A 72089-nucleotide genomic window follows, 5' to 3' on the forward strand; every position below is an offset into this window, starting at 1 on the left:
AATGGTGCCTTTTCATATTCAAATAAATGAATAACAGAAACTTCGATATAACAATATTTTCACCTTACATCTTAGTCATCAGCTAAACATAATTATACATGACAGATCAGAAGCATTTGTTCATAGCTTTCGAACACAAAGTATAAGTCTTTCACTACACAACCCAAGAAGTGAAAATTCCCCTCAGAGAACTCCCTGATGCTTTGCAAACAGGAACATGGCATATAGGTGGCTAAGATTTAACGAATTACACAAATTACTAGTTCTTCTGTCCAAAGAAGAGGATTTGCTCCAGGAAGGTCAATCAAAGTATTTGCCTAAGCATTGGCATTTAGGTTTTTATTTTTCTCCTCTTTTTCAAACATTTAGTATATGATATCCACCAACAGTATATTTCCTAAAAAGAACATGATAACTGGATGCTGTATACATGTGTGCATTCAGTAAATGGATAGCCTAGTTCAAAAGTCTTCAATGTCAGCAGGAACAGATGGTTTCATAGGCATTTATAATTATTATATGAAATATTTCCTTCCTGCATTTTCATTTCTTTATTTGAGCAAATAATATTTTCTAGAAAAGATCAGTCCTTTTACCGTGTGGAATAGCATATATTTCATATGTTCCCACGTAGGATTGTTTCACCTTTGTAATGTGTGCACCAGTGACTCCTGTAAAGAGACAAATTATGAGTCATGGAACCATAGAAAAACTTGAGTTGGAAGGGACCTTTAAAGGTCATCTAGTACAACCCTCCTACGATGAGCAGGGACATCATTATAGAATCAGAATGTCCTGAGCTGGACGGCACCCACAAGGAACATCAAATTGAACTCCTGTTGCTGCAGATGACAACTTCAAAATTCACACCACATGTCAGAGAACATTGCCTAGTCACTTCTTGAACACTGACAGGCTTGGAGCCATGACTGCCTCCCTGGGGAGCCTGTTTCAGTGGTCCACCACCCTCTGGGTGAAGAACCTTTTCCTAATGTCCAATCTATATCTCCCCTAGTACATCTTCTTGCCATCCCTCGGGTTCTATGATTGGTTTTTAGAGAGATGGGATCTTCAACTAGATCAGGTTGCTCAGAGCCCCGTCCAGCCTGGCCTTGAGTGTTTCCAGGGATAGGGCATCTACAACCTCTTTGGGCAACCTGTGCCAGTGTTTTACTAGACTCATCATAAAAAAATTCCTTATGTCTAGCCTGAATCTCCTCTCTTTTAGTTTAAAACCATTACTCCTTGTCCTATTGTAACAGGCCCTGCTATAAAGTCAGTCCCCATCTTTCTAATAGGCTTTTCTCTAACAGGTCCATGTCTTTCCCATACTGAGGACTCCAGAGCTGGATGCAGGACTCCAGGTGGGGTCTCACCAGAGCAAAGCAGAGGGGGAGAATCACCTCCTTCAGCCTGCTGGCCACACTCCTTTTGATGCAGATACAATCAGCCTGCTGGGTGGCAATCACACATTGTTGACTCATGTCCAATTTTTCATCCACCAAATATGCTAAAATTCAATTCTCAACAAAGAATTGTAACTAAAACTTCAGGTATTGAGGTCCTGAGGAAAAAAAAAAAAAAAAAAGAACAACATGTAAACCTCCCTTACTAATTTAAGTAAATTTCCGTCACAGATCATTTTGTAAATCTACAAATATTGTTTTTGCCATACACGCTGTCATTTGCAACAGTATGTTATTAATGGAGAATCTTTGAAAGTTCCAGGTTCAGGTACCTGTTGAGAAGCTGTGAACACTTACCTGAATTTGAAGCTTTTCATAGTGTCTGCAGGGTGTACCTACAAATACTCATCCAGAAATGCACTCTATAAAATTTAACATTAAAGCTGTATGGGTCTTTTTCTGATGTGGTGTCAATCTACATTCACAGTGCAAAGGCAGGAAAAGAGGTGCACTGGGATTGCACGTGCAGACATGTATGGGGTTTTGGTACCCAAGTGCTGGCAGCAGGATCTGCAGGGTGGCCTCTGAGAGGAGAGGCTGGGGCTGCCCCATGTTAGACACCGTTGGTTCCAGACAGTTCCATCTGGTTCCAACAGACCCACCACAGGGCACAGTGGAGCCCCTCAGCGAAGCTGGTGGTGCATCTGTGATAATGTGTTTTAAAAAGGTTAAAATGCTGGGCAGGCAGAGCACAGTGAGAAAAAATAAGTGAAACAGCCCTGTGGACACCGAGGTGAGAAAAGCAGAAGGGTCACGGGGTGCTTCAGGCATTGGAGAATGACATGAGAGCAAATAATAGTCCTGAAGGAACTTCTGCCTGTGGAGACCCCACACCAGAGCAGAGGAAAAGTGTGAGGAGGAAAGAGCAGCAGAGAGTAACTGCAACATCCTGACAGCCACGCTCCAACCTCCATCCCACCTGCACTGCTAATGCAGGGGTAAAAGGGTGGAGTTGAGCCTGGAAAAGGGGGAAGAAAAGATCTTATAATGTATTTTTCTTTCCCACTACCCAAACTAGTCTCATTATTCATTCATTCATTCATTTATTTATTTTAATTGACAAAAAATAAATAAATTTTCTCCAGATTAAGTCTGCTTTGCCCATGACAGTGATGCAACTGGTAAGTGATCTGCCTGTCTTTATGTCAATACATGAGATTCATTTTTCTTGTCCTCCCTATTTTCTTCTCTGTCCTGTTGAGTGGGAAAGCAAGCAAGCAGTTTGGCGGGCTTTTGCGTGTTAACCACAGCTAACCCACCACAAAGGGGAAGAAAATTCGGTGTCAGTACATTATGTTCATTTTAGGTTAATAAAAGTAATTAAAAAAATAATGCTAAAATGAAATCGATAGTGGTAACTGATGACATAGTTTTGTGGTGGTAGAAAGAGTTAACAGACAAAACAGTCTAGCAAGGACTTAAGGTACATAAGTTATATTTTAAGACATATAATGGTTCAATTACTCACCGTATCAGAAGCCCAGGTCTGGCATGTTGTTTTCAACCTTGGACAGAAAATGTTGGTGGGGGTGGGGCAGCTACAAGGCTTATCTGGGGATTAGGAGTCCTGTTAGAAAAGGCTTCAAATACTGAATATGCTCACTCGTCTTTTGTCAAGGATGAAAGACGACTGGATTATAGTTTGTAAATGTTTAAAGGGTCACACATGAAGGCTCTGAGAAAAGCCTGTTCCGATTCCAGGGGATTATTAAAGCAAGAAGTCATTGCTCTGAAGCTAGTAAACAATCCTTCAGAATCAGCAGTATATTGGATTGATACACATGTAGGTTTCAGAAAAATCTGGAGTGGCTTTCAAGAAAATCTACAGTTATCATAATTATTGTAATAAGTTTGCAAGGAATTGTAAACATCATAGATGAAGCTTTAAAATTTACTGTTACTTGATGAGCATTAGGGTAAAACCTAAGGAATAGATTATGTTGTTTATGTTTTCCTCAGTGTTCTGAACATCTTGCATCTGCCTCTGAAACTTTTAATAGTAGCTGATAAAATATTGAATAAGACTGATTGTGTCCTGAACTGGGCAACAGACACAGATATGACAACTCCGTTGAAATCCAAAGTGGTGAAACGAACTCACAATAGCATCAAGAATCTGAACCTCACTATAAGATCAAAGGAGGTGGATAAATATGTTTATGAATATGTGTTGTTCACCTCAAAACAGTTTTTTGCACTACTAGAATTACAAATGTCTCTTTTGCTTCTATATTTTCAGTAACAAAGTTACTCAGTTTGATTAATATTTGTGCATGTAAAAATAAAAATTTTGAGAATGATAGCAACTACTATACATTTGGTTTGGTTTGGTTTGGTTTGGTTTGGTTTGGTTTGGTTTGGTTTGGTTTGGTTTGGTTTGGTTTGTTTTTTTTCTAGAAAATTTGTCCAGATGCTTGTGAAAAATATTAATTTTTGTTTAGAATTTTCTAAGGCTGATGATTAACCTATCTAATCTGCTGAAGCCCTAGGCATGTCCACAGCAAATTTTCAGGTCAATCTGGCAGTCTGAAATTACTGGGAGTACATGACAGTTACCCTAGACCTGCAGAGTCAGCCAAACACTCCTGGAGATACAATTTTACATCTGATGATCAGTAAAATAATGCATGAGTTCTTCCTTCAGGCTAGTACAACTGCAAAGAAATGGGTATTGAAACTGGTCACTTGAAAAGCACATACTCCAGAAGTGACTTTTACTCTTGAGAGTTCTTCAAATAGTGTAATTTCACTGAAACTGACAGTGAAAACAGGTATCACAAAAATGTTAGAAACATAAGCTCCTTTTTTTCTCATTTATTTCTCTTGATGTAATTAATAATTATAAAATGTAACCAAAGGACATATTCAATCCTTGCTTATTTTGTTGTTCATAGTGCATTGATGCTATAAAAACCCATTATTTCAGCATCCTATAGAAATCAAATTTACCAAGAATATATCATGCCAGACTAAGCTGATCAAATTCTACATGGGAAGAGCAGTGGGTGATGTTTACCTGGACTTCAGCAAAGATTTCAACATTGCTTCTCGTACCTTTTTCCTGTACAAAATGGCAAGATTCAGATTGGATGGGTGGGCTGTGAGATGGGTAGGGGACTGGCTGACAGGCTCTGCTTGCTGAAACGGATGTGGTGGACAACAACAAGCTGAATATAAGTCAGAAGTGTGCCACCGTAGTAATATAAGGCAAAATGGATCCACAGCTGCATCTGCAGGAGGATTACTAGCAGAGATAGAGGTGTAATCATCCCAATCTACTCAGCACTTGTCAGGCAGCACCTGAAGTTACTGTGTCCAGTTGCAGGCCCCAAAATTCAAGAAAGATGTGGACAGAATGGAGAGGGTGTGAAGGAGAGTGAAGGAGAGCCATAAAGATGAACAAATGGCTGGAGAACCTGTCCTCTGAGGAAAGCCTCACAGTATTCCAGTGCTTGAAGAGTGGCTGGAAAGAGGATGGAGGCTCTCTTTACAATTAGCCATACAGAGAAGACAACAGGCAATGGGTACAGCTTCCACTGGGAAAGATTTGATATGAACATAAGAAATAAATTTTTTATACTAAGCACAGTCATTTGCTGGAACAACACCTCCAGTGATGTGGTAGGGTCTCCATCACTAAAGGTTTCCAAGACATTACTAGACAGAGTGCTAGATAATCTTCTCTAGGCTCCCCTTCCCAGCAAAAGTTGGACCAGATGATCTTCTGAGGTCTTTTCCAACCTGGGCTATTCTACGATGATAACTTTAGATAATTTTTAGCTAATGTCACCTATATTGTGTAATGTTCTAATAGATGTGTCTGCATGAATTATGAGTAAGTCTTTATTGGATGTTATGAAAGTACAACCAAAATAACCCTTAGACTACTGTCCTGGTTTTGTTAAAAACAAGTTTCTCTTTCAGTGAATTTTGCCTGTCAGCTAAAGCCTTCATATTAACTGCATTTTCCTGGAGAACCAGACACATGTTTTGGTAAACTTAGCAATGGAATGCAAACCTATTGATAAGCATGGATGGACATCTCGCAAGAGGGGCGACGAGAAACAAGTGACCAAGAAACCGACCAACTGTGTATAACATTCCATTCACGTGAATACTTCATATAAGGATCACAAGGATCTCGTCCCTTTGTCCCTTTTTCCCTTTTTGCCTTTTCCCTTCTGCTTATGGCCGACATTAGGAGAGGACCTTGCTAGTCGTCCCTGCGAACTGAGGCCTAGTGAGAGACTGAATCCAGCTCTGATTGGCTGCAGAGTCTAATGCAGGACTTTGATTGCCAGCTCTGCAGTTGCTGAGACTTTCAAGATTGGTTTTGTATATTTTGTATTATTTTCTCTATTCTTATTAGTAGCATTAGTAAAACATTGTTAATTTTTCCAACTCTCTTCCCTCTGTCCTTCTTTTCCTCCCGATCGCCTGTCCTTAGTGGGAAGGGGGGAGAGGGAGGGGCAAAAAGGGGGAAGTGGGGGGGGGGGGAGGGGGTTAACAATACATCTGCCAGGGTTTTATTGTCACCCTGCAATCTTAACCCTCGACAACTACCTTTGGTAGGTATATTTAGTTGAAAAATTCTTATGTTTTATGCTGCTGGCCTTCTGTCCTTGTTCAGTAAGGGCAAGGTTTCCTGTCCACTCTGTCCCGATTTTCTGAAGTAATTTAAATAAATAAAAACAGTAAGTACAACATTCATCTTTGATAAAATCCAAAATTTCTGTGACAACCAAGGAATCTTTGGCAGGGGAAGCCTCCAAGTTCTATTTTTGACAGGTGGGAACACAAATAGCAAAGTATGATAATGTGACACTATTGTTTAGAACCTTCTAGTTTTGCATGTCCTCCAACTGAAACGAAGAAAGCACAACAGCTTGGTGGCCTACCTGTTTCGGTTTCATATTGTTTTTTTTTAAACAAAGTCTCAGTGTTGAGATCTTCAAAAGCCCTTACCATCTTCGAGGCAAAGACTTCATCCTAGAGTCCTGAAATTCAGAGCAACATTGCGTAACTGTCCTGATCGAATCTATGTACTGTCAAATTGCATACATTTCATGCTGCAACACTGGAACTGGTGTCTGCCTATCTTCACTAATAAACATTTTAATTGTGTTAGAAAATGGCAAGATCTTCACTACTTTTATATGCAAGTGTGTTCTACATGAGCTCCAGCTCAGTATTCTGTACACATTTTAGGCATAGTCTTTGTCATCCATTTGAATTTATAGACACTTTTCAAAACCTCATGCTTTCAGAGCAGTCTTATTCAATTTCTACTTGCTATATTCTTGAAATTGTATGTGTGATACCTTAAGTTCTTCAGTGTTAGATTTCATTTGCCATGTGTGAAGCCAATTATATATTTGAGTCTTATCTACTGGAACTCCTTTTGATGCATGCAGTCTTCTTTAATACTTGTTAAAAATTCTGAAAATCAGAAAATTCAACAAGTTGTTAACTGGGTTTTCTGCCAATAAATTTATACATAACTAGAGGGTTTGAATAGTGATTTTCTATCATGTGTTTGGTATATATTTTCCATGTATGTACCACTTCCTGCTTTGATCATAGGTAGTGAGCAATGTAACTTCCCGTTGATAGCAGAAATGTCTTTATATGATATTTTTAAAATCAGCTTTTTATCCCTTGACCTCTTTCACTCTGACTGTCAAAGCAACACAAAATATGTTCCTACAATTTACCAAACGATTAAGAAAATCCCAGTAAATGCTCTCATCTCTGTCTACCATCGTCGGCATTTCTTATCTCTTTCAAAAAGGTAAGGAGGTTAGTTAGGCAATATGTTTCTTTTCTATATTCATTGGGAAATCTCCTGTTATCTCATTACTGCACAGGTGTTCTTTCATGCTATTGCTTAATATACTCTATTAGTTTGCTTACTCTAGAGAAAAAATGCCCTAGTTTAAAAAATTGGTGGAGGCTGACACATTTAAAAAATGAAATGAAAAGTGTAAGATCTAGTAAAGAAATTAGTTTCTGTAAAACCTGCAGTAAATTTGTCCCTGTCTTGCAAGGATATGATCCTTTTCTTCTTTTTTTGTCCCCTCTAAGAAACTAGCAGGACAATTAATCAAACGGTGAGTAAGAGAAAGTTATAGCCACTGAGGTCAAATGACATACACCAGACAAATTGCTACTTTTAGACACTCATATTTGGTTTCCAAACTCTGGCTTGTACTCCTTAGTGTATAAAATAAAGAGGATGATCTGTGGGCTAAACTCTGAATCTGCTTCCACTCTACTTCATTTGAGACAGAATCTACACTGTGTGTTGTCCACAACTTCCACTGTAAAAACTCACTTTTAATGTAATATTTTATCGCAAGGAATTCAACTATACAGTTTAGAGGTCTTCTGAATTGAAGGCCACTTGAGCAAGGGCCATGTCCCAGTTTTGGCGTGGATAGAGTTAATTTTCTTTGATAATACACTGAGGTTTTGGTTGTTGCCAGGTGGCTTTACAGCTTCCTGTGCTCTGCCAGGTGCACAAGAAACTGGGAGAGAGCAAAGCCGGGACAACTGACCCAAACTGGCCAAAAAGGTTCTCCTTACCATACAACGTCATGCTCAGTATATAAACTGGAGTTGGACAAGGGGCAAATGCTGCTGCTCAGGGATGACCGGGCTATTGGTGTCGCAGATGGTAAGCAACAGCGTTGTCCATCACTTTTCCTGTATATGCTATTTTTTTTTTCTCTCTTTCTCATCCTTTGTTTTCCTATTAAACTGTTCATATCTCAACTTACAGATTTTTTTCCCCTTTCAATTCTCACTCCCATCCCAAATTGGGGGAGTACTGAGTGAGTGAGTGGCTGTGTGGTCCTTGTTCCCACCTGGGGTTAAACCACAACAGACCAAATGAAGAATTTAAAGGTAAAGTAGTAACTGCAATTCATATCATTTTGATTACGAAAATATCTCATGAAAAGGAGAGACTCACTTTTTAAAAACAGAGAAAAAACTTTCATGCACTATAGAAAGCAATTTTCACCTGTGATTACCTTCCAATATTGGTGAAGAAATCCATGATGAAACCATTACTATCATAGGAGTTGAATAATTCTTGAAAACCTGGTTCAGACATCCCTAAATCTCTCTTGAGCTTGGTGTGCCCCTCTTTCTCTCTCTTTTGGTCTTGTTTTCTTCTTTCTTATTACTTCCAATGGATTTGATGATTGCATTACATATTTCAGTACATTTTTCACAAATATAGAATTTCAGTTTGAATATTGCACAGGTAACAACATATCGTAAAGATCATGCCACCATGGTTGTATAGGACCTGGCTTTCTGTCATTTTCTGGTATGTATGCTTCCAGTCATAAAAGCTTCCAGCTTTTAGACCAGCAGAGCTCACTTCTAATGCATAATATATGTTACTAACCATTAAGAGGGTAGTCAGAGATGGCTATGGCTACTACATTACACAAGCTAAGGAGTAAGTAGGAAGCCAATAATAAATCAACACTTCACTGAATTTTTGCTTTTCAAAAAAAGTGCTTGCTACTCTGAAACTCAAAAATGAAAGTCACCAAGAGAAGTTCTCAGTGAACGAGATTCAAGGATTTTTTTTTTTTGTGAAAAAAAAGACTGGTACAAAAGCTACTAACATGACTTAAAGATGGGTAGTGAGAAAAATGTAAAAGTCAGTAAGAGACTACAATATCTTTTCTCAGGTTTTCTGGGAAAGGGGAAATATAGCTTTGTTTAATGACCCAAAGGACATTGTTATCACCCTGTCAAGATCTCATCCAGGGAATTAAGTAAATTCAGGGGCAACCTGTGTATAGAAACACAGTAGGTGGTGAGGGTGTGGCCGTTGATCTCTCCTGCTTGGATTTATGAAATAGGTTTTGAAAATGGGATCTCTGTTTAGGAGACTAAATACTGTCAGTAGTGTACTGGTGACACTGAACTATGTATACTAGAGAAAACATAAAAATCCAAAGCAAGATCTATACAAACAAAAAAATCAGGGTCTGCAAAGTTCTCCATATGGCTTTTATTTTCTAAATTTTTTATATGCTTCTGTCCTTTCATACATCTCTTTTCCTAATGGCACAATCTAATATTGCTATTCATTCCTAATATGAGTTCTATACTCTTAATCATTTATTCTACAGCCTCATGAGACTTTTATGTTTCCTCTATAGCTTACCTGAGATAGAGCGGACAGTGTCAGGCAAAATTTCAAAGAGAGCAAAAGGTTTATTCAGAGGTTGTAATACAAAACATCAATCATCACTTAGACCAATAGATAAATTGCAAAGAAAGAGAAGAATAATTAGTATCTCATCCTAAAGGACTAATGAATAAGAGGACATACGCAAAAATTGTTGAGCTTCAAGAAGGCTAGAAAAAAAAAGAGTGATTGTATGGCAGACTGTTGAATCATATTTAGTAATTAAGTTTACCTCCCAAAGAATGCTAGAAAATGTGTGACATTGTAGAAAAAGTTTTCAAAATACATGTTTCTTATTAAGCTTAGAAGAGACATCCCGCCAGCCAAGAACATCTGTAAGTCACTTTTCTCCACACTGAAGCACATCTTCTCTCAGAGATGAACAGGGACACGACTTTATTTTTTAAATATAAAAAACTTCACAGAGCCTAAAGGCCAAACATTCTCTATTTTGCATACTAGGAATCAACTTCAATATTCACTCAAAAGCTAATTTCATAGTTACAGTCCATGCAAAATGTTCATTACAGCTTCACTAATTTATTAATAAATAGTTGAAAAAGAAGTTACCTCCACTTGCAGTGTAACAAAATTAATTTTGATGTGTTAAACACTTAATATTCCTGTAGCAAAACCACATATAGGCAAATCAATCACATTTGTTTTGACAGTGTTTAAATTATCAGGAATATATCAGTCTGGTAGAATAATATCAAATGGACAAAGAAGTCTGTGATAACTTCATCTTCCTGACTTTTGACTTCATTGAACTTAATTTTCAACCTTTACAGGTTGCTGTAGCAACCTATAGCAGCCAGCTAGTGTGAGTCTCCATCCATGCTAGATTTCACATTTGCGATAATGGTACTGTAAGTGAATTCCTGACCTTTATCTCAGGGAAAATAGGTTCTGTTAAATATTAATATTTGTAGTACCTTCAGATATCCTTGATTCATTTCATTTAGTTAGGGGTCCTATTCTGGGTTCTAGTAGCATGTGCTCTTTTCTATATGAGTATATTCTCATATTGTCCAAAATACAGTGGTGTGTGGTTTTGTTTGCTTCCTATTTTTTTCTTTGTGATGGGTTTTTTTAATAATCATTCTGAACCATTATAAAGATTCAAACAGTAGGCCCAAAGAGGCTTGCTGTTACTGCTTTTCACCTACCTTTGGAAAAATATTATGTTTCCTGTGCTTTCTTCTCAGTTTATTTCATTCTGAGCTCTATTATATCTTCATAAAGCACTTTTATTTAAGAGCATTCTGTTTTAAAACTTAATAGTTCTCATAGAGGCAAATAGTTCTCATAGAGGCAAAGAGAAAAGTGAGGCACAGAACGGTGCAGATCATGAGCTGATGCACAGACTCCAACATGATCTAAAGGAAAGGGTATTACTTCTGTCAGTATTTGTGTCTTTTCTAGGCTGGTGGAGGACAAAAGATTTCAGTGACAAGGGAGGCCTATGTCTGGCTGAAAAGACAAAAAACTAAATGGAGCTCTGCTGCTGCTCCCCATGGAGCACCCTGCCCTCATCTGATCCTGAAACATTGCTGACTTCTCGGTGATGAGGTGCCTTTGCACAGGAAACGCGTGCTTGTAAAGTCAGAAATGAAACTTACATTTAGGAAGTATTTTCTTTAGATCAGGTCAGATTTCAGGTTGTAACTTCTACTCCCAATGACTTAGTTCTGAAATATTAATAACTCTTTTTTCTTTATAGTTTCCAGTACTTTCTCTCATTGTCCTTCAGCTAGGTATCTCATACTCCCAGAGCCCTCATTGAGGCACAAATGTTTATTTCTTACAGTGTCATCACTGCCAGCATGAAGAAAAAAAGGGACGTGGATGATAAGGCTCTATCTTTAGGAGGGAAAAATGTTTGTTTCTCAAATAAATTTTTGATTTGTAGCTATAGCTATTCGAATTCTTCCCTGTTGTGGATTGCTGATGTGTAGCAACAATTCTAACTGTTAAGTTTAGCAAAGCAAATATACCTTGACTCCAGGGAGCTCCAGGGAGCTCATGTTTTATTGACTAGACAAACTAGATGGGTACTATTATTTTTTGGCTGTACCTTCTAAATTGATGTTATAGATACCAATTCATTCTCACTTTCTTCAACTGATTCTGCATGCTAAGATCTCTGAGTCATATTTATTCCACAGATTCCATTCAGTTTCTCTCTGTTTATTACTGTGTCCTTTTAATATGCTTATTTGTGTTGTGTACACACATAATGTGGTTTCTGTCATAATAACTATGGAATAGTATGCACCTGTTTAACATATTGTTGTTTATAGACATGGTTCTCTGGCATTGCTAAGAAATTACATTTTTACCCACTACCTTGGTGGAAAAGGGGAAAACAGTGGAGGTAATCAATTTTCAAAATAGAGTACAACATACTGAGGTTTGGGTTTTGTTTTTTTAGTTTCCCACTAAGAATCAGAAAATAACAACTTTCATTAATATGAAAAAAAAAATCTTTAAAATAAAGTCAAAATTATCATTGAATACCTCTGAATACCTCTAGTTTTACTACTAAAACTGTATGTATACCAAGTGCGTTTTGTTTTAATTTGTAGTGAACTCATATGTTATTTCTTAGTAGCAGATATCCTTTTTTTTTTTTTTTTTTTCATATCAGGAGAGTATTTCATGCTTAAAAACCTAAAGAGCAGGAAACAGCTGTTTTTCTCATGCTCTAGTAAAAACAAGTCTAACACCTTCTTTAGAAAAGAGTAGTTTTCTTCTTTCTACAGTTTCATCAATGAATTCCCAGGGAAAATTAGGGGAAAGAAGTTAAGTTAGAAACTGTAAGATTATGGCACCCTGAGTCTGGTGAGATACAGACAACTGTTAACAGAGAGTAAAGGAGAGAAAGAAAGCAAATTTATTGTTTAGTTCAAGTCACATGACTTAATAAGCTATACAAAAGTTATTGTTCTTTGAAAGATAAGAATTAATATCCCCTTATTTTGATGTCAGTTCTTTCATGGGAGACTTTCCAAATGCTATTTTTTGTCTCATAACTGGTTAGTTGACTGATTGGCTGATTATTATTATTATTATTATTACATCAGCAAAGTCTAAAAAAGTGAACAGAATTTCAAAATTTTGCAGTTAAATATTGGCTATGTGACAATACCTGCAGACCATATGAAGAGATGGAGATTTGTTTTTGCAATGCTTGTTTTTCCAACAAATGGTTCTCTTTGGCACTACTTGCAAATTTCTATCTTCTTTCAAATGTGTTTTATTAAACAGATTTTAAATTGAACGCATTGATAACAGTAGATTTTTATGCAAAGTACAAACTCAATATAAAATGTGAAAAAAATAGAAAATGTTCCCAAATAGAAAGCAGTACATTTTGTTATGAGCAGATTTAAATGTACATAAATGTCATTTTTTGTTAATACATGTTTCATTGACTGATTGATGTTGGAAATAAATGTGATATTTTCAGTGTTACATTTGAGTGCTCTAATCTCCACTAAATCATTTTCCCCAGGTGTCACCTCCAAGACAATGATTAATGACATACTAATAAAGTTCACTTCGGTAGTCTAAAACTAAAATGTAATTTCTATTTGAATAATTTTCAGCTAAATAGAGCCTTGAATCAGCACCATGATGTTCTTTGTTCAAGGACTTTATTTTTTAAATATTTTAATACATTGTAAGGGGGGAAAAAAGTAGATGTGAGTTATCTACATGATGAAGTGATGTTTTTGTTGGCTGATTCTTCATTTAGTCTTGGCACTGCACTGTTAGAAATAGATTAACCATTATCAATCACTAGGTATAATCAGGTTTACAGATCACTCTACTAGTGCCATTAGCCAATCGCAAATGAGAACACTAATTCTTGTCCTCATGCTAATACATATATTCTCTTGTCTAGAAGCTATGTCTTGCATGCAAATGGAAATGAGACCACAGGCTCTAACATTACTCTTTAATTGTAAAGCATTACCAGCTGCACAGAATGAGCAATGCCGACTTGCACCCCAAAGAACCTTAAATCTTAGAAACAAACAAGGATGTCAGGAGGACACACTGAGAAGTTCAGGAAAGAAATTCAGCAGACAGTTTTAAAGCTAATATTAGTGTTCTTCTGTATATTGTATCTGAAGTGATTTTCAGAAATGACTTAACAGTGAAATTGTTGCCTAACAAACAGATATTGTGTGTTGAGGCACAAAAAGCAAAGAAAAACACGGAAAAAGGAAAGAAGGGTCATCTGTATCAAACTTCTGTGAAAAAATGAAGATGAGGATATGAGAGGAAAAAATACATTACAAGTAGGAAGTTCTTGTGAAGTTTTAGAGAATGCTGAAAGGGAAAACTAGTCACAGGTAAGGGGAAGGGAGAATCTAAGAGGAATTCAAGGAAGGCTTGGTTTGATCATCTCTGCAAACATTGTGATCATTAGGAAAAATGTGGGATTCTCAAAGTCATTCATGTGTAACTTGAAGCACAAATCAGATAGTTTTTTGTCCATATTTAAGTTTTTAAATATGATATTTCCAAACTGTGGTATATATCATGACAGTCAACCCGCATCAGAGTACTATTGAAACCTATATATTTGCCATGCTGGTACAGAGGCAGAACTAATTCTCCAAATACTGCTGTCACTTTGTTCTGAGCCTTTACATCATTACTTTATATTGTTCTATTACTGAACTTTCTGGGGTTTGCTACTTGTTTCCTTTAGTTACATTTTCATATGCTTAGTGACTTTTCACAGAATCACAGAACAGTCAAGGGACCTCTGGAGGTCAGCTTGTCCAACCCCCTTACTCAGACAGAACCATCCAGAGCCAGTTGCTGAGGACTATGTCCAGACAGCTCTGGAATATCTCCAGGGATGAAGATTCTACAGCCTCGCTAGGAAACCTTTGCCAGTGCTTGGTCACCATCACAGTGAAGTGTTTCCTGACATTCAGAGGAGACCTTCTGTCTCATTTTGTGCCCATTTCCTCTGGTCCTGTCACTGGATACCAGTCCTGTCTCTGACCTTTTGCACGCTCCTTCAGGTTTTTATAAACACTAATAAGATGTCCCCAGAGACTTGCCCTCTCTAGATTATACAGTCCCAGCTCTCTCACCCTTTCCTAAAAGGAGAGCCACTCCAGTCCCTTCATCATCACCCTCGCTCTTTGCTGGACTCTCTCCAGTATGTCCATGTTTCTCTTGTACTGAGAAGCCTTGAACTGGACCCAACACTCTAAGTGTGGCCTCACCAGTGCAGAGCAGAGGGAAAATATAATTTCCCTTGAACTGCTGGCAATACTTTGTTTAATGCAGCCCAGCACATCGCTCACTTTCTTTGCTGCAAGGACGCACTGCTGGCTCATGTTCAACTTGGTGTCCACTAGGACCCCCGGGTCCTTTTCTGCAAAACTGCTGTCCAGCCATGCACTGATGCATAGGGTTGTTCCTCCCCACATTCAGGATTTTGCAGTTCCTTGTGTTGAACTTCACAAAGTTCCTGTTGGCCTGCTTCTCCAGTCTGTTGAGGTCCCCCTGGATGGCAGCACAACCTTCCAACATACCAGACACACCTTCTTTCTCATTTTTTTATGTCAGTCATTCTCTGCATTTTTCTACACATTTAATGTTGTCTAGCAGCTCTACTTTTTCAAACATGCTTTCTTGTGCTTTTTTCCTCCTTTCCTTGTCCCCTTGCCTACATGTTGTATTGTTTGCATAAGTTCACAGTTGATTTCTCATGTTAGCAAGATACCACGGTGCAAATTAAGTATGTTTCAGGGATTCATAACAATAACAAATTCTGTTCAGGAGAGTTAGGTAAGAACTGGACCTAAAGGCATGAATAGTATGCCTGCCATTGTACAACATATCCTTTAATTTCCGTATGTTCCTATTGCTGTCATGTCTTCGAGACTGTTATATTCTCTGTAAGATTTTCCAGTTTTCTTTCTCAGTCGTAAGCACTTGTGGATATACCTTTACTATGTTTTGCAAAGGGCATATAATTAAAAAAAAAAATAAAAACTGTCAGTATCATAAATATGGTAGAAATTGCTGAATAACTTGCATGTGGAACATTGGTCATAAAGGTATTTATTTTTATAATAAAAGGTGTGTACTTTAAATAATATAGCAAGAAGGCACAGGAGGTCATTGTTTTGTTGTCATAAAGCAGGTCATTTTCTCTAGAAATCTTCACAATAGAATAAAAGACCTACTTCGATTTCAAGATCAACGCGAATGTCTAAAAATTTTGCTTATCTGAAGCAAAACTTTTTCCTACAAAAAGGCTGCATTTTACTTCCCCAAGCCAACACAGCTTAACATTCCACTTTGGAGCAGAGCACTAACTCTCACTCTTAGACTATTACTGAAAAGGCTACAGTTGTTCAGACACAGTTTGAAGTGCCCTTCAAAGAATGGTCTTTGAATGTGATCAAAAACTTTAAGTTTTTAACTAGACTTCTATGAATAGTAAAACAAACAAACAAAAACACTATAGAGACTGTATTTAATATTTTTGCATCATTCTACAGAATTACAGGAAATAGATCTTATAAGGAGAAAATTAATCAAAAAATCCAAAGTCTTTCCATATAAGTTTCTGACGAGGTTCCAGAAAGCCTCCTGATACTGTTCCCATTCTTTTCTTCTGGTCCAATTGCCTTTCAATCCAAGCCATTATTACTTTTCCCTTTCCCTTAGGTATTACCCACTTAGTGAAATATAAACAACATCTTCATCTTGCAATAAGAGCTTGATTAAGCTTGCTAAAGCTTTTAAGAGAAGTTTAAATTACTGTAGCTTATTCAAAGTATAGAGTTGTTTTTTGGGTTTTTTTTCTCTCTGGAGAGGTGGGGAGAGTTTTTAGTACAAATATGTTTTATAGTTGTGCTAAGAACACAAGTAGTGCAGTCATGTAAACTGCTCAGACCTCAAAATGTAGATTGTAAGAAGGCACCATGGTGAGTTGACCCTGTTCAACACCTAACCCTATCCAGTCGCTCACTCATTTCCCCCCATCAGAATGTGGCGAGAATCAAAAGAGCAAAACAAGAAAAATTGTGAGTCAAGATAAATACAGTTTAACAGGTGAAACTAAGTTCTGCATGTGAAGGAAAACTTACTGGCTTCTTCCTATCAGCTTGCAGATGTTCAGCTGCTTCCTGAAGAAAAGACCCTCAGCACACATAAGAGTTACTTGGAAAGGCAAAAATCATAACTCCGAAAATCCTCTTTTCCTTTTTCTTTCTCTTTCCCTGAGCTTTTATTACTGACCATGACATCATACGGTAAGATATATTCCTTCAGTCCATTAGTGTCAGCTGCTTGTATTGCCTACCAACTTCTTGCATACCCCTGGCCTATCCACTGCAGGGCGAGGAAAGTGCATACTAGAAAAGAGGAAAAAAAAAAGAGAAAAAAGAAAATCCTTGATGATTTGCAAGCACTGCTCAGCAATAGCCAAATCATCACTGTGTTTTCAACGCTGTTTTAGTCACAAATCCAAATCCACACTGTGTGGGTTGCTGTGAAGAATATAAATTTCACCCCAGCCAGACCCTGTACATATATACAGACCTCCTGAGACAAATATAGACTGGTGCCAAAATCGTTTCTCCTACATAAAGAAACTAAACTTTTTCTCTAAAAATCTGCTTCAAAGTGTATCTTTTTGAGGAAACTCAATTTTGTCAGTAACCAGGGAACCCATCACTTATGTTAGTGATTTTTTTCGAAATTGAATCACCTCTCTAACTAAGATATGGCATCTGATTTTGACAATATTTTTTTTAAACTTAAATTTCCAACTATAGGTAGTATATAGCTGCCAAGATCAAAAAACAAGATATATCAAAAACCTTTCCCTGTGTAAATGCATACTTATGGGATTGAGATGAATGGAAAAATTAGGGCAAGAAAAAAATGCATCTCATCAGACTTGTCTACTTTGAAGATAGAAACCAGAACAGGCTTTATAACTACTAGAAGATTTGTAAATTCCCAGAACAGGCCTATGAAGGGAAGAATGAGACAAAACAGAACTAGTTTTAAAAGGGGTTTGTTCCATTTAAAAAATAGTTTCTTTCTGTATTTTTGATTTCTTCTCTATAGTTTTGAATTTCTGGTACAGTGAGGACTAAGAGTTCATGATCCAGTGTTCCCTTCCAAGACTCACAATATAAGCCTCTGAAGCTGAGGATTATTTCCTAAACTCTTGGTTATCTATGCTGTCCTCCTTCAGGAAGTCTTCTCTGTTTCAACATCCTAAGAAAGAGGTCATAAGACTTGTACATAATATTTTATTGGTACAATGCTGAATACTTAAACAAGATTACTCTTTAGACTACTTTCAGTAGTAATAATAAGTACACAAGCAGGTCATCTAGGATCAAGACCCAAATGTTGACAGCCAAAAGAGAACAATTTTTTAATAATAAAATGTTCAAAAAAGTTATAAAGTGAAGAAAGGGATCAAATCATCATGTAAATAATTCGCAGCTATCTGTGTCTATTAAAGCAGACTCATTTTGAAGAGAGTACATGAGAAAATATATATTTTCAAGCAGTAGAAAGATTCATATCTAAATTACAGAACCTCTGCAAAATATCCCTTTCCACAACATTTATTTTTCTGCATACATCAGTGATACTTGCTTTTCAAATGACTTCATGTGACCTGATGGACTTTGACCAGAAGAACTCCCAATTTCCCAAGAGTGCAGTAAACTTCATTCCTATCTTTCTTTCCAAATTACATTGTACTGTATTATCATAATTGTAAAAAGCAGTGAGTTCACCCCAGTCTGCACCTAAGCCCCAGTCACCCCTTTACTCCCTCCAGCAGTTGCCATTTACTACTACTGTGCAGTTCGTCATTATTTGAAATAAGCCAAAATGCCATTTCGACTTTTAAGAGAATTATATTGCATATCCGTTCTTCTTTCCCTTTTCAATTTTCACTATTTTTTTACGCTGCATGTAGATACTAAACCTCAAGGTCCTGGCAAAACAGTGCAACAGTTGTCTCTGTCTGATGTAAAGTGCTTTGAGATCCTCTCTCAGGACAACTACATGTAAAGAAGTTAAGATATTATTACTCATTAGAAGGGAAGTTCTGAACCAGGCTTGTAAATCAAGACCATTTTGAATACTAATGCCACCCAGGGTGCACTTCCTACCAGAATTCTCTGCAAACATTTAAAAAATTGTTCAGCTACACAGATTCCATAGACAACGAGACCCTTCAGATTTGCAGAGCCTATGGGTGTGTTTGATTTTGTAAAATCCCTTCATATCCATGAGAAAAACCTGAACTACATGAGAGAAGATAGTAAAACTTGCATGACACACACAGTCAGACCATTGTGATTACATTCCTATTTGACAGTTAACTATTTTTTTCAGAAATCAAACTTTTAAATCAAGTTAAAACCTCTGTTTTACAAACAGAAAGAAAGCAGATGTAACTTTAGCTAAGAAAAATGAGAAATATGTGAAATCTTACCAATATCTGAGACTAATAAATTGCTTCATTTCATAATAGCTTACAGGTATTCATCATTGTGAAAGTCTATTCGATAGGAAACTTGAAGTGTTTCTGGGTTGGATTTTTTCCTCCCTTTACTACCCTGTGACATTGCAAGTGCAGAATCGACTGCAGCAGTGAGTTGTGCTTTTGCTTGCAAAAATTCTCTGTCATGTTTGGTGAAATCAGAATCAAGCCTTTCCAACTTTATTTCCTTCCTTTTCATATTCAGCTTTTTTTTTTTTTTTTCTGTAGCCCAGATATTCCTCTCATGAGTTATGTCATAGCATGTCAAATGGCATATTTTCTTTATTTAGCTATTTTTTATTAAACCAAGTTTTATGTACAATATCTGATAGCATTTGGGAGATTCATGAATATTCGCGTTCTGAATATGCAATTGGTAATATATCTCACTATAATTTAGCATACTAGTTGAGGAGTGAAAGGAAGTAGCCTATTTTCATGAATTCTGCTGTGTTTTATAATTGTTGTTAATTTAGTTCATCGTTATTTGAAACAGTGAACTAAGAAAAGCACCTGCACAAGGAAGAGTGGAAAATAATAAGGTGTACCTCTATAGATGACTAGTTATGTAGCAGCCAGACACAACTCACAATTTATTCCACAAACAGGTAGAAAGTAACTCCCTTTAAACACATGCCTAGTCTCACTCACATCTCACTGGTGGCAAAAAGCTGAACCTTCCTAAATGACTATAGTAGACAGAAAAAAAGTGTCTTTTTCAAAGTGAGAGGCCATTTGAAAGAGAGAACTATTTGGTCTTGCTTTTTGGCTTTGTATACTATGAACTGTATGCAAGACATTTGTCTTTTCAAAAACAAAAAGCTTCTTCATATTGTAGGCAATACTAAAAGGGAAGCCACAGATTCTGACCATATCAGTAACATCCAGTAATACTGTCTTATGTTCCACTGATTGCTTGTAGCAACACTGCATTTAAAGGACAGTTTATTCTTGCCTTTTTCATTAGTTGTCGAAGTGATTAAGTTTGCTATTAAGATGTATTTATTTTAAGTTTAGGGATAGTAAAATAGTCCCATGTTTAATGATATAGAAAATAAAACATCATGTATATGTGGAAAAGTATTTTGTTATTAGGGAGGAAAAAGACATAGAGAAACAATAGCTAGTAGATATAACTCAGGGAACAACCATGAAGTGGGAAATAGACTACACAAAATAATAGACCATTCATGTCAAGCCCTTTTAGGACTGGACAAAACAATGGGACTAAAATGGTTATTATTCTGAAGAAATTTCTGGACAGCATTTCTTATTTCTGTCCACAAATATTTCACTCTACTTAAAAAAAAAAAAAAAAAGTCCACAAGCAAAACAAAGAAAAACCCAGAAAGTATTGCAGAACAGCTATAAGAAACAGCACTATCTCAAGAAAACATAGGTGTCGTAACTTCTAATTGGTTCATTAAGAAACCCTGGGGAATTAGGGAGTAATGACTGTTGGCCTGAATCACAGAGCTCAATGAGAACTGTTATTCAAAAGCACTGTGGAAAATAAACATTCATCCCCCATCATCACACCCCTTCCCACAGAAAAGTCTTCAGTGTTCACAGGAAACAGAAAGATATTCTAGTACATCAGAGGTGCGACTCAGTTGCCCCGAATGAAGAATTTTGATCTTCAGTATGATTTACTCTCATGAAATAGACTTAGCCTTATAACCATCTTATGGATCTCTGAAAACTTGTTCAAAACATAAACTCCCATCTTGTGTTTCACTACCTAATCCCTGGGTAGAGAAGGCTGAGAGGGAGTCTCACCAATGTTTATAAGTATCTCAAAGGTGGATGTCAAGAGGATGGGACCAGACTCCTTTCAGTGGTGCCCAACAGTCAGATGAGGGCCAACGGGCACAGACTGAAGCATAGGAGGTTCCATCTGAATATGAGGAAAATCTTCTTTACCTTGAGATTGACACAGCATTGGAACAGGCTGCCCAGAGAAGTTGTGGAGTGTCTGTCTCTGGAGACATTCAAAACCCACCCGGACACATTCCTCTGCAATCTACTCTAGATATACCTGCTTCAGCAGATGGGTTGGACTAGATGATCTCCAGAGACCTCTTTCAACCCTAACCATCCTGTGTGATTCTGTGTGACTGGAAGAAAGCCAATGCCACTCCAGTTTTCAAAAAGGGCAAGAAGGACGATTCAGGAAACTACAGGCCCATCAGCCTCACCTCCATCCCTGGAAAGACGATCGAAAAACTAATCCTGGATTGTTTGTGCTGATTTTTAGTTCCTTAAACAGCTTTTTTGCCTTAAAAGGAATCATGAAAACTTTCAGAATTTGTTTGTGTACTTTAGTCTCCATTTACAGTCTTCAAGTACTTTCATAAAATAGATACCTTTCTTTTGTGATGAGAGTCAGACATTATAAGGACCCAGTCTGGCCTCTTGTATTTCTTCCACTCAATGCCAAAAAACCCCCACTTTTATTAACACTCTTTAAGAAATGTAGAAAATCTAGCCCACTTCTCTTATTTTTCTAAGTATGTTAGTCTTACAGGAGGCTCTTCCCATTTTTTCATATTGCCTCTGGTAAAGTTTAATCATTCTGGCTTATACAAAAGCTAAGAAATTCCCTAAATCATGGAGTCCTGACAAATTTTCCAGAATCTGTTATGAGTATGAATAAAAGTAGTAGTATTTGTTGCAATCTAGACTATTTTGTTAAGGACTATTCTAGTATGTTCCTGGATTTTCTAACTCTAGGCAATAATAGTATTTTATTACATAAAAGTAACTTCCAAACTGCAGCAACTGAAATAAAAGTGGCTTTACAGCAGAAGAGAGAAATTGTACATTCCCATCATCCATGGGTCATTTGGACAATATATAGGATGTTGTTTTCTTGTTATTTTAATCCTTATAGTATGAAACCTTCAAACATCTTTCCTTCCTTGTGGAGAAATGGAGAGTTGTAATTTTTAATCTGTGACATTAACAAATGTTTTTGAGGGACATAACCTCAATTTTTATTAGAAGCGGATCCTAATAGAAAACCAAACTAAAGAGAAAACTGAAGTTTATTACAGCTATTTTACAAATAGAATGAAAATCCAGATTGTATCTGGAAAATATGTTGACTTTTTTTTTTCGTTTTAGAATATACATATAAAAAAAATAAAAATACACCACATAAAATAATTAGCAATAATATTTCATTACAAAATTGCTGTTCTATTTCAGTAAAGGACAATATGAACTACATAGCTTGGCTTGATGTGTAAAAATAATTCTTGAAGATTTCAATATGATTTTTTCATCATACTCTAAGAAATTTTGCTGGAACTAAATAATATGGTTTCATTTTTGTCAACAAGTAAACAACTTCATATTGATGAAGATGATGAACAGCAATTGCTTATGCAAACCAAACAGTCTGTTAAAGTAATATGCATGCCTAACATCAATTTAAGCTCTCGGAAGACACTTCCAGAAAATACTCTGTATTATTTTGTGGGCTTGAAATATACATAATTTTTGATGGTTATTTTTATATTTTTCTCCACATAAAATGTGCAAGTGTAATTTATCTGCTAAAACGTAATGCTACAGAATCAGAAGGAAAAAAAAAAAAAAAGAAGAGTAGAAGAAACTACCGTTTCTGAGAATTATTTTTTTTTCATTGAATCTTATATTTCTCTTTTGCACATTTAACCAGTATTTCTTTCCCTTGGATCATATAATTTACCTGTTTCTATGTATGGAGAGATTATGACATTGCTTGTGACTACTCCCAATCTTTGTAATGAATGTTTTGAAGTGTTGAATTTAATTAGGAAGGCCCAATATAATTCCATTTTTCCATGGAAGTAAACACACTGAAGTTCATAAAATATTCTAATAAATGACCCATGCAGATTAGTCCTTACTGTCTGAATCCATAAAGACAATCAAGAAAGCTCATACAAATTAAATAAAATTACACATTTTAAACTGATTAATTAGATTACATTAAACATCTATTGTAACTCTTTTCTTCCCAAGGAAAGTATTCATTACTTAACTTTGTTCACTTTATTACCAGGTGAATTAGAATCCCTTTAGTTTACTTCAGTTCTGATTTTGAATGTCTACACAGGGAGTTAATAGTGTTTAACTAGACCTCCATAAATCAGACTTGTTAATTGATTTGAATTTATTTCCCTAAGTATCTCTCTGTAGATAAACCCTAACGGGAAATATCTTGAAAACTAGAAGTTGAATTCAAGATAAATAAAGGAAGGTAAAACGGTTCATAGCTTTGCGAAGCTTTAGGTTCTTTCCTCCTATTTTGTGGAGTTCTTTCCTGCTTCTGTGTTTTTATGTAGGACTAATAAAGAACAGACTGATATTTTCTTCCAAAATGAACTTAAATAATTTGATTTATTTCTCACTTCTGCTTCAATCTCTCACTTAATGTCTTAGATATATATATAACCAGGAAAAGCCATTTTTTCTGATCTGCCTTCTGAATATTCTGAGATTATATCAAGCATTGATAAGATCCTGAACATCAGCAATTCTCTGTAACTGTTTTTATTAATTCTTTTAGATAATTATCACCCTTACTTAGTCATATTTAACAAATTCTATGGCTACCAATGCATTCTATGCTTATGTTAAAAAAAAGATATATTCATAACCAATATGTGAATGAAGTGGTGTTCAGATAATTTGAATTCCAACAACCAAGTTACTTAATATGCAATATATTACAAGATTTCTTAAATATGCTTCCTAGAGACTATTTGGCTCCCCAGAAATGAGATATTTAGACTGTGTGAATGTAGACCAAAGAAATTACTGCATTCAGTTCAAACTGAGAAAACCTACTTTATCTAATGAGCATATCTAATACTCTATATCTGCTGCAGATAATCATGTCTTTTTTTGTAAACACTGAACATGAGCATGGCTTTATGTCTCCTGCCACATTCCAGTCCTATGCTTAAAAGTAGTGATTATATGTTAGACTCTGAGATGAGAGAAGTTTATGGACTATGTGGTCCTTGCTTTGTTTAATTTAATTTAATTTAATTTAATTAATTTAATTACTTATTAATTTGCTTTTTTATGGTGACAGACTATAGATCAAATTATCCCTGTCACTTGCCAAAAAAAAAAACCCCAAAACAAGCAAACAACAACAACAAAAAAAAACAATTTGCAATTTAGTGTTCCTATGACTAAGATTTTTTTCATACTTTAATAACATGAAGTCCAACTTCAGAGCATGAAATATGTGATAACATTCGGCAAATTTGCTCTGAGACATGACAGACTGTCGGCATTTTCAAATAAGTGTTAATAATTTCCTCTATAATGACTAACATCACTAGAAATTAACAACAAACATTGCATTACAAAAGTCATTTTCTTTACGTTACATAATAATTTGCTACTGGTAATGACCATAAATGCATCGAAAATGATTGGTGACCTACAGTTGCCCAGCAACTTCTTTATACTCTTTAATTCATTATGACTTCCTTTACATTGAACTTGACCTCTTTTATAGCTCATTAATTGTATCAATATTTCACTTTTTTACCTGGGAAAATAAATCAGTTTCATAAAGTTTGCCAGTTTTTACCAGTGCATTTTCAAATTCACAAGTTCTGGCCAAGTTTCACAGTATCACAGTATCACAGTATGTTTGGGATTGGAAGGGACCTCAAAAGATCATCTAGTCCAATCCCCCTGCTGGAGCAGGAACGCCTAGGTCAGGTCGCACAGGAACATGTCCAGGCGGGTTTTGAATGTCTCCAGAGAAGGAGACTCCACAACCTCCCTGAGCAGCCTGTTTCAGTGCTCTGTCACCCTTACTGAGAAGAAGTTTCTTCTCAAATTTAAGTGGAACCTCTTGTGTTCCAGCTTGATCCCATTACCCCTTGTCCTATCGTTTGCCACCGAGAAGAGCCTGGCTCCATCCTCATGGCACTCACCCTTTATATATTTATAAACATTAATAAGGTCCCCCCTTAGTCTCCTCTTCTCCAAACTAAAGAGACCCAGCTCCCTCAACCTTTCTTCATAAGGGAGGTGATCCACTCCCTTAATCATCTTTGTTGCCCTGCGCTGGACCCTCTCCAGCAGTTCCCTGTCCTTCTTGAATTGAGGGGCCCAGAACTGGACACAATATTCCAGATGTGGCCTCACCAGAGCGGAGTAGAGGGGAAGGAGGACCTCTCTTGATCTACTAACCACCCCCCTTCTAATACACCCCAGGATGCCATTGGCCTTCCTGGCCACAAGGGCACAGTGCTGGCTCATGGTCATCCTGTTGTCCACCAGGACCCCAGGTCCCTTTCCCCTACACTGCTCTCTAATATGTAATCTCCCAACCTATACTGGAACCTGGGATTGTTCCTGCCCAGATGCAGGACTCTACACTTGCCCTTGTTAAATTTCATTAGGTTACTCCCCGCCCAACTCTCCAGCTTGTCCAGGTCCCACTGGATGGCAGCACAGCCTTCTGGCGTGTCAGCCACTCCTCCCAGCTTAGTGTCATCAGCAAACTTGCTGATAGTACACTCAATTCCCTCGTCCAAATCGTTAATGAATATATTGAATAATATTGGCCCCAGCACTGACCCCTGAGGCACTCCACTAGATACTGGCCTCCAACTGGACTCCGCACCATTGACTACCACTCTCTGGCTTCTCTCCCTAAGACAGTTTGCAACCCATCTCACTACTCTATTGTCTAGACCACACCTCCTCAACTTAGCTGTGAGGATGCTGTGGGAGACTGTGTCAAAGGCTTTACTGAAGTCAAGGTAGACCACATCCACCGCTCTGCCATCATCCATCCACCTTGTTACATTCTCATAAAAGGCTATGAGGTTGGTCAAGCATGACCTACCCTTCATAAAGCCATGCTGACTGCCCCTAATAACCCTCTTATCCTTGATATGCCTTGAGATGGCACCAAGGACAAGCTGTTCCATTACTTTCCCAGGGACAGAGGTGAGGCTGACCAGTCTATAATTACCCGGGTCCTCCTTCTTGCCCTTTTTGAAGACTGGAGTGACATTTGCTTTCCTCCAATCCTCGGGCACCTCTCCCATTTCCCAAGACATGGCAAAGATGATGGAGAGTGGTCCAGCAATGACTTCAGACAGCTCCCTCAGCACCCACGGATGCATCCCATCTGGACCCATGGATTTATGAATGTCCAGACTATTTAATCACTCCCTAACCCAGTCCTCATCGACTAAAGCAAACTCCTCCATTGACCTGGCTTCATCCGGGGTCTCAGGGATACAGGGCTCCCCAGGACAGCCTCCGGCAGAGTAGACAAAGAAGGCATTCAGTAATTCTGTAGCTTTTCAGTCACTGATTCGCATATACTAAAAAATTTATTAAATTTCCATCAGGATTTTGACAAGGTAGTGGCAATGTAATAATTCTGGATATATTTCTGCAATGAATTACTTTTTTCAATCATTGACCATTTGCTACCTTGTGTATTAGATTTATCCTCCCTTTTTTAGCTTACTGATCATAGGTGTTACTAGCAGTCCCCTTAAAACATATGGTAAATTTAACAGGAACAATTTTTCAGCAACTGATTTGTTTTAATTTTTTGTGCTTAGTTATTTGTACAAATCCCTCTATTCTCTCAAAGCTTGATTATGGTACTACTTGATTCAGTGTCCACTGTTTCAGATGACAGAAATTCCATTTTGCAGCTATTCTCACATTGATAATAAACTAAAAAATTGGTATTATCTCTGCTAAAATTATCTCACCTGCTAAAGTAAAATGCAAAGACTTAGATTATTCTGAATTTTAATCTACCTTCTACTTTCATTTTTCTTTTGTTTTCTTGTTAAAATAAGATGTTTCAACATAGTTAACACTTTCTTTTCTTCCTCCAAAATAAAATTTGACAGAAGTTGTAATTTTTCCTATAATGTGATGGCTGAACATCACAGGTTTTTCTGTTGAATTCCAGTACATTCTAATTGGATATGAATATGATACCCCTCCTCCCCACCCCCCCCTTCATTATATTAAATTCCTTGGCCATATTTTTCCTTTTCATTCAGTATGCAGATTACTGATTAATGCTTCTCATCCCGTATACTCTGATCTGTGGTGCTCAACTCCAAATTCTATCCAATTTCAGTAGATTAAGGTTGATGACTGATCAGGCACCTTATTCACTCTTTTGGTGGAAAAGAACAAAAACTGCACAGAAATGTAACATAGCATAACTTGATGGCTAGAATCTGATCTCTTTTTTTACAGAAAAGACTCAGGTGAATATTCCCAAATCTTTCTTATCATCAAAGAGTTTATTTTTAGGCACAAAGAAAATATTTGTCATCTCTCATCATTTGCTTGCAAATCCTTACTGACAATCAAGACTACATGGACATTTTAGGTCTTAGATGATAATATTTGTACTACCAGGGAAATGAAAGGCCACAAACTCCCATTTTTGCAAGCCTGCAGTTATGAAGAAATTAAAGGTTTTATGTATGCAAGAAACTGGAATCTCTTTCAAAAACCTGTTTAAAGTAGAGTTATCTTGTAGTAAAAATGGTTAATTTAATTAAACTTCCTCTCACACGCATCAAGTAAAGAGTTATAATAGGTACTATCCTTCATTATAAATTGCACACATTATAATGTGTACATGTAATTGTCTCTTTTGGGGGTGAAACTTTATCCTCAAGCTCCATTTATTGAGTAGAACGAATAAATATCGTAAAGACAAAGTGCAGTACAGTAGATGGATAACTAACAGGCATAGACCAATTCATTTCTCTAGACACTGCACTCAGTAGATGAAATAGTTGGAAAAAAGGGGCAGAAAAATAGGACTGGATGCATATTTTGCAATTAGATTAATAGTTACTTTTAATGTGCTAACATTTTCACTGCAGAGAACAAAAGTAACCTAACAGTAGAAGACTATCAAAACTTGACAAGAAGCCAGTCTGGAAAGATAGGAGTCAGTCTGCTTTTTCATGTCAGTTTTTAAACAAGAATAAGATACTTATAAGAACCATAATTGGTTCAAGAGCCCTTTCAACTCTCTGCCACTTTTTACATCGAAAGACACAGAATTGCTAAGAATCTGACATAATATTGAAACCAAAACTAAAGCATATTTCGGTTTCTATCAATCAGAACTCTCTGACAATCAGTACCTTTTAAAAGATGCCTGGTACTCTTTTACCCAAACACACTCTCAGTCTTGCATTTTTGCTGTCAGTAGCTATTTTTCTCTACAAAATGTATCCTAGTGTGCCAACAGAGAGGAGAGAATCCAGTACAATTTTGGGAAAGAAAGAAGTTGCAAACCTATATTGGAGCCTTTGGAGACAAGACAAAAAAAAAAAAAAAAAAAGTAAAAAAGTGTACAATTATTTTCAGGTTCCTTTTCTTTGCTTAAGGCTTTTATAAGAACTGTATTTATTAAGAGAACAAAATGAAATTCTGAACTTTGAAGAAATGTAGTTCTCTTGGATAGTTTTTGCATCTTTGTATGTTTTTTTGTCAGCTGTGATAAGAATTTATTTGATAAGAAAGAGAACTTTTATTTAGGAACTCAAAACTGTAAGTCTTTGAAAACAGGGTACCGATGCAAACTATCTAGTTTATACTGCCTTTTCTGAATTCATGTACACATAGCGTGTATTTGCCAGAACAGTAAAGCAACCTGTTTTTTTTGCCTAACTGCAAACTAACATGAAGACTTCAGAACCTGTTATTTCTAAAAATATATGGAAATTATATATGTATAGTTTGAACATATCTTTGCAAACACTGACCATATGTTATTTTGTTACAGATTCACATTCTTCCTTCAACACTGTTAGACACTAAAGAAATACAGGTTTTTTTCTATGTTAAAATCATAAAAATAAAAACGTGATTCTTTTCTCCTCCTTAACGTTTTTGAAATAACATGTTGCAAAATTGTGATCAAGATGATGTTTATAAATTAGTCACACCGCTGTTTTATGGAACTGATCAGTTTGGTGTAATACCCAATTAAATTTAAATATTACAAGGATTTGGGGGAGTATTTTGGCTGTTTGTCATGTTTTGGCTTGCAACTGTCATTTAATTTGTGGGAAAGCTAAGAGAGAAAGGGTCTTATGGGTTGTAACCATGAGCTATTATGGGCTTACTAATCTTAGTTCTGAAGGACTAGAACACAAACATTAAAATATGTGTTTCCAAACAGTTTTTATAAGTAACATGGTGTTTATGTGTATTTTGTTATTTCTACTACATAGTGTTATTGAAGACTAAGCCAAAAAAAAACTATATATTTCTCTCTCAGTTGTGAGAAATTGACTTTATTTTGAATTTGTGTTATTTGTACCCTTGTCCTTCATCTTATATGATTCATTCATTTTGCCAGTTTCACAGTTCCTTCTTCCATAGGTACTGAAAGAAATATCATGGACCAGGGTCGCAGAATGCTTGAGCTCTTTTCCCTTGCAGAATAAATGGAGAAAACATGAAAAAACCTGTTGAACGTGGCAAGAAAACTCATTGGGCCTTATAAGTGTTTTTCATGTATTTGCCATAACACAAAACCCTGTCTAATCTGAATAAGCTTTTTGATACCTGAAAGGTTGTCTTTCCCCCATGTACTCCAAGACTCTGACATTCCATCTAGTAAGAGACAGCCCTATAACCATTATATGTGTAATTAGGCAAATCTGGTTCTAAGGAGGTTTCCACAACTACACATGCAAGAGTGAAAACTGTGTTCCTTCCCTACACTTACATAATCTGCCTTTGTAGACTTGCCACAGTCAAGAAAACGACAGTGAAATTATGACTGAGAGTCTGAATGTTGTGCTTGAAGAGAAGCAATGATTAGTTTACATTAAGAGCATCTTGATCCTTATTATATTATTCTTCAAAGATGTGTATGCAACTAAAATATTTAAATTTTCTATCGGGACTTGTTTTCTTGTATCAGGAGAGAATTAAGATGCGTTGCACCTATCTACTGACTCCATGTACACTGAACTTGCTAGGATGCTAAGAAAGAGGCAAAACATAAGAATATTGTATATAGTAACTGAGATTTAATTTCCTTTGAAAACCTTCCTCCTTGTTGAACAGGTATATCCCCTTCTTCCACAGGTTGAAGATAGTTCTTGTGTAAAATGTGAAAAGATAAATACCAACATTGTTAAAAGGAGGATAAAAACTTCTGTGAGAAAATATGATCTCTAAAATGTTACGTGCTGGGTATCTTTAGGTACACTTAAAATGAAAGTGTTTGGTTTAAAAAGAGTGTAATTCATCAGCAACATATTAGAGTTTTTCTATCAATCATCAAAAATCAATCTAGTTCATTTCAGTCTTACTCATTGCTCTTTTCCTTTCACAACCTCAAACTGATTTAAAATCATTCCAAATCTATTTCAAGTAACTGGATCCAAAGAGTATAAATCTTTCACCAACTTTCAACTTCATTGAAAGCTAATGCTAAGTACAATGAATAATAAAAATTATATTTTCCAATCTCTGTTTTGAATAATCTGAGCTATTATAAATATAATACATTAAATGAACATAAGGACTAATTTTAAATATTTTAAATTTATGAAAAGGTCTATTTTAAAGGCTACTGGATCATTAAGGTTCTTGTCCTAGATACCTCAGTTATATGTCTCAGGTGAGATGGGATGAATTAGGTCAAGGACTCCATAAATGCCCTGTCAGCGAAAATTTTCTGTTAGATTTAATTGATATATCATAAGAATTATATAGACAACAGGTATAAATAACATATAAACAATTATATAAACAATAGATAAAATAAGTTTTTTTTCAAGTGAGGGATTGGGACTTCTGAGCTGAAAACCTACCGTATCTTACACAATATTTTAAAGTTTCCTTTTAAAAATTAAATATTCCACAGTTGTGAATTGTATAAGCATTTAGCTGTACTGGCAGACAAGACCATTTAACCAGAGAGTCTCTATCTCCCCCCATCACTTGCTTCTAGAATACCATTTGCACATATACTCCGGTCTGAGTAATTAATGATGTTTAGGGCAATTAGCCTGACTGAACAGCAGTGCAGTCAAAAGAGAAGTTCTAGAACTATTTATTTATATATACATATGTGGAGGGGGTTTTGGTAGATAAAGACTTTGTTGCTGAATTAGTCAGGCTCAAAGGAATCTCAAGGCCGCTTCGGGAAGCTGGGAACAGAATCTGCTGTGAGAAAGAGGGGCGTTCCACAATCACCGGGGTCCTGGCGTGGTGTGAATCATCAGACGTATCATCAGTGAGACTCCAGCACATGGACAGCCCACGATACTCATTTAGCGAATCCATGCTTAGAGCGTGGACCCGTGATTAGAATATAGTTGCATATATAAGGGGGCTCGTTTCTGTAATAAATGGCTTTAGCGTGATTCACATTGAATTGAATTGTTTTGCTGAGTCCTTATTTCGCTCCAACATACATATATTTATTTTTTAAGATTCCTGTGTGTTTATGTATATATACAAGCAGTCTATAAAAAGGACAGTATTTCATAGAAGCTAACAAAAATATTTTCCCTCTCAGATAACCAAGCAAATTTTCAGCACTTGGAAGGCAACTTTCCATATTTTATCTTTCCATTCATTAGCATTATAAAAAGCCTGTCACTATTAAAACATGACTAGAACAAAGAAAAATGTATTTGTTGTTGTAAAGTGTTATTAATTTTATTTTTAGAATCTCAAGGATCTGCTCAAGTCGTTTTGAACTCTGTGGGCACCTTTAAACAGACTTGTGTGTCGATTAGATCAGACCTTTAATCTTTGAAAGATGAGTACTGATAATAGTTTTCCTTTTAAGCATCTTTTAAGCATCTTTTCTATAATAAATGAGACAAGTTTGATCAAAACTGTGTCTTTTGGCAGCATATAAAACAGTTCTTATCAGTTTAATCTCTAACTTGAGGCTGAAATCTTTGCCTTATGCCAAGCTAAAACTTGGCAAAAATGAGCATCTGATAAAGCAAGGGCAAAACAATGTTGGATATACCTATGTATCATGAATGACAGGCAAACAATTCTACAGTGATACCTGAATCCTCAGAACATTAGTTTTTATTCTCCTGTTTCTTAAAGGAGGTAAAAACTGATTACATCTGCTGATCTTTAATGCCACATGCCCTTATCACCTCAGAGTAAAAACCTTCTGTAAATAAAGACTGAGGCTCAGTTCACATAAGCAAGCATAGGTGTGCAGCATCTTTGGAGGCTCCAGAAGGTAAACAGCAGGGCCCTGGCTGCTGCTGCAGAAACGTGCAGATCTCTTGGATGCTTGTGCCTTATTTGTTCATCCTCTACGGTCAGCTCAGAAACTCTAAAATATCTCACATAGCACTTCCTACGTGTGCTTAGATAAGTCAGTTGCTCCCTGTGTCATTGCTATTTCTGTTTACAGTTTCAGAAAAAAAAAAAAAATATAAATGGTTTTGAAGAACTATGGAGAAAAATATTTCATCATGTTTATAATTGGCTCAGTAGCACTAAAAGATAGAAGAATTTTGAGTGCTTTTAAAACATTTGGATAGTTCTATGAGGGCACCAAATTCAATGCAGTAAATTAATCCTTCCTCCCATTGGATCTGAGATCATTCCTTGGGGTTAGGTGGGCCAAACAGTGCTTTGAAACAACATGTTATGGAACTCTTACCATGGTTCAACTTCAAAATAGCCCAAACCAGCAGATAAAACCACCAGCTACGTTAAAATTAATTTCAAACAGAAAAATCAAAACGGAATCTGCTATGAACTTACACAATATTCCTACTGATGCAAAATTATGAGCTCTTCCTACTTTCTTTCTGTGTAGAAACACATTTAAAAACATACTGTACATAATAAAGAAATCCAGTGTGACACAGAGCATTGGAAATTTATATCTGTGTTCCTTCCAAGGAAGTTAAAAAATCATATTTTTAGATATCCCAGCTATACTAATAGTAGAAGCCATTAGACATATGTGCTTGCTGAATGAAGAAGCAAATTAGACATATTTTCTTTCAGGGAACAGATCTGTAGCAATTGTTTCATGACAGAAGAAGAAAATAAGTATTCAAAATCACTGAAGTTACTAGAAGGCTAACAAATCACAATTAGAGATTGATTGATTGATGCTTTAATCCTTTTTGCATCAAAGGGTATTTTTGGGACATATTTGAGTTAATTATCATAATTAGCCATTGTGATATATTGGACAGAATAGTTTCAGCAATAAATGAGTCATGTAAAGAGAAGTACTGTTAGAAAGAAAGATGTCATGTGTCTTTCTGTGTGGCCAATCTGAGTATTGTAGAGGCCTTTAGAAAGGCAAATAGTACAGAGATGAATAAACTATTCAAAACTGATAACAGCTATAAAAATTACAAAAATATTTTTTAAAAGTGTGTTAAAGCTTTTTCCATAACGTTCCACTACTCAATTCACTTGCTATTCCCCTCTTATAGCTGGTAGTCAAGTTTTCATCTTTTTTTGCTTCCCCTCTAGATTCCCTTCAGCTCCTATAGCCAGTCATCCTTTCAAATAAATATATTGTGTAGTTTATTTTTCTTTTTCCCCAAACTCATTCTGTTTTGTCCTTCGGGAGAAAAAAAAAAAAAAAAAGGAAGAAGAAAGAAAGAAAAGAAGCTCCTTTAATTCCTTAAAAACTGTCTTAAGAGAGGCTATTTCCCTAAATATGCTGGCAGTCATCTTCTTCATGTAACTAATTAGTAAGCAACATTTTGTCTACTAGAAGAATGAAATGCCCCTCTGATGAATGCTTAGCATTACCCAGTAAGGAGCACATCTTTCATTCTTATCTTACATTGTGATTACAATAGATTCTACATTTAAAACACTGTGCAAATATCCAAACAGTTTAGTTTTCTGTTGTGTTTAACTGGACCTTAACTGAAAGTAGATACAGCAAACAATTACTTCGAAGTAGTAACTATTAAGAGGTTTCTTCAAGCTATTTTACATGGAACAGGACTACAGTGATTTCAGAATGGAGCCAAAATACTTGTGTAGGTTTAGTAAACTTTTCATCACTGTCCATACCCATCTAATAAAGAAGGTTTTCTCAGTCAGATTTTTTTTAAAAAAACATGAAACAAAAAGCCCAAAAGGCAAAACATTTTTTATCTTACACTTTGAAGGAAGAAAGCTGTATTAGACTTTATTCTCAAACTCCACTGTATAAATTGCAGTTAATATTTAGATTTTCCTGATATTAACTTAAGTTTTGATATTGTTTTTCTCTTTATGCTAGGTTTGGTTTTCTTGATAGGGCATATCTGAAATATTGCATCCATATTGGACCCCCAAGACAGGAAAGATGCTGATAAACCAGAGCGAGTTCAGCAGGGGGGCCCTGGGATGCCCAGATGGCTGGAGCACTTGCTCTGGTGAGGAGTGGCTGCAGACACTGCGTTTATTCAGCCTGGAAAAGAGATGGCTTGGTGGTGGAGAGCGTTGGTGGTGGAGAGGGGACAGGGTGCTCGCAGGATCCCCCAACACCTACAGGGAAGTGACTAAGGAGCTGGAGCCAGGCTCTTCACGGCAGTACATAGCAGGAGGGTGAAACTGAAAGAAGAGAGGTTCAGAACAGAGATAAGGAGACTTGCCCTTTCCCCTGGGAGGACACTGCTGGACAGGTGCAGTGTTCCTGGCAAGACTGTGGCAGCTTCATCCTTGGAGATTCCCCAGGCCTGAGAGGGCACAGCTCTAAGGAGCCTGGTCTGAACTCACAGTTGGCCATGCCTAAGGGGGAAGCTGAACCAGGGACCTCCTGACCTCCTTTCCCCCCTGTGTCATCCCATGATCCTATCATAAAAGCACCAGCAACGAAGTAGACCCATGAAAAAAGTGTAATCATTAGAGACAAGTAGTATTTCGAGTATGCACTGTATTTAAAGACAAATATTATTAGACTATAAATTCTATATCAGGTAGGTCTGAAAAACATAGATAATTTGCACAAAGAAAATTCATATTCTAGACTTGAAAAGTTCCTAGGCCTTAGATTCTTCTGAAGAGTAAAAACCAGTTCTCTATAACTTCTCAGAAGAATTAATACCAGCCAACTTTACCTTGGCAAAATTATAAACAATCAAAATAGAATCATGCAATAAAGACTGAAAAAACTTAGGAATACACAGAACTATGTACTATTCCTGTAATAAATGCTAATACTAAGTTTTACCTTGTATTTTCTGTTAATTTTAATCAGTTGTTGTCCTTGGTTAAGGACACTCTAGTTCTTCAGCTGGTAATGCCTCTACTGGAAGGACGTCCTTGTCTTGCAGATGTAGGTTAGGTTCTATTCCAAATGGAATAATTAAAGATCAACTACATACTTGAATATAATTTCTTAAATCTCTCTCCTTCAGGTTACTCTGGCAATATATGTAATCAAAATGTGGGGTTTAATAAAAGCAAAGTATTTTCATCTCAAAATTTATTGTAGATATGATAAAAATAAAATGAGGGTTTACTGAAAGCTCTTGAAGTGCTGAAGATTTTGCTATTTATTCTTATTGGTCAGGAAATGTTTATTGCATCAAAATTCATTATCCTCAGTGTTTTTATTTTGTTACAGGTATACCTCTAAGCCAAAATCAGAATCTGATAAAACTTGTAACTTACATTTATGATGGTTTTTATATTTTTCTCTGCTATCAAATATCATAAAATTTTCAAAACTTAGATTTTGAAGTTAAATCTTCCACATTCCAATACCATTTTTAAACAACATTACTGGAAGGGCACATTTTCATTTGCAGCATTCCTCAGTTAAGCTCATACAAATTTTGTAGCTGACCTCATTTTTCTCAACAAAAATACAATCACATGTTATAGACTTCAAGTGAAGACAAGTTCTACACATAAAAACTTTCCAAGGATTACACTAATACTTGCTAAAACAAACAAACAAACAAACAAACAAACAAACAAACAAACAAAGTTCTTAAACTAAGAAGAGTTTTGTTTTGTATGCGTATTTCATAATTTTTTTTTACCTTTAAACTTCCATTGAGATTTTGAAACTTCTGTAAAATTGCGAATGAATAGCTAGGCATTTGAATGGTATGTTAATCTGCTGACCCTCAAGTTTATTTTGCATAATAAGAAAATTACTCTCTCTAATCAAAAATAGTTTCTTACTGAGCAACCTTATTGGTGAATTTCAGTTCCCTACTGACAATCCTTTATAATAAGAAGGGATTATTAAATTTTGATTAGCATCAGATTATACTCATTTCATCTACCAGCTGACATTTCTGCTAATTGAGGATAAATACACTAGTCTGATACCTCCCCAAAACATAGGACATATTAAAAGTCTCAGCACAATCTGAAAACTTAATTAGTATTCATTGTATTTCCTGGAAGCTACTGGTTGCCTAAACCAGAGTCTTGCAGATAAAGTCGACGTTGCAGACTCTACAATATCACTATTTGGCACGGTTTTCTTGAATTGATAAATATATGTGATATATCTAAAGTTATTATCAAAATGCTAATGTAATGACGTTAGTTATTACAGACTTTTTTGTGATAAACTATGCTCCTGTGCAGTCATTAAAGAACATCAGCCAAATGCTGATTTCCTGGTCGGAATTTCACACATTCTTGGCATATGGGAATAGAGTGAGGCATACAGAACTGGGCCGCTTTTCTGGTAATAACGGTTAGGATTGACAAACAAATTGATATCTTCATTTCTTGTATTATTTTCATCAAGTCTGAGCAGAAAACTTACGGCAGTAATTATTGCAAATGACAGATATTTATTTATTTATTTATGCTGGAGGAAGCCACTTGCCCAAATGCTTCAGAGGATCACAGAATCACAGAATGCTTGGGGTTTGAAGAGACCTCTGGAGACCATCTAGTCCAACCTACCTGCTAAAGCAGGTTCACCCAGAGTAGATCACACAGGAATGTGTCCAGACAGGTCTTGAATGTCTCCAGAGAAGGAGACTCCACAACCTCTCTGGGCAGCCTGTTCCAGTGCTCTGGGACCCTCACTGTCATGGTCTAAAATGGCTATATTTCAATGTGAAATATTGTTATGTGAAATTTTATTATTCCAAAAGGCTTCAATTACCTAAAATGTAAAGTCCTTTAAAACCTTTTATACCTCACAGTTTAATAATCAAATGCTTAGCTGTTTCTCAGTTTAGATAAGGAATCCAGGAACAGTAGCTTTTAGATAATGACTGCAAAAATGAAGCTGAAAGGAGAGCTCTTTCTTTTCAAGGATACAAAAAATGGATAATCCCCAATACCCTTTTTTTTTTTTTGTCAAGAATAAGGCAGATCACATCAAAAGCATAACACTAACACCTTCTCATCTAACTGCAACTGTCATAAAGATAATATTGATCTAGACAAAGGAGAAAGAGGTTGAAGAACATCTATGCCAAATTAAATATCAGTGTATTGTGTCACTGATTATGAATACAAGTATGTTACTGGATTTATTTGACCAGCTAATCTCTGGAATATGCATTTCTTAAGTAATCATTTTTTTGTTTGCATTAACAATTAAATTAGAATGGAGTCAAACTGAAACATAATTAGCAATTCAAATTGGATTTAAATTTGTGAAAAGTACCCTGAATTTCAATTGTAGATGATTTGCAGGCATGGCAAGAATTTTAAGGCTTCGGAATTCTATAACATTTTCCTTTTCATATGCTAGGCACATCCAGCCACCCAATATTTTACAGTAACAAGTTTCACACTAATCAAATAGTATGATACCAAAAGATTTGGAAATCTCTGTTGCCATTTTCTGTGTTGATTTGACTGTTACAGTGTAAAATGATTGGCAACAAATGAATTTAAATTAATGGAAATCAATTTTAAAATCATAACAATACATTTTCAATTGGCCAGGTTTATTGTAAATCCTCCATTGCAGGACATAGTAGTTCTTATTATTCCACAAAGTCAGAAATACAATTACACACTGATTATGACTTCCATTTCATTAAGAGGTTTTTTTCACCTGATTTTATACTTTGTGACATTTTGCTTCAGACTTTTCCCCTGGGAATTTAGTTAAGCATGACTTGACTGAGAAAAAAAAAAAACAGGAAAAAAGAACGTGTGTTCATAAGTATTGTAACTTGATGCACCAAAGTCAGTATTCTGTTCAGACTGTGGCTGTCACAGTTTACTGACACTCTCTTTGCCTGTAGTTTTACTTTAAGAAACATTTAAGAGGAAGAAAAATATATGTTAATACAATTACTATTGTTATTGTAACTCAGTGAAGAACTCTGGTTCTTAAATTTTAAGAACATAGGGTGCTCTGCCACTATGGGAAACACTCAGAAGCTACCAGAAACTCTGTCATTGCTTTTTGTAAAAGAGAAATAAGAGAATAACCTTTTAATATTGTCAATATTTGCTAGGATTTTCTACTTGTTGAAACATAAGCAGAATGGAACAAAGGATTCCAGCTGCAAAGTTTCCCAATTAAGCTACTTCTTTTTTTGTTGAAAGTGGACAGAACTGGTACACACATAAATAAACTGTCACACATGCTCAAGTTGTATATTATTCAGCTACGTGCATATAGGACCAAACATACGGAAGAACAATAGAGTTATAAAAGCACCCTATATTTATTTGATACAGCTGGCTCTACGTAATGTTCCCATAGCATACAAAACCATAACATCTGGCCTTTTGCTGTCCTCCTTTGAATGATTATTCAGTCGCAATTGTGAATCAAATTTATCACAACAGGATTTTACATGCCTGCCCCTGACATAAGCAATGGGAAAAGTGAATAAACTCAGTAATGTTTTCAAAACTTAAACTTCTTGCTTTTCCCATAATGATGACCATTTGGGGATAAAGCAGAAGACAAGTAGTATCACCTTCAACCTGGACATTTCAGTGAGAAAACTGCTGAAGTTACACGTTTGGAACCCTACAAAAAAGTGTTATTAGTATTAAAAGAGGAAAGCAGACATTTTGTTCAAGTTCTAACATATTTTCTGCAACTCCATCCTCTCTAAAGAGGTCTTCACAATCCTCTTCCACTATTATATAAATAATAAACTGGAAGGACTCTTAACAACAAAGTCATTGTTTTCAGTTAACTAAAAAAGGTGATGCTAGCCACTAGTATAATCTCAAGATTACTGAAACCCATGTGAACAACAATAGCTCAATTTTGATCTCTGGTACTCAGCAAAGCTATCATTAAACACAATTGCTTATGAAAATATGCACTCTAATGCTTTTATTTGCATTCACTATTTAAAAAATCTCTAGTAACTACAGTTTTCATGAGCTTGATCGTAATCCTACAGTTGGATAAAACAGGATTATTTCTGCTATAGGTGGTTATAGATTATTCCTACCAGAAGGGATGTCATGGTGTTTTTCAAGAATAGAGTATTTATTAATGAAGACCTTTTTTTTCTTTTTTTTTTTTTTTTTAATGCAAAGAAAACACCAAGAGCAAAATGTACCTTTGCTCTAAAAGTGTGCTGAAATGTTTCAGAAGCAACTACAACATAGAATATATTCTGTTATTTCTTTTTCTGATAAAACACACAAAGGCACACAATCAAGTTTGTATTTCAAATATTATGACAATTCAGCTTGTCAGATATTTCTGTTGAATTATCTTGTCTCACATTTGGGGAGAGAGACACTGAAATACTATTAAAAATCCAATCCTTATCCAGATCAAAATCAATCTACAAAGAGATTTAAGTTTGCTGGGTTTTAGCAGTGTTCAATATTTTACCACTCTGATTGCAGTTTAGAATCTGGAATTCCAAATCAGGCACCTGAATTGAAATGCATTTAAAGAGTTGAGCTCCTTCAGGTAGGACTCACAGCAGGGACATGCTAATTCTTCTCCTCAGAAATCCCAACACTCTCCACATGTCAGACATAGAATATAGCAGAGATCCAAGCTCCAAATCTTCTTCTCAATGTCAACAATAGGTTTTCTTTTTGTTTATCTCCAAATGGTCTGCTTATTTAAAAATATGCAGGAAGGAGAAAAGTGGTGATAATAGTAGTAGTAATACTGCTACCATTTTTAGACATCTATGAGACTTTGTCCTAAACTGAAAGCAGTAATTTCTGGCATCACCTGTTGGGATATGTCAGTGAAAACATGACTGGTTCATTTGGCAATAGACAAATGAGGAAAATCTGAGACCTGAAAGGCTCTTACCAGCCAAGCACAGAACTATGTATCTAGGTGATATTTTGGAGTGCTTGCCCTCTCAGGTTCGAATATTTGCATTCTAAGGATAATTTCAGGAGCTCATATAATTGTGTGATAGTTCTGTAGATCTAGTTAGAACCAGTTCACAGTGTTTCTAAAGGCAGATATCTATTTAGGGGTGGTAGGACAACAAACTGTTTTTGGGGTCACAGACATGCCACGAAGCCTGTACGAAGGTGGGTTGGTGGGTGTGATTTTGCAGGGACGAACCCAAGTGTGGACCCAAGGATATGAAATACTGCCTCTGTATTCAACACACCTTTCCTTACTGCTCAACCTGTCTTGAATGCAAACAAATTTCCAATGGTACTTGCTGCTTTTCTTTTAGGAAAACCAAACCCATTATCACTCTTCCACAAAGAGTCCCTGCCTTTATCCTCCTCAGTGAGGAGAGGTGTCGCTGGACCTGCTCCTGCCACAGAGGTGAGCAGGGCAATGTCTGATCACCTGGAAGATACCAGCAGAGCACGGGCTCACTGTTTCTACTGCCAGGGTCAGGGAGGAAAGATGAGCATTGTTAGAAGCAAGGACATATCTAGATCTGGAAGCAGAACAAGAGAAAAGCAGCATCTGTTGTATTATACATTTGTTTTTCTTCTCTGATGTTCTTCATCCCACTTTCCCCAAGCAGGACTGGAGGCAGCATTCAACTAGCTAGTGCTACACTCAGATTTAACAACCAGTCCTTGAAGGCTGGTAACCAGACCAGTTAAACACAATAAGCAAAACCATAAACCAGTTCCCTTTTGTGATAATAAAACAATATGTACGTATGTATTTGCACAATAGAGGACAGTTCTGTATAGCTCTGATCAGTTCTGGTATTAGTTCTCATGTTTCTATTAGTTCAAACTGTTATGATTAGTTTGGTTTGTCTTATTTTGAATCATGGTGCAAGCACAAATACATGATTCTGGTATATATCCACACTGAAGCAAGATCTCCTGTACTATCAGATGTGAGTGGCTTCAGTAGGCTCGCAGAGAATTTTATATCAGTAATTAGTCATGTGTGTGAATAGCCTGGGGATGCTGTTATCATTCCATTCTGGTATTTTCTGTCTCTGCTATTTTTTAATGTCAAAGTTCTGTGCTACAGCTTTGTGACTAGTCACTTTTACACATATTCTTACTGTAATGTCATTTATAGTTCCCCTTACATACTAATGGTGTTTAGAAACATATACATGCACACACACGCACACAAGCATGTGTATATAAAATACCTTCTCAGTTATATATTATTAACATTGAATTATAGCAATGTTATTGGCATGAAATAGAATTTAGTAATTTTCATTTATAACATCAGCAGCACATACTGCTTTAACAGTCATGTCCAATGTCCTCCTTCATGGATAAAAGTAGTGCTCCCTCACCCCTGGTTTTGTTCAATACAAAATCACTGTCTGCTGGACTGAAGCTTGGATACATTTCATTTCTCATTTACAATGAAGTCTACCATAAAAAAATCAGAAATGGACAACTCACTTAGAGATGTGTAAACCTATTTTAGTGTTCAAAATGGAAAAAAAAAAATTATCAAATATTTCTATAAAATGGTCCTTGCATATTCTCTCCAGATTCTCTAACAATTCTTTGTATCTAGCACATCTTGTTAAAAACAGATGTTGTACTGGTTACTTTTAATAGGGAAAAAAAGAATAAGACAAACCACCAAACCTGAAACAAAACAAAACAGATCCTGTGACTTTTACTATTACTTGATTGGATAGGATTTTTGGTAAATGCACATGTACAATGAATAATTTGTTTGTTTTCTTATCCCTATCTTTGTTATAAACACCACTGGAACTGATCCTTTTGAAGCTTTTATTACTCTTTCTCCATTTTCCTACTTACTAAGGCAGTTTTCCAACCTAGAAAGAATAATTTAGTTTTCTCTATTTTAACAAGAATACTAAAAATATCAGAAGATGGAAAACATATTACTAAAGATGAGGTTTGTGTGAGGGAAAGATTAAAAAAAAAAGTTTTCCTTATAAACAAAAGCCTAACTGCTCCTGGCAGACATAAAATTTAAATAATGTTCAAAAGTAGACTAGCTGCACACAAAAACAAAAACATCAGCAATCAAACACCAAAGATCAAGAGGCTGATTCAACGATAGCCAGCAGACTTTTGTTTCCTTGTCATGTAGAGTCATTAAGATTCAATGCAATTTCAAGTGGCTCTGAGTGCTTTCTTTTGGGGACTGTCTGGGTTAATTTAGCTGATCCTAAACGTTTTTCTTTTTCTTGCAGTAGCTCTCAAACAGAGGCTGTAATCTATAGCCTCACAATCATCTTCAGGAGCTTTTGCATTAGGGAAATCCTTGTACTGATGAACTTCAAAAGGAAAAGCTGAAAAGCTTTAAATGCCACTGACCAAATCAATGATCTGGTTGATGAGTATCAATGGTTTTCCAGTACAAAATGATTTGTTTGAAGCTTTCAAAACAAAATTCCCCAAGAAGAGAAAAAGCAAGTCATAAAAGACCAAAATAGACAAAATGTTTGCTTCTTTTGTTTCAATATATCTACAGGAAAAAAATGTTTTGCTTTAACTGTAAGAGTTTTTCAGCTTCCTTTAGTTAGAAGAAGGACTTTTTTTAAAAAAAAAGGACATCATACGTTACTCAGTAATGTCTTTGCTAGTCTATCCAGTTGGTTCTTGTTACAAATTTGTGTTCTACTCATAGATTTTCTTTGCAGAAATGTTTTATGCGATTTAAATGTATAGTAAGTATTTAAGGAGGTTTATAAGTAAATGCAGTTCTATTCATCAGTTGAATAATTTTAGCTGTTGTTATTCACTGCTATTAGCTGTTTTGCTAAAGTAAACTAAGGTCAATAATCCTCATTAATTTTCTTACCATCTGTGCAAGAAAGACATGAGATTATGTGATTTCATCATGATATCTCACTTAGATTGCAGATATATCATAAACACTGAGAAAAAAAAATATTCAAATTAACCAAGAAATCCAATTCTAAACCACTTTTTGACACTGAGCAAGTGACATCTCTGTGATAATGTATCTAAGAGAAGGTGAAAAACATTGTGCAGCAGCTGTGAGAGAGAGGACTGAGAAAAAAAAAAGAGAGAGAAACAGCCCTTCAGACACAAAGGTGAGAGCAGAAGGAGGGGAAGAGGTGCCCTGCAACCTGAGGTGTGGTATACAGTGAGGTAGATTGTCCTCCTGCAGCCCATGAAGGTCCACAATGGAGAAGATATCCACGCTGCAGCCTGTGGAGGACCCACACTAGAGCAGATAAACATGTCCTGGAGGAAGCTGCAGCCCATGAAGAGCTCATGCAGGAGCAGTGGCTGTTTAGAGGAGCCTGTCCGGAATCAGGTTTGCTGGCAGGGCCTGTGACACCATGGGGGACCCATGCTGGAGCAGTCTGCTCCTGAAGGACTGCACCACATGGAAAGGACCCATGCCGGAGCAGGCTGCAACCAGTGGGAAGGGCACACACTGGAGAAATTCATGAAGGATTGTGTCCCGTGAGCGGGACCCCACACTGGAACAGGGAAAGAGGATGAGGAGGAAAGCGCAGCAAACACAAACTGTTATGGCCTGACCACAGTCTCACTGCCCATCCCACTGTGTTGCTCAGGGTGGGGAGGTAGAAGAGTTGGGAATAAAGGAGTGAAGCTGAGCCTAGGAAGAAGGAAGGGAAAGGGGAAAGATGTTTTTAGTTTTGTCTTTGTTTCTTACTATCCTACTCTATTTTTAACTGGCAATAAATTAAATGAATTATCCTCAAGTAAAGGCTGTTCTGCCCATGGTGGTACTTAGCAATCTATCTGCCTGTCCTGATCTTGACCCATGAACTTCTATATCTTATTTTGTCTCCAAAGAAGAGGTAAAAATAATGCAACAAGTCTTGGAAAGTGGAGTGGACATGGGATAGTAAAAGGGGTTGGTATCATTTCTACAAGCTGTTACCAGTACTCTTGTCTGGCTACAGCTCTTACTTCATCAACACTGTTGTTCTGCCTTCTTGTTCCTTCCCTAGCCCTCACTGTGTCATCTTACATTATGCTTTCTGTGTTTGGGTGGGTGCACAATTCACAACTGAAGCTGGATTTGCCAGTGAATAGGAGGAGACCCATGTGTTCTCATATTGAGCTCTCATCCTAGGACCTGTGCAAAGACTGAACCTAGGATCTGACCATGAGCATTAGGCAGTCTTAGGACCCATGCTAATATCAAATGATGTGCACACATGGGTGTGCCTCTGGATCAAAGGGGTCCATGCATGTGTCACTAATGAACAATGATCCAATCAGATAAGAACAGGGGTGAGATTAGACCTCTTGTGCTCACATGTATGAGAGTGTTTTCAGTGTTTACGTGGGTGCATGTGAGGGCATTACACCCCACTGTGCTGATCAGGGTGTCTGGTCATCCCTATTAATGTGTATGTGCACATAGGCATCTGCATCTTCGGAGCTCAGTCTTGTTTCTGGTTTGGTCAAAGGTCCACAGTGTCCAGCAGCTTTCCTTAACACTTAGACTTAAAACCTACTGTCTATTACAATGTCAAATAACTAAGGTTGCTCAGTAGTATAACTTCACTGTGAAATTTATTTGCTAGGCACTGTTGTATAGCTGTTGGTTTCAAAAATAAAGTCTTAGTCTAAAGACCGTGCTATTTACTTCTGAACTATTATTTCATCAAGATTTCAATGTTAGACTTTTTCAAGAGGTTGATTTTGGTGTTTCCGTGTCTACAGATCACTGGAGCTACCAGTTGTCTTAATCCTATGCGGTGTGATTGGGCTTTTTATACTTAAGGAACTCAAAACTCTGTGGACAGTTCCCTGAAGTTAAACCAATCCTATTAAGCAAAGCAAAACGATTTTATATTATAGTTTTAAATGCTCCATGATAATTTTAGTTCAACAACAGAACATCTAACTGAAAGAACAAAAAAAATCCAGCTAACATTGCAGGAATTTAAATATTAAAACTAATTTGAAATTATAAATACAGGCTCCTCTGAAAAACTATGATCATGGGGATCCTGTGATAGAGTCATCAAAGGCTCTTTTTGACATAAACTGACAGCTTCTGATTAATGCTTGTATACCAAGTAGTTATGCTTTTCCAAATAATTACTGAAGAGTGAGGTCTTTGGCATATATATTAAACAAGTTCCAGGGTGAATATAAGACAAAGTAAATGTTGTTGCTTAATTTAACATGAACATTAGCCACAAAACATACAAAACCTGTATTAATCTAAGTTACCAGATAGATGTTCCAGCATCATCTTCAGAGATGATCCTGTGAGAACTCTTCCCACCCTTTAAGTCTTGCTCCCTATGCACACAGCAGATCAAGCCTCTCCTTGCATCTCTGTGACATGTTGTCTCATGCTGTTCTTGCTGGTGGAGTTTGGCCTCAGGTGGCCAGATCTCACCTGCAGTAACACCGGTATCCTGCTGCTACACAGGTGCTCTGAAGGGAGTGAAAGCAGCGAGACTGTTTGTGACTGGTTTGCAGTTCGTTCTTCTTCTCGATTATTCTGATTTTTAAGAGTCATATGACAAATATTTGATCCTTTGTCTGTATTATCACTGAATTTCAGGCAAGTAAAGCCTAGTAGTATAACAACTCTTACCTTCTCAAATATACTAAGCCATCAAGGAGTAGTGAGGTGTGCAGGTGTTCCTGGAAGATGCAGTGCTGCCAGAGACAGTGCGGCATGGATCATGTGCCCCAAAGACTTCTAAGGATCATGCAGATAAAACAGTTTCCCTTCATCCTAGGAATACAAGAAGTTTCCCAAACTTAGAGTAAGTTTTAGTGCTAAGCCTTGTGTGTGGTTTTCAGATTCCCTTCTTAAAGAAAACTACCATTAAATATAAAACCTCTTAAAAAACAAAACAAAACAAACCCTCAGATGTATATTTAACTTAAAATGCTAATAAACATGTTTCCAAGTCAAACCTTCAGATTTTTTTAAACAGTGACATTTGGTTGTTAAAAACTATGTAACACAAATGACCATCTTGTTTCTTGCCTGACAAGCTTTGTGGTGTAAAATGTTTGTAGGACCAATTTTCTCTTTTTTTATTACTTTTTTCTTCCCTAAAATATCATTTGCATGTTATTTCAAATAACTCATTCTAGTCATTTTGTCAGTTTTGTAACTGCCTCTGTCCAGTTTATAATTTCATGCATGACATTTTCCATTACCTTTAAGTAGCCAGTGGCAGTTATTTAGAGAGTTTTTCCCTTCAAAATATTTCCATGGAAACTAGAATTAAATAGTTATTAAAATGAGGAAGCACTGTTTCTGTAAAATAGTTCTTGCACAGCACTGAAGTTGCTGGAACTTAAAATTACATGTAGGAATCTAGAATCTATGTGTGTGCATGTGTGTACACACATGCATGAGCTGTGATGACAACAGCCTTAAAACCATAATGATTGAGGTTAAGATAATGAGTAGTTCCATACACAGACTGACATAGCTGTTCCAGTCCTTCTGAAGACTAAGGCACCATTGTACTCAAGAAATTTGTGTATTTCAGTACCAAATAAATCTCTCTTAATTTGTCCCTGCATTCATTTACAGTAGCCCTGAAGAACACACAATGAACATAGATGCTTGTGTGAAAAACAAACAAACACACACAAAAGAAAACAAACCAAAACAAAACAGCAATAAGAATTAAACTTCAAATGTACTGTGGAACAGAAACCATGTAGTAAAACATCAAAAGATACTGGATAAAAGAAACACAATATTGCTGAATAGTAAAATAATTTGAAATTTAAATGCATTTTTTTTTAAAAATACAAGTCCTGTAGAAGAAAATATTTGCCTTTTTAAATACAGAAACCGTGGAATAAAACCTTTACATTTGCTTTCATAGAGCCAAGAAAATAACAGAAACAGGACAGCTGCCAACTGTCTTTTATGAAGAGGGAAGGATTAATAGATTTTCAAGCTGAAGGATCTCATGAAATCTGTACTTTAAGTTAGAGTGCTTCATGAGTTTGTAAAATGTTAACTGCACTCTCCAAACATGCTTAGTACTTATTTCAGAAACAAGATAGTAACAACACAGCAAAACAGCAGTTACGACACATATGAAACCAATTAGTACCAGAGATGTTCCCAAAATGAAAGTGACCAAGACAAATCAAAAAATTAAAGCAGCTGAATACATTTTAACTACATTAATCCTGCCTGTAAGGTACATCTCATGGTCATTAAAAGCTTGAAGATATCTGCCATCATCAAGTGCTACAATTAAAATTCTCTCAGAAATTTTTTCTGAAGAATAATTATATTTATGAAAAATGCCTGGTGGAGTAAAATCTGTAACCACCACGCATTCAGCTGACACCAAAACATTACTGACTCCATAAACAAGATTTTTGTTTGTATTTTGTAGGTGTTCCAAGTAAAGTTCCAAGTGAATCTCAGTTTGGAGTGGATGATGTTTCCCTGTGTCTACCATAAGACTAAAAACAACGCTCAGTATGAACATGTAAAACTAACATAAAACCAGGGTGCTTTTAATTTACTTTTATTCACATCTTAACTTTACATATGTCATAGCCAAACACTCTGCAATACAAAAGATACATTTAGTCTTTTGGTAGCTTTTATAGACTCTCTTTTTTACATAAAACTCGCAGTTTCTTATGTAAAACTCTCAGTGTGTTGGAAAGAAAAATCCACAGCTGTGAAGGCATAAATTCACCTTACAGATTAAAATATTGAAAGATCATAAAAAAGCAAACAGTAAACCAGGAGGTTTGTCTAAAAGTTTCCACTTAAAAGTGTTTTTAAAGGGAAAAGCAGGTTTCCCACAACTGCATTTTTAACATTTAACCATGAGTATGCATTTAACTCAAAACAAACAAACAAAAATCACTTGAGGAACAGAAGATGTGGACTGGAATAAAAAGTCAATTCAACTTTGTTCTGTGACCTTCAGTGTTGCCTCACTGCCTTGTGAAAAATGTGGTTTACATTGCTCATGCTGTTGTCCTCTGCTTATGATAAGACTGTGCTCTTGCATCACGTATCAAATGCGAGATCAGTAAGACTTGTGTGTTTTCTAAATGTTAAAAATGTTCACTGAAGATACAATGAAATTCCACAGTACATTTTTGTATTTTTTTTTTTTGCAAAAAACTTAATTGTTTCAAAACGTGAGCAATGATATAATTTCGTGTTTAAATTACAAAGTTTTTATGGTGTTCAGTAAAGTTTCCATACATATCTAATTAAGTTAATGAATAGACTCACCTAATCTAGTGAAATTACTCATAGGAATAAAGTTAGGCATTTGCTTATCAATTTGCAAGATCAGATCTCCAATTTCAACACACTGGGAGGACTGTGGGTTCTCTAATGTGCTTTGTGTACTTCTAATATAATATTCTCTTATTAAAAGAAAAAATAAAATCCCACAAGGCATTTACCAATAATTTGTTACCAGTGTTTTATTTTACCAGATTACAAAAGTACTTTTTGTTTGTGTTTTCCCTAGAAAACAACAGATTCTCTCAAATCTTTAGAACAAGTATGGAAATTTATTAAAGATATAATCCAAATGATTTTACATTCTAAAAAGTATCTCAACCTTTAAAATTAAAAGAAATAATGTTATTCTATTCATAGGTCAAAAATCTATTTTCTTTGCATTACAGTCTTACCTTGAACTGTGACAAATCGGGTACTTTGATTTCAGAGAATATAATGTCTCCTCATTGACTGATGTATCAGTAGAGATTTTATTTACTGCTCAACTACATACATATCTCTGGTGTTGCAGAATGCAAAGTAAGTTTTGCACTAAAAGAAATGTATTTAAATTACAAATAGATTAAGATAATACAGATATAAAGATGAATATTGATATATAGATGATACTACAAAATATCCCATTATCTTGCTTATTGCTATCTGGCACAAAATAGGAAAATCTTTTAATGTCATGTATTAGTAATATCAATTGCTCTTGCAGAAAATACTACATTTCTGTGTTATTTCTCTTTTTTTAATCCTGTTTCTATGGTAACTACTATAGCTGCAGTTTGTTAAATTTTCTACAAGTGTTATTCTGTTGGTTATTATAATCAGATACATGTCACAATATAAAGTTATTGACCCAAAGAAAAAACTTGAAACCTTGGTTCCATATTTATTTATATAAAAATTCACGTGAGATTAAGAGGTGAACTTTTACCTAAATTAAATTTCTGTAAATGTTACAAAGGTAAGAAGAGCTTTCAAATTTTCAAAATGTGCCATAATGTCTTCTTATCTAGAAGAAAAATTAAGGAATGAGATTTGACAATAAAGGAAAAGAGTGTTGTTTCACATGAGAATCTCTGATATCCGATAGACCCTTAACAGTGAGACACAGAACAGAAATGCTATTAAGCTAAGATGATACTCTATTGTTAAAGTGGATGATTGCATTAGTATATTTAAGAAGCACATCAATTTCATTTGAAAATTTCATGCATCATGCATAATCTGACATGTCTTCTTCCAAAGCACTTATTTTAACTCAGGATATGTTTGTAGGGTCACATAGTTTGCATGCACAGGAAATTCCAAAGCTGTTTCACAGAAGTAAATGTACACTGTAGCAGACGTAATTATGCCATGTGGACTACAGGTAGATTGAAGCTAAACAGTAGCACTTATTTTCTTATTTGGTTGGTTGGTTTTGGTTTTGATTTGGTTTTGTTATTGTTGTTGTTTTGTTTTAATATTTTAGCTTTAGTATTGTGTTAAAGATTTGGGGTTTCTTTTTTCATTTGCTTTATCCATTTAATCTATCACTATATTTAAAAAATTGTCAATACAATGAATTGCAGTTTCTCTAGATAAGCACTACTTCAGGCACATTGTAATGATTTGGAATATATGGTCACAATTGTATCTCCCATCCACAGAAAACAGGTTATAAGTTCTAAATGATAGAATTTAATCACTGCTTAGAAATCATAAAGCATAGACCATGTAACATGCAGAAACACACATGAATTCTTTTCCCTGTTGGCAAATTAAAGCCATTTGATCTCAGTAAAACCTCACACTAATTTATAGGAGATATATATATATATATATGTATATAACTATACAGTTTTCCCACTATCCATTATGCTTTGTTTGCTGAGAACATCTGTGGGATCAACTGAGGTATGCCCTTACATAATTCTTTACAAATGGACAGGTCCAAACAAATTATCATTCCCTAGAGGATTATCAGTTACAGATAACATTATTTATGTTAAAAAGCAAACAACCCCTTCCACATTGACATTCAAAATAGAACTTTAACAATAAGATCAGGCAATTTTTTGAATGACTATTTCAAAATTTTAAGTCTAGAAATATCAGGACTGGAGGAACTGGACTTGTCCTCTATCAAGTATCAATACTAAAATCTGGCTGGTTAATAAAAAAAAAAGCACATCTGTGGAAGTAAACAAACAGGATTTAAAACCAAAATTGAGGCAAATAAAATCTACTGCAAAATACTGACATTTCTTGACTTTCAGGAGTTGCACAGAGGATTTATTTATATGACACTTGCCTTGAAAATAACCACCAGTTTATCATTCAGCAGTGTCCATCATGTTTCTTGGTTTCCATGCCGTTATTTTCTAACTCCAACTTCCTTTACACTGTTCCTTGCTCATTTTCATTCATACAATTTTCTCTATTGCTAGAAGATAAGAGGTGAGATTTTTCTCTCACTTTAAAACTGAGAATCCACCTAGAAGGTTACTGTATTCTTTGCTACCATCTTTAATCAAGATTTCTTACTTAAAGAAAAATTAAAGGGAAAAAAATAAAAGTCCCTGAGACACTTTTTTGGTAAGATGTTAAGTGTAAACAAACTCTGTTCAAAATTTAAGTTTAAATATCAAATATAATTAATATTTTCAGATAGCTGTGTTATTATGAGGCTATACACCCCATTTAATTCCTATGTAAATCTCTGTTCATTCAAGATGCACTAATATATTAAAAATGTAATTACAAATAACTCATCCTTAAGCCTTTTTGTTAAAATCAATAAAAAAAAAAAAAATATTTTTGTACATTTGTTCACAAACAACACCACTAACTGTTAAACTTGGTGGAGTTCATTCAGTTCTGTCCATAGGGAAGCATTCATTTAAAAGAACATGTCTTGATGTTCCCTCTCAGGAAGTTCAAATCCTCAGGCTCCCTTTTCATCTCCCTTTGTGACTGTGAGAAGACAAACTATTCTCTATTTGCAGATCAGGATAGGTGACAGAGCTTGTGAACATTAATCCCCTGCTCTGAAAGCAACTGCTACCATGGCAGGGATTTTATCTGTGACATGGGAAGTTACTGAGCTTGTTCTGATGTTGATCGTAAAAAGGGTACCTTACGCATTATATTTTATTGATGGTTTGTAGGAAAAAAAAAAATGGAAATATGATAATTTCCAATGATCATGATGTAAAAGAAAAATTCAAATATTTTCATTTAATAAAAAGTCAGTTTATTTTTCCATCTAGAACAAAACCGGTTAGAAATGGGTATACATAATTAGGATGAAGAAATTCAAACTAGGCAAAGAAATATTTTAAAAGCATACCACCAGAAATGACACAACAGCAAGAAATAGCTAGCTGTAACAGCAAGAAATAGCAACGAACACTTTAAAATAATGATCAGAGTTAATTAATACTGAATGAGAATCCTCCAGAAATACTAATGACATTCACAATAATACTAAATGAGTTCATCATTGCTTTTATGAAACCGACATTAAGCCAGTGAACTAGGAGCAAAAGCAATTATGTGCAGTATGATATTTCTATTCCTCATTTCGGATCTATTTTGTCTTTCCACAACTTCAGTGCTCCAAACAAATTCCTGAGTAAATGAGTACATGAGTGCAAATTATTCTTATGCATAATTCCATGGAGTGAAATTTATGGAAGTTCAGGAAGATTGTATTAGTGATGAACCATTTGCAAATCAATTCTGTGGTCTTATTCTTTATCTTGTATATATTTGTAGTTCCTCCTAAGACATCTAAACTTTCTTGCAGATGGAAATGGCGCATAATTAATTTGCAGTAAGCTAGAATTAATATAGGTAGACTGAGGGGGAACAAGTCTGTCAGAAAAGCTGTGGGTATTGTTGTTCTTCCCTGGTGACTGTGTGAGTTGCCTTCTAATGTCCATTCCATCTTAAGAAACTCGATGTTGTATGATTTTAAATCCAAACCAAACTACCTGATCCTTAGGATCTAGAGAGATAGAATATATGGTTGTAGGCAGTAAAAAAAAAACAGTGTTCAGTAAAAAATACATCAGTGAGGATGATGAGCCTTGGCAGAAAAGGGTGCCCAGCATGCCACTCTATCACTCCCTATCTCAGCAGGACAGGACGGGAAGACAATAAGACGGGAAAAAATCTTGTGGGTTGAGATAAAGGCAGTTTGATAAAGCAAAAGTAAAGACTGCATGAGGTTGCTCTGGGAAACAAGCATTATAATACGAATGCCTCCCGCCTTCTTCCATTCTCTTAGTTTTGTTGCTGAGGAGATGTTGTATGGTATGCAATACTCTGGTCAGCTTGGGTCAGCTGTCTTGCTATGTCTCCTCCCAACTTTTTGCCCACTCCCAGCCTACTGGTCTTTGGTAGAGAGGGGGAGAGTGGAGAGATGCTGTGGGAGCACTGCTCAGCAGTAGCCAAAACTCTGGTGTGTCATCAGCATCTTTCTAGCTGCCAATACAAAGGGCAGCACTGAGGTCTATGGTGAAGATTAACTACATCCCAGCCAGAACCAACATACAGTCTAAAGGAGAAATTTACTTTCTTGCTAATTGTTTTTACATATTATATAGTATAGTTCTTAAAAAGACTAAAGGGTTCACTGGCCACATGCTATGGGATGGTGAAGACTTTTCTGCCAATGTAGTACAATGACCCTGTGATAAGTCATACATACAGATACTGGTGTCTCATTTTATTCCAAATCAGAAGGGATATAGGATGTAATTCCAAATTGAGCCAGGACCTCCTGATGTAAAATGTATAACTTAATTAAAAACTACTAAATTCCACAAATCCATTCCATTTGGCTATTAAATATACACAAATAATCCCATTTTTCACATTCACAATATGCTACATAGTATGCACATGTTTAACTATGAAACAAGTAATTCTGTAAGTGACAAACTGAGAAACTTTGTCTTCCTACAGATCTGCATCCTGAACACTTGAAGTCTGGGGAGAAGTAAAGAATATGTGGGAAGGTAGCAATTATGATGGAGTTCTCCATTTCCATCCCTGCTAGTTAAAGGTGTGTTCTGATATTACTGCTAATAATTTCATAAAAGCTGTTGTAATCTAATTGCCTATCTTCATCAGACTGGTAGAAACTTCAATTTATTTTGAGGAAGGGAAAAGAGGTTTAGTCAGATAGTCAGTAAGTTGAGAAGGTATTTATGAGGATGACCACACAAAATGTGATTACTAAAGCAGAAGTAAAATCAATAACTTATCTTCCATATTCTTATTTAAGGATGTCAATCAAAATACAGATTATATTATTATTAAAAACAGCAACAATAAAAAAATCCGGGAAAAGAAAGCTAGAATAAACTAACATGGTATATCTTGTCCTCCTTCTCTCAGACTTACCCTCCAATGAAAAAACTCTTTCTCCAACCTTAAATATAAATTGTTGTCAGATTTCAAGGTTGCTTTTCATTCTAAACCTCACAGGAAAATGGCAGGGAGTTTGAAAGCTTTTTCAAGGAAGCTTTAGAGGATGTGCTTAGTTTGAATCTCTGTCAAACAGCTTGGTGCACTTGAGTATTTTTGAACATATTTTATGGTTTATTCTACATGTCCTGTTTAAATAAAAACTACAAAAAACCCAAAAGCCTAAGATAATTATATTAAATTTGGATATAATTTATCAGACTGTACAGATATCCCTACTTGTTGTAGAAGCACAGAGGTAGCTGATGCCTCATTCCACACTCTCTTCTCTTTTCTTCATCCTTGAGTTTGAAGTGAGAAAGGGGTTCTCACTTTATGGAAAGCTAGCACTTGTCCAGGGTAAAAAAAGGAATATAGTGATTTTGGTTTTGTACATGTTTCAGCTTTTCTTTGCATTAAAATAGAGTTATTTCCTTTTATGGAGGGGACATCGGTCTCCCTGTTGGTCAATGTCTCATTTCAGACACCTAAACACATCTACCATCACTTGTCCTGCTTTAATGCTATGCTGGATATGTGACACAAGATCTCTGAGACACCTCTGTCATTACAGACCTGCATATTCAGTGATTCCATATAATCTCAGATGGCACCTGCTGCCTATACTTAGGCACGGTAAATGTGCCCTTGCTGGCAAATCAGCCAGTGCCCAAATCTATGGGCCACTATAGAAGTCAGTACAAGTGAGAGCTGGGGAGAAATCAACACAACATTTCACCTTCCACAGCCGGAGATGAGCTGAGATTTGAGCTTTCGTTACATGTACTTATTTTATTACTTATTCTAGCAGGCATGCATTATAGTCTAATGCAAATAAGAGTGCTAAAATACAATTAAATTACTCAGGAGTTTGATAAATTCCATGTTGTTATGACATTGAGAAGTTTCAAAAACAAAACAGGAGTTATGTATAAGGTTAAGTATCTTCACCATATATCCTATAGTCCTGTCAAAGATGTGAAGACTGTAGCTGGAATGTGACCATAGTCAGAGGCACATTAAAACTAATTTTGTACCTTCCTTAATGATCATCATGGTAATCTCTATTTTATTGCCATATTGATGATATTGCCATTCTAGGACATAAAGCAAACTGTCCCTCAAGTCTTGTTCTCTACAAATAATCACTTATTTTTAGTGTATGATTGAAACATTAGAAAAAAATATTCTCTGATATATTGTTTCATCTTTCATTAATTAAAGATAATAACAGATTTACTGAAAATCATATCTTATGTATCTTACCTTATATAATATTTTGGAAATTCAATTTTATTTTCCTCAGTGCTCTTCTAAGACTTCTCTGCCTATTTCACTCTGGTATTCTCTTTGTACTAATCAGTCCAGTGCTGAAATTCCAATCAGTGTTGTAATTTAAAAGACAGCTTCAGATTAACATCATTCCAGGCCATCTGTTCTGGTTGAAATAAATTGAGGAGAACATCATTCCCAGTGCTAAACACTCTTAACATTATACTTTATTTAAGAGTTAAAAGCAGAAAATTCACATTTTCACACAAGTCATCCCTAAGGAGATAATGTTAACACTTCAACTTACAAGAGAGTTTATTCTTGCTACATTTTCTGATATTTTCCATCCTTCCAATAGTCAGAAAAGAATGTGCATCCTGATTATTATTAGCACATACATTTTTAGTCTTCCTTTCCTTACAAAAGGTCCCTACACCAAGGTAAAAACCTAAAATTTATTTCAAAAACTGAGGGCTAATTTCAAAGACTCTCTTCTATGTGATACCACGTTCAGGAAAAAAACACAACACAAAAAACAACAAACAAACAAAACCAAACACGCACACTTTTTTTCCCCTTGTAATTCTTAGGAAGAATGTCATGCTAGGTTGCTTTCAAGGTTTTTAATTTTACATAGAGGTTAGATCATAAAGAAGCAGTAAATAGCATAGAATAGTTGTTCAAGTGCTGAAGCCTGTCAAGCCATTGAACTTTTGAGGGTTACTACCATCTGTGAACTACTTTATTCCATTTTAAACTAGATTCCACTGAGAAAAACAAAACATCTGTATGACAAATTTGAATAAATTTAGACCGTTTTCTTTCTGTTCTTAAGAAATAAATTATCTCTTATCCTATGTTCTGTTTTCCTATGAATTTCAGAAAGAGTAGACCAGGTATTATGTATTCTTCTGTATATAATAATATACATTAAATTCCCTATAAAACAAATTGGTCACTGACATATCTGTTTACATTTCAAGCAGGTTTAATTTAGATGTTTCTGTGGTCCATGATACTTATTCCAGTATTGAATAAAGAAGATTGATGCCTCAAACTACCCTTGAAAGAACTGTATCCTTCAGTAGGCAGGACAGAAGATGCATCTCAAATGACATTGGATACCAAAATGTAGGCAAGTGAATCAAATGCCTTCTAACTGGTGAGGTCTAGGTTCTATTAAATGTATGGAATAAATCACCCTGGAGCATAATGGCAGTATCAGCTTCTACACTGGATTGTAAAATCGCCTTTGTTTTGGTTGCCTTGTCCAGAATAGAATACCATGTTTTGTTTCCTCATATGATAAATTCATGGCCTCTCAAATTGGAAAAGTATTTTCTTCCATTACTCTGTTTATCTAAACCCAGGCATAACAAATTCAATGTTCTGCCTTCCTTTCCTCACTAAATTATAATAAAAAGAGAATATTCAGGTTTTTATGAAGCCTGTATTTCTAAAGTTATGTCAGAAAAAAATATCAGGTACTTCATATACTTCAAATATAAACTAATTACTACTTCTACATTTTTTCTAGATGAAAAGAAGTTTAGTAAAAAGTTATAAAAGTGAATGATTTCTTTTTAATAATTTCTATTATCTCCTCTGCAAAAAACATCAGCTAAAAGTAATGTCCTTCATTTCCTTGAAGAGTGAATCTATGTTCAATTAAAAAGGTGCTTTTAACTTATGCCCAGAGTAAATCTGCCTCTTTTATTTTACTGAACATTCTGTACAAATAATGTGGTAGTTAGGAGTAACTATTAATAACAATATTAAGTAATAAGTAGAAAGAATAAAAGTAAAATAAATATTTTTTCTTTCTTATTGGTAGTTTCTGTTGGTAATTTTTCAAAATGGCAGACATCTTCAATTAGACCTAAAAAATATATAAAATCCACTGGACTTCTAAAGTATTACTAATTCCTTTCTCCAGATGTGAAGGAAAAAAAAAAGACAACAGAAACTTACAATTTATATTCAAATTTCATATTTAAAGTTGAGTTAATTGAGATGTTTTGAAAATGTTACATCTTGAAATCTAATTGGTGATCGCTTTGCATGTCACTAGACAGACTATTTTTGATTCTGGTCATCACCAAAGAGACACAGAAAAGCTGAGGGAAAATTCAGAGAGAAAAAAAAAGTATTTAAGGAATCGATAGAGCAAAAGGAAGAGCACCAGAAGGTAACCAAGGGGATAACTCTTTTGCAGTGGTGACCTTCAGTCACTTGCATTCCTGGCAACCTTTTGTGCCTTTGAAAATCTTCTTTACAAGACTCAAGGGCAGAAATTTGTTTCAGGTGATAGAAGGCAATATAAGCACATTTATATTTCTCACACAGAAAACTATTACTGTACACTCTAGAAGAAACGTTGCTCATGCTTTTAGAACAGATTAAGGATAGCATTAGTAAATGTACTCTGAAATAATCCCGTATCGGCAGGGCGATAATAATTATGTAGTACGTGTGCCTACAGCTGATGGAAGGGACATTCTTCATGTTCTAAATGACTAAGCTCCAAGAATTCTGCTTTTCTTATTAAGGTTAGGTCAATTCTGTTTACTAAGCAATGGCTTGATGCCAGCCCCTATTGGGGCACCAAAACAGTGTAAATTCAATCTCTTGACCAAAAGGCCAAGAGCCTTCCCTGCATCCTCACATGTGTCATGAAGTTTTCCATGCAGCAAATGTCATAGAATCATTTCAGTTGGAAGAGACCATCAGGATCATCAAGTGCAACCATAACTTAACCTAACTCTAGCACTAAACCATGTCCCTATGAACCTCATCTAAGTGCCTTTTAAACACTTCCAGGGATGGTGACTCCACCACTTCCCTGGGCAGCCTCTTCCAGTGCCTGACAACCCTTTTTGTGAAGAATTTTTTCCTAATATCTGATCTAAACCTCCCCTGGCACAACTTGAGGCCATTTCCTCTTGTCCTATCACTTGCTACTTGGGTTAAGAGACCAACACCCTCCATGCTACAACCTCCTTTCAGGTTGTTGTAGACAACAATAAGGTCTGCCCTCAGCCTCTTATTCTCCAAGCTAAACAGTCCCAGCTCACTCAACTGCTCCTCATCAGACTTATGCTCCAGGCCCTTCACCAGCTTCATCACCCTCCTCTGCACTCTCTCTAGTACTTCAACACCCTTCTTATGATGAGAGATCCAAAACTGAGCACAGTATTCTAGGTGTGGCCTCACCAGCACTGAGTACAGGGGGATGACCACTGCCCTAGTCCTGCTGGCCACACTATTCCTGATACAAGCCAGGATGCTGTTGGCCTTTTTGGCCACCTGAGCACACTGCTGGCTCCTATTCAGCCTGCTGTCAATCAGCATCCCCAGATGCCTCTCTGCCAGGCAGTTTTCCAGCTGCTCTTCCCTGAGTGCTGCCTGGGGCTGTTATGACGCAAGTGCAAGACCCAGTACTTGGCCTTGTTAAACCTCGCACAACTGGCCTCAGCCCAATGATCCAGCTGGTCCAGATCCCTCTGTGTGGCCTTCCTACCCTCCAGCAGGTCAACACTCCCACCCAATTCGTTGTCATCTTCAAACTTACTAAGGGTGCACTCAATCCCTTCATCCAGATCACTGATAAAGAAACTAAACAGAACTGGCCTCAATACTGAGCACTGGGGAACACCACTTGTATACATGAAGAGTAGTTCATTCAATATTTTAGGCTGATGAGATTAAATCCCTTCTGTGTCTAGTGTAAAGACTGAATAGCTCCATTACACCTTTGTTTTCTGCTGAGGCTTTGAAAAAAAATCTGCAGGCTTTTCCTGGTTTATGTTAAAGGACCATGATCTTGTCTTCATGGTTCTTAAGTGCTTAAAGATGCATGGTATATAACCACTGTGAATTTACTAAGTGTTAGGAAAGTATTTCAATAATTGATGTTATGACCACCTTCTTCCTGTCTATTATATCACTATGTCCTTTCCTGGAGTTTAACTTTAAACTTGCCTATAAAATGGGGTGTTCTTTCCAGTTAATCTTCTCAAATGGTACATTTCCTTATCCTGGTCTCAAAAGTATCAGTTCCGAGCACAAATGCTTTCTGAAAGACTCAACTATGGAGTCTTCTTTCATGGTATGCCACCTGACTCCATGCTGCAGTTTATAGTTCACATCATTTTCCTTGGAAGGTTCTTTGTTTTGTTTTTTCCTGGTGAGGTCAAATCAGAGAAAACAAAGATATCCCAGCAGAATTAAATCTCAGAAGAGTCCATAGCTCCCAGAAAAAGACATGCAGCCCAGTCCTCTTTTTAAGACCAGCAAAGAAATTTGTTGTCTCACGTGTTACTTTCCACATCTAGCAGTCTACTATATCATGTTCTTATCTATCATCACACGTTTCTATTGACAATGAAGCCTGAAGTAGCCATAAAATAGTTATCACATGCTCCAAGCACAATTCCAGTTTTCATGAGAAATCAACAAGTAATTTTACTATATTGCAATATGCTGAGGAAGATCTTCAATATGTTACTCCTCTGTCTTTGAAAGATAACTGCACAACCAGGAACCCTCTGTTCTCACAGTCTAAGGTTGTGAATAGCCCTGGTGGAGCCAAAGAAAAGCAGGGATGGTTGCATAAGAAATCTTTCACCAGTATTAGTAGACTTTTCCAGTATATTTTCTTCATTTGTCTGGTCCAGTAATTTCTATAACAATGACTTTGAGTTGACTGGTGCTAATAAAGCACCTTAAACCAGTGAGGGGGGAGAAAAGGCTGTCCTACCTTATTTCATAAATAAAAAATGGTGGTTCCATCTACTTTTCCTGTCTGCTTAATGAAGATGCCATAGCAAACGACTTGGTGTTTATTAGACCTTATCTTCACCTCACAACGGACAATATCTTCTTTTCCAGGACATCAGCCAGAAAATATCTCTGGACACATTTTTTATTTAAAGCTTTTAAGTGCTCTTCTCAGTTAACAGAATTTCTGCTTCTTCCAATTAAAAAAAAAATGGGCCCACAACCTCATGTCTAAATGAGGTGAGCAGGTGAGTATTAAATGCAAATGCATTGGAATACAAAGCCTACTTTAATACACTTATTTTATTTGCTATTGTCAAGTATACAGAGGATCATTAAGGAATGAAAATGTTGATGAATGAAGGGAGAGCAGTGATGGAAAAAAATGAGAAGGAAAGTGAAACAATATGATTAAATGTAGATTATAAGAATAAATATTTTGAGGAATAAAGCATTAGGAGGGGAGAAAGGAGATCAGAGTGACAGTGAAAGAAGTTAAAAATTCAATCAAATAATTCTGAAATTATTTTAAAGCATGTTCCATTTTGTAATAAAAAACAGCATTATTCTTAGAAGCAACCCTAATTCACTGGAAAAACAATTTTCATTTCTAGTAGTTGAATAGAGAAAAAGAATGAGGGTGCTGAGGCACTGAACAGATTGCCCAGAGAAGTTGTAGATGTTCCATTCCTGGAAGTGTATTCCATTGGACAAAGGAGCAAGATGCTAGGGAGACTCAGAGTCCTATCTATGGCTTTGGAAAGAGGTCAATCTGGTAGGCTGATCAGCTACACTTAGAAATTTTGCACACGTTGTTAGACCTTGTGATGATTGATACAATTAATATACCTGCCCTTATTTAGTTTTCTCTTAAGATTTACCATTACTTAGTATAACCCAATAATTAAAATCTAAGCTTCATTTTTAGCTACAAATTATGTCATCTCCTGAATTTCCTAGATCAGCCATCACGCTTGTGTCATGGCCAAGCTATGATCTACAGCCATCATCTACAGCCTTTGCAGTAAGAGAGCTGTTCATTTTGAATTTATTTTTAAACTTGATTAGAAGAAAAAAAATTATAAAAAAAAATTTGAAACCACTTGGAGAGAAATTTTTCTTCACCTCTAAGTGTTTATAGGCTCATGTCCCAGTTTCTTAATTATTGACTTAATTGAAATCTAGTTTACCTTTTTGCCTTTAACTTCAATAAAATAAATGCTATTTGTTTTTCAAACATATGTGTCTGTCTCTTGGCATTGATAACAGTACTATGGCTAAATATGACACAGCAGAACACTGTGTCTATTAGGAAGGATCTCCCTTACTGCACAGCTACAGTAGGTATCTGAAATTGTTCAGTGTCCTGAAATTAATCTCCTTTGTAAGTGCTTGACATGAGATGCTTCACTAAGATTTCATTGGCTAGTGCCACAAAAAAATAACAAATTTTATAGCAATTTAGCTCACATGGTGTGTTGTGGAAATTAGTTTTGAGGCAAATAACTAAATTCCAGGAAACTGTCATGATATTTAAAGGTATTTTGGAAACCATCTGAATTGAAAGGAAAAAAAAGAGTTAATTCTTAGTTCAGCATTTTAATTAAAACCAAGAGTGGAAAGAAAGAGGAGGAGGGGAAACAAGAAGGGAGGAAGGATCTAGTTCAGTTCCACAGAACTCCATAGAAAATGCAGAGAAGCTGAAGCAATTTCAATGGAGCCAGAGCATTATTTACCAGTAAGGCAATAGAGTCAGTGCAGACAGAAACAGCTTTCAAATGTGACCAGTGAGGCAAGTTAGATCTTAAATAACAATTGTGTCTCGCTGGAGGAAGAGTTTCCAATTCCAAATGTGACAAGTTAGATCTTAAACAACAGTGCTTAGATAATAAATAAGTATTTAAAGGAAACTAGTTTACAAACCTCAGCATGACAGAATTAATTGTAGTTATGTTAGCCTGTAATTCTAATCATATTTTACAGGGAAATACTATAATACAAAGACCTGAAGGTTTCTGAAGCTTCGAAGTGGAATCCCTTTTCTACCAATTCTCACCTGTAAAAAGGAAATTATATTAGACTTCCCATCACTTAAATTAATGTTTTATTAGGAAGTAAACTAAACCACAACAGGAAAATGTGTTTAAAAGGACAATGCAGGACTCATAATTCAGACGGAAGTAAACTAAAGATTTGAGAGGAAATCTGCAACCCGCCCCTCATGTCAGTGTTCATGGGGTCCTTTCATTATCTCCTCACTCTTAAGTTCACTCAAATATCACGTATAAAATACAGTTATTCCTCCAACACCTTACTTAATCCAGTGTGCAGCATAATTTTCTTTCCTTCATATCTTGAGGGAGTGGAGAGTAGATTTGTCAATGCTCACCTCACTGAAAAGATTTGGGTTCCTCTCAGAAAATATCGTTCTGGATTTGTGCTACATGTACTACATATTTGGGTCTTACTAGTTATTGGTTCTTAAGTTTTAATGCAGTTTCCCACTCTGAAGAAAGGTACCTGATCTTCGGGAGTGCTTCTCTCCTCCTCTCTTCCTTCACCTCTGCAGAACCTGAGGACTGGCGCACAGCAGCCAGGGCAAAACCATCAGCCTGCTCTCTCTGTGCCCACTATTGCACTCAGCTTCTTAAGTAACAAACTTTGGAACAAGTAAATTAAATGTTCATATAATCTGACAGAATGATACAAGTGCATTTACACCCAGGGCAAGACAATCCCTACTACTGAGAAATATCTCACTAATTTTGCTTTGGAAGTGAGAAGACATGGCCACAAACAGTGTAAGTCAAATATAAGACATCTAGGTACACAGAATATTTCTTTGAATTTACAGAGCAACTGTTTTTGCAAAACTGCAGACTTAATTTATTGTTTAACTGTGGGAAAAAAAAAAGCATAATATATTATTGTATCCAACCCTTCAGCTAGTGTTAAGTCTATTTTTATAACTGCAATACAACACATACTGCAGGGTTGTGTAGTTCTGGTTTTGTCTTTGTTTTTTTTTAATTGCAGTACATTTCTGAAACCAAAAACCAGCCAGACTTTTGTGGAAATTACTATAGAGTAAGAAGATTAAGAAGACAGTTTGTAAGAGCAAGAATCAGATATGGAATATCAGATATTTAAAAGGGGACCACTTCTTCCCCCTCCTTTTGTCTTTAATACTGTGTATTATATGATAGCCAACTCACTACAAAATGGGAAAGAAATATATTTGTACTATATTGCAATATCTGAAAAATGTCACCTTTAAGAATTATGTCACAAAGCTGATAATAAACACTGTGATATGCAGAAATCCAATTTACAGTGTTACAGTGCCTGTAAGAAAGCCAGTTCCAATAAATGTAAGAGTTTTAATCAGGGAAGCAGAGAATTTCAGGAGACACCCTGTTAAAATGCTTACTCATTTATTTGTGTGCACATAAGAAATACACAATAAAAGGAGGTGTTTGGGTTTTTTTGTTTTATTTCTCTGCACCCTTCCATCACCCACATCTATTTCCACTATACTGAAGGAGTATTTAATTTCTGGACTACTACTACTACTACTACTACTACTACTAATAATAATAATATCTGTTTTGTTAATCATTTAATATGTAGAACTCTTCTGATCTGGTAAAGCATGGAAAAAGCCTGAAGATATTTTACAATCCAGAATCATAGTCACATCAAAAATAAATAGATCCCTACAACTTTATTCCTTGCTGACAGACTATGTTACTTGCATTAAACACATCCAAATATTCCTCAATATACCCGCCAGCATGACCCTGCGCTAAAAATGGTTATAAAGGTCATTATAGGTCTACAGTTCACCAACATGTATCTAGACTATCAGTAACAAAAATAGAAATAGATGAAGACCATTAATAAAGATAGAAAACACTTGTGGGGTTTTTGTGGTTTGTTTGGTTTCGGTTGTTTGTTTTTTTTTTTTTTTTGGCAGACTAGATCTCTAACAAAAAGAAATTAGAAACCATTTCAAGAATCACGCTTCAACAAAAACACCCATTTCTACTGATGTAGAAATTTAATAGTACTTGGAGTAAAAAATGTTATTTTCTAGAAACCAAACTAGCTTGAAATTCAGCTAAAGTGATATATTCCTACGTGATCATTAGGTCCAGTAATTTATTGCAGTTACTTCTATCTGTTGACTAGTTTCTTCTCAAGCAATTTTGTTTTTTTATTCACAGAAAAATAGAAAAAAAATAGTGTTTGATACTTTATTGAAGTTAATATAAATAAATTGTTGGGTGACAAGATTATTTTCTGTAGTTTTCTTTCATTTTTTTTCCTGCCTTTTTTTCCATTGTTTATAACGTCATCTCTCCTGAGTATTACTCCATCATAAAATAATCTCTAAAGCCAAGCGTGACAAAATTAACATAACTTTTTTTTTTTTTTAAGCAAAAGAGACAGTGCTCTTGCTTTCCATCCTGTCAATGCAGATGATATTGTTTTACTCCTATGTATTATAAAGGACCCCTTACAAACGCAAGGCCTGAGTTGCAGTTCCAGTGGATATTCTATATTCCTGGAACAGTCTAACAAAAAAATAAAGGCACAGGACTGCAGGCATAAGACAGATGAGCCTTACCTTTGATTCTTCACCATTGAGTACATTTTAGCTATTTTGTTATGGAACAACGAGAGGTAAATATCTTTTATCTTGCTAATCTGTGTAATCTGTGTTTTCAGGTCAATCTCTTTACCTAATTCAGAAAAGCTGGTTGTGCAGATAAAGTCTAATGCAGGTCCCTCTCTTTTTATTCCCCTTTTCTCCCTCTCCCTCACAGGTGGGATTCATATGAGCATCATGGGAGGATGGTCAGAGGCTACTGAGTGGTTGACTGTAGGGAGAGCTGTCAGTCACCTCTGGAATGGCCCAAAGAAAGAAGGTGAGGAAGTTATAGTTTTGAAAGAGATTGATAAACTGATACCTTTCTTGGCCTTTTGGGGAAACAAACAAGTTCCTGAAGGAACTTGGTCTCATGCTTTGTTGATATTTTTTTCTTAAACTTAATTAGCATTATTTAATGTTTCTACTGCTTATTTGCTGACTTTAGCAGTTTGTGATAACAGACACTGAGAACAACATAACGTAAGAACCATATTTTATAGCTGAATGTTATCTTTACCCAGTGTTAAGTCTTTGATTCTCAGTTGTAGCAAAGAAAACTTTTCCACTCCATATATTGAAGGATGAGTGTAATGGGCTGATTATTTTATTCCACACCAGCTGAGGATGTTAGGATTATTGAATTTCCTAATAAATTCACCTGTGTGTTAATGTTTAGACTTAATATGAATAGTGTATGCTGACTTGCAAGCAGTTTGCTTAAAGAATTTTTTTCTCTAACTGAAGCAATGGCATTTTTTTCCCTTATACAGATGAAAAGTTGCATGGACTTGCTCCACTTATGCTGCTTCCTTATTTCTATTACAGTGAGATACCTCATGTTTTTCTATAAGCTGCAGTCCCAGTGGTTGGTTGTTTTATCAGCATTTTGTGGGTATATATATATATCCAACACTAATGACAAAAAGGTAACTATTAGAGTACGTAAAGATCTTTCTGTAAAAAAAAAAATTGTGTTGAAGCTGCATTTATATATACGTGTAGGTGTATGTGAATATGTGTGTGTGTACATGTATATGCATATATAAATTAATTAGACCAGTACAAAGTTTTATTGAGGAATGTTACAAAATTATAGCAATAATAACAATTTGCTTTGCATGTTAAAATATGTATTTAATTGGCAGGTTAGTGCAGATGGCTTGTCATGTATTTACACACTACATTGTCATAATAGGTTGGCGTATGGTAAATAAATTCTAACTGGTATATGCCCAAGGAACATCCACAGCTGTTGCAAACATCACCAGCTGTGAGAAAGATGCACAGAAATCTAGATATGGCTAAAATAAATGTCCAAACAGATTTTAAAACTGGATAGCAAGCATTTTGTTCCTTATTATATGTGTGACACTTCTCTCAAGCTGCGAGACATGAAGAGTCTACGCATTTTTGTGTAGAAAGACAGATTTTTCTTAAATTGTAACATGGGTGTCTTATAGGTCTAAAAAATCAGAAGAATTATATAGGATTCTTAAGCAAAATTTAAATTCTGCTGTTTCTCTGTGAAATTTGATTAGTACCATAGTATAATTTTTTTAAAAAAAGTAAAAAGTAACCTTTTTCAGAAACTTTAGTTTTTGAGGGAGTTTTAGTAAGGAAGAAACCCACAGAATATACATAAGGTCTGAATAAGATGGAAGAGTTGCTGTTCAAAGTGTTCCTGGTTAGCTGAAGCATAATGTGATAAAATTGATAATTTGAAGTCTTGAATTTTCATCTTGCATAATTAAACTATTTAGAGTCAAAAAAATGAAATACAGTACACTGTAACAGTTTTTAAAAGTAATTTCTATGATTTCATAATATTGTAGTAGTTCAGATGAAAGATGGTGTGATTCAGTGTACAACGATATTGCATTTCTGAATCAGGTGAATAAGAGGATTTTAGAGACAACCGGTTCTCACAGTACGTCTGACAAATATTTGAATGGTTAATCTATGATTTCTCAGTATTGTTATTGTGCTCTTTCATGTGCTTTTGCTGAGGCAAGAGGGCTTTGAACACCAAGTAAAGTGAAAGTAGGTTTGCAGTAAACCTGAATTCTTGGTATCCTTTTATACTCCTGTCTTCACTGGGCAAACTCTCTGCAGTCAAAAAGGATCTTCTCTTACTGGTTCTCTTACTGATTGATTGATTGATTTAAAATGTAGATTCTCTTAAGTCTGTCCATTACTTCTGTGACTGCAGTGCTTTGTGGGTGTGTGGAAGATCCTTGACCCAATGTTTGGTTTACCTGATATTAACAAGGGAGGTGAAGTCAGGTATTCTGCAACCCCAGTGAGTGTATTAATTATCTTGTTAAACATCTCATATGAGGAAAGAAACTGATTTTTGTGGTCTGAGGCACTCATCAATGGTAAAATAGGGGCCAGAACAAAGGAGACTAGAGATATGAACCTACTCATCCTAAAACCATTGTGACTATCTTACCACAAATGTTGTCAATTCTCAAAGTATTTGGAGGATATTGGATTCATAATCTCAGGTGTTCTCAAAAAAAATGAAAATATTTTTTTTGTCTTCTCCTTTTTTTAACACTTTTCTGATGTGTTTTACTTAAAATTTGTCATCTTCAAGATATTCCATCAGTGTTTTGAAATCTGCAAAAACTGTTGACTGCTCATAGTATTTAAATTTTCCCAAAAGATACAGTAGTAGTTTTGAGATTATCAGAGACATGAAAATGCAGAATTGAATCTTTTGTTCTACTTGGACAGGTTACTTTCTATAGTAGGAAACTGAATGTAGTGTTTGAATTAATATTGGTTGATGACCAGCACGTCTTTCATGTGATTAACATATGAGATATACATTAGTCAAATGTACATATTTATAATCATGATTTAAAAAAAAAATGGCACGATGAGAGTAACAGAGTGATGTTATTGTTACCTTTCTTGGAGTTAAAATTATTTTCTTGTGTATGTACATGAAGCTTACTTATATTGTCATAGAAATTTGAGACTTTTCAGGAATAATAAACATGGTTCCAAAAGGATTAGAGGAAACAAAATGTGACTCTGAATGGCATGTAAAGAAGAATATCAATATTCTCTTGAGATATGGAAAGGATGTTGTCTTTTAAGAGAAGTAAAACCTTCAGACTGTTCTATGAACCTCCCTCCTTAACCTACAAAAGATTATGTTACTTTATTGATATGTAGCAGAAGAATTTGGTCTTCTCCTGACTGGTGTAGGAAGAGGCAGGGTTATTTTTAGGAATCCTAAGGTATATAGACTTGAGCAACATGCTTGAAACTCATAATTCTGAGCAGCTGAATTGCTGTCACTGCTGGATTTTCCTTGGCTCCAGTTTCTCTTTTATTCAGGCATGATCACTTTGATGTTAGCAAAGGAGTTAATGACAAGACAGTGCTGTTTTATGTTTCCCCATATAGTCACTACTAACTTCTGTCTGGTTTTCTTGCACTGTCACTGTGATAAACTAACCACACAGAAAAGCAGCATGCTACATTTGGAAGAATTATCCTGCAGTTGTATGTCATTCTGTTATATATATTTTCATCAGAAATAAAGAGGCTGGACTTTTAAACTACTCTGCAGCTATCTTGCTATGTTAAAATTTCCTCCATTGCCACAAACTTATTAGTAGAGTTTTTGTGAAAGCAAAGGCTCAAATTTTATAAAGAGTTTAAAATTTGAAAATGAAGCTTTACTTGAGATGAAAGAAGTTTCAAAACTCTCAACAGATCCTATCTTTAAAAATATCTTAGTTTTAAATATTATGTGGAAGAAAATATTTTTGAATTCCATGTTTTCTTTATGCATTATGTCATTTATACATAAAAAATTGAAATGAATTAACTTAAAAATGAATATTTTGTCTTGAGAATACTGTACTTTTCTAGCATGTTGCAGTTTTCCTGCTTTTATGGCAAAACAAGTAATCATCTTAAATTAAAAAAAAATCTGATTAAATCTACTAGAACTTAACAATTGTTGCCTTTTCAAGTAACTGTTCCTTTTATTGACATATGTCTATTTAAGTTTATTCAACAAGCTGTGCTGAAAATAGAACTGTTATATTACTACTTCACTGCTGTCCATACTGGTGCAACATTAATTCACCAGAGAAGAAAGGCCTAATTTACAGAAAATAAGCCATTATGAACATAAAGTGTTTTTGTGTTGATTTAATACTCAGTCTGTTTCAGCCAAACTGCATTGCTTTTACCGAAAATGTAATGTACAGTCAGCCTGCAACTCCACACAGGACTTGCAGTGTGTAGGAAAATTCACTCATTCTGATTATGCACAGATCATCATAAATATGCATATACAGTAGTTCTGATATTCTGGAAGCAGTTTTTCATATTGGCCACTGTTTTAATAACACTCTTTGTAGACGTCTATTTAAATCTTTGTTTAGACAAGATGAAAGCAATCTAGACGTAACAAAACCAGAATGATGAATCTTGTATTCAATGAGTAGCAGCACAACTTTTCCTTAGGAATCCAATCCCATGCAGGTTTTGAGCCAATTTCCCATATGTCCAGTAAAGGTTTATGATTTCAGCAAATAAGAGTGCTACTTTCCATATGATATTAAGTGCATTTTTTCCATTTAATTTTCAGAACATCTTTACAGGACGAGAGTAGCTAAAATATCCATTTTATTTTCTTTCAGTAACAGCATTCTTGAAATAAAGCAGAGTGCTCTCCAGACTTTTCTTTCAAGTGCATGGCTACTAAACAGCAGTACCAAGCACAAAGTTGTAGCAACACTGAAGAAGAGGAAAGCAAGCAACCCAGGCTGAATGGATGGAAAGTAGTTCTTGCCATTTTATTTCACCCTGAATTAATGTTCAAGTATTATGCAATACATTTTTACCCAACCTGAAGTTAAACTCTGGGCAAGCTCTGATTTACCAAATAATAAATCTCTCAAAATCTCAGCTGCAAGATATGTACATTCAAATAGATAACAATAGACCAAGGATTCAAAATCTTTAATCTTTTTGTTGTCCCTGTGGATTGAGGGTGATGTTGCCTGTTTTTTGTGTCAGGCCACTTGAGTCATTAAGCTTCTGAAAAACAGATCATCAAAGAAAGAACTGCTACTGCTGTAACAATATTAATTACATATGCAGGATACTTATGCAGGAAGCAGCATAAATTTACTGTAGTGCTATCATCTCAATAGAGATTTTTTACTTATTGTAATATGATTTCATAGTATTAATGAGGTTTGTATTAATTTTCCTCATAGAAGTCACTAATACAATAGTTAAGAGTGAATAACCTACTTCCCATGCAATTATCTCTGGATAAGAATTTTGTAATGTACTTATGATTCATTTTCCTACTCCCTTACCACATTACATAAATCACAGAATATTTATTGTTTATTTGAGATAATCTGAAACCAAATTATCAACATTAAAAAAAAAAAAATAGAAACATACCGTTCTGGAAAGATGTATAGACTATCAAAACAAGTATTCTTAATTATTTTAAAACAGAATTTTAACTCTATTTGAATATCCAAATTGCTGACAATTTCCTTATCACTAAAGAAACATTTAAGTGTTAGTGTTGGCTTGAATCTTATATTGAGTACTTTTTCTTTTTTTAAAATGAACTTCTGGGTTTTATTCTCAATAATATAATAAATGCAACAGATTCTTCACACAGCACATGCTTTCAATCACTATGGTTATCTTAATGTCAGCTCTATTGACACCAGAAATATGCGTTAGTTCAGTATATGCTGATTGAGTGCATATAGCTGGAGAGGAGCATTTCAGGGGATTCCGAAGGGTTATAAAGGTGAGTGCTACAGCAAACCATGTTACAATGTATTATTTTATTTTACTCTCTGCAACAACATGCAGAAAACCATCAGGGAATTTCAGCTCATAATTGCCATCCTTTACAGCCTAGAGAAAGAGGTGATTTGCAATAAGCCCAAATATGTTATAATGGACAACTGAAGGACAACCATATGCCACATACTTGTAATAAGCTGTCCTGGTTTCACCTGGGATAAAATTAATTTTCTTCCAAGAAGCTGGTAGAGTCCTGTGTCTTGGATTTAGAATTAGAATAATGTTGATAATACACTGATGTTTTAGTTTCTGTGATGTAGTCAAGGATTTTTTCAACTTCTCATGCCATGCCAGGTGCACAAGAAGCTGGGTGGAGACACAGCTGGGAGAGCTGACCCAAACTGGCCAAAGGGATATTCCACACCATATGAGGCCATATTCATATATTTGGGGGAAACAAGAAGGAAGCAGGGGATGTTCAGAGTTACGGTGTTTATCTTCCCGAGAAACAGTTACATGTGCTGGAGCCCTGCTTTCCTGAAGAGTCTTTTTACTTCCTTTTACTCTTCTGATTCTCTCCCCCCACCCCACCTGAGGGAATGAGTCAGTGGCTGTGTGGTGCTTAGTTGACAGCTGAGGTTAAAACATGACATAGTCACAGGCATCTTTTCTATGAGAAGCAATGAGAACATTAGAATGTCTACGGGACAGTCTTCTATCACATTTCAAATCTGTCTCTATCACAGAGATTTTTTCCAATGGTTTAACATTTTTCTCCCTCATCAATTTTCTAAAAGCTAATGTGAGAGGCAAGTACAGGAAAAAGTTCCAGGGATTTCTATACCTTGTTATGGACAGATTCTCTAATAAGAAAGTGCAATGCCTACATGTCAGTCTGAGCTTTTTCTCCTCTATTAAACAAAAGCACATTTTTGGCTCCTTGGGGAGTTCTTCTGTTTGCTGTTATGCTTCCAAATCAACACATCATCATAAGTCAGGTTTTCTGTCAGCTGGAAATACAGTACAGACACACCCTGAGGACTTACTTTCTTATGCAATGGACTTAAATGATCCAATGTTTTTGCAATAAGCATGGTATCAGTGTCCTGGTTTGTCTGCCAAGACAGTATCCTAAGGGTGAATTCAAAGCTTTTCCACCCCAAAACATCATGCTTGCATTGAAGATATCTTTAAAAACAGATTCAGTATTGGGTACGTTTTTGCTTAACGTCAGAGGCAATTCTTCAAGATTATTTATTTCTTTTTATTAGTATATACATTATTAT

Source organism: Streptopelia decaocto (genome assembly GCF_964273445.1).
Source record: "Streptopelia decaocto genome assembly, chromosome: 2".
NCBI classification, from domain to species: domain Eukaryota; kingdom Metazoa; phylum Chordata; class Aves; order Columbiformes; family Columbidae; genus Streptopelia; species Streptopelia decaocto.